At 42.5% G+C, this 72,089-nt stretch overlaps 2 protein-coding genes across 4 annotated transcripts; one reads left to right on the forward strand and one right to left on the reverse strand.

Moving 5' to 3' along the window:
• Nucleotides 1-7,858: 7,858 nt before the first annotated feature.
• serinc1 (serine incorporator 1) lies at nucleotides 7,859-32,773 on the forward strand. Of its 2 annotated transcripts, XM_022768218.1 has the most exons (10): nucleotides 7,859-7,988; nucleotides 8,874-9,035; nucleotides 13,239-13,432; nucleotides 13,799-13,878; nucleotides 14,875-15,012; nucleotides 24,994-25,163; nucleotides 25,398-25,488; nucleotides 27,672-27,813; nucleotides 27,909-28,133; nucleotides 31,667-32,773. In XM_022768218.1, exons 1-10 carry the CDS (start codon nucleotides 7,950-7,952, stop codon nucleotides 31,803-31,805), a joined length of 1,380 nt encoding a protein of 459 aa, XP_022623939.1. In that variant the 5' UTR covers nucleotides 7,859-7,949; the 3' UTR covers nucleotides 31,806-32,773. The 2 variants fall into 2 exon arrangements, with proteins under 2 accessions (XP_022623939.1, XP_022623948.1); XM_022768227.1 differs by lacking the exon at nucleotides 14,875-15,012.
• A 174-nt stretch (nucleotides 32,774-32,947) lies between these two features.
• Nucleotides 32,948-47,037, reverse strand: hsf2 (heat shock transcription factor 2). 2 transcript variants are annotated; one of them, XM_022770344.1, is made up of 12 exons: nucleotides 46,826-47,037; nucleotides 46,277-46,385; nucleotides 44,301-44,428; nucleotides 42,682-42,806; nucleotides 39,545-39,620; nucleotides 39,132-39,193; nucleotides 38,776-38,854; nucleotides 38,491-38,624; nucleotides 37,295-37,570; nucleotides 36,427-36,529; nucleotides 35,812-35,875; nucleotides 32,948-35,506 (listed from the first exon to the last, which is right to left on the reverse strand). In XM_022770344.1, the coding sequence occupies exons 1-12, from the start codon at nucleotides 46,916-46,918 to the stop codon at nucleotides 35,166-35,168; spliced, it is 1,590 nt and encodes a 529-aa protein (XP_022626065.1). In that variant the 5' UTR covers nucleotides 46,919-47,037; the 3' UTR covers nucleotides 32,948-35,165. The 2 variants fall into 2 exon arrangements, with proteins under 2 accessions (XP_022626065.1, XP_022626067.1); XM_022770346.1 differs by lacking the exon at nucleotides 46,277-46,385 and having other exon boundaries at nucleotides 46,826-46,898.
• Nucleotides 47,038-72,089: the final 25,052 nt, after the last annotated feature.

Here is a 72,089-nt window from a genome sequence, read left to right on the forward strand (position 1 = left end):
GTGTGTGTGAGTGTGTGTGTGTGTGTGTGTGTGTGTGTGTGTGTGTGTGTGTGTGTGTGTGTGTGCGTGTGTGCGTGTGTGTGTGAGTGTGTGTGTGGGGCTGTGTGTGTGTGTGTGGGGCTGTGTGTGTGTGTGAGAGAAAGAGCGAGAGAGAAAGAGAGAGACAGCGTCTGGCTGTGGAAGACATCGCCAACATATCTTAAAAACAGTGATTGAACTAACTTTAGTCAATGGTACGAAACTTGAGGCAAGCTCATGTCTACCGAAAAAAAGAACACTGTCTATCCCTCACACCCAACAGAATCCAATTTGTATTACAGTCTATGGGAGAACTGCTATGATGGTTGAACGGTTCCTGTAGCTCAAAGTATGTGGGAGTAATTAACGACTAAAGGAAAGTAAAAGGAGGATCTCAATTGTAAGACCAGTGAAGAAGGCTAAATTCAATATGTCTGCTGCTGCATTTATTGTTGTACTGTCCAGTCTATATTGTTATCTCTCTCTATGAGTACTAATTCATAAACAACTTTCTGCATGTCTGAGTGTGTGTGTGTGTGTGTGTGTGTGTGTGTGTATGTATGTGTGTGTGTGTGTGTGTGTGTGTGTGTGTATGTATGTGTGTGTGTGTGTGTGTGTGTGTGTGTGTATGTATGTGTGTGTGTGTGTGTGTGTGTGTGTGTGTATGTATGTGTGTGTGTGTGTGTGTGTGTGTGTGTGTGTTAGTCTGGCTGTGCTTGTAAACCTAATAGACATCAGTCAGGCTGTTACAGTTTTTTTCGATTGCATAAACACTAAAATCAAAAGTATTACACAGTTATCAAAACCTTACACTCACGGAGCAAAACATCGGCCCAGATTTGCAGCACTATAAGCACAATGTTAGCCTCACACTTTTTACAAAACAATACACACAGTGATTTGCAAAACACTAAACACACTTGTATACATTAGACACAGAAGTATATCATGATGTCACTTCCTTCTAATTCGAAAGCACTGACTGTCAAATCACCACACCTATGAGCCTATTGGTTATACACAGCCATCAGGTGCGCAAATACATAATTGCTTAATTGTAGACACACCAATCAGGTTTAAGCACTATAAAAATGCAGCACGAGTTCACCTGTCTTCAACCAAAATGGAAGGAGTCAGAAGAAGAAGAGTGAGGGGGAGAGGGGGAATCCATGGCGGAGGAGAAGGAGGTAGAGGTCGAGGTGGAGGTAGAGGAAGAGGAAGACCTGAAGCAGGAGGAGAACATGCTCAAAGAAGAAGAGGACCAAATTTATCAAATGAAATTCACGCAACACTATTTGACCATGTTGCCCTTCATGCCAATATGGGCCCTCACAACACACCTCACAGCAGTAAACCAAATGACCAGATGCAATACATTGTCATCTCATTCCACCACTCTGCTCTGGTCCAGAACTGGTTTCAACACCATCCACAGTTTACATTACTATACCTTCCACCATACTCTCTGTTCCTAAATCCAATCGAAGAGTTTTTCTCAGCATGGTGGTGAAGGGTTGACGATCTCCGGCCCCAGGCTCAGGTACCCCTCATTCAGGCCATGGAGGAGGCCTGTGACAAAATCGACGCCACAGCTGTGCAAGGATGGATTCGACATTCTTCCCACGTTGTCTTGCCAATGAGGATATCGCCTGTGATGTTGATAAAATTCTCCGGCTAGATCCAGCTAGGTTACAGTTTTTTCTGAATGCTTAAGCGCTAATCATGTTCTTGTAGCACAATTTCTAAAACTATTAATACATATAGCAAAACCACTCACTGAGTTAGCCAAACTAAAAGCACAAATACTGCTTTGCACTCAGTTTGTAATTTTGTAACAAACACTTTGCAAAACTGTAGGCACAATTCACTGCACAGCACTCTTTTTGCAGAACTTTAAACACAACTCGCTGCTTACACTCAATTGCCAAATTTCCAAAACACTCCTAGCAAAATTATACACATGTATGGCTATTATTTACACTATTTTGCCAACTGTCTGGCACACTTTCACATGTGAAAACAATTTTAGAGAATTAGTTCACTTTGCAATCAGCCTAAGCACTATAAATAAGCCACAGGTAAGCTGTCTGTGTGGAGTACAATGGAAGGAGCAAGAAGAGTAAGAATCAGAGGAGGCCGAGGAAGAGGACGTGGAGGTGAAGGAGTTGGAGGAAGAGGACGTGGAGGTGAAGGAGCAAGAGGGAGAGGACGTGGAGGTGAAGGAGTTGGAGGAAGAGGACGTGGAGGTGAAGAAGCGAGAGGGTTAGAGGAAGTTAGAGGAAGAGGACAAGGAGGAGCAAGAGGAGGACGAGGAGGGGGAAGAGGAAGGGTAAGAAGAAGAAATAGAATAACTGATGACATCAGAGCAACAATAGTGGACCATGTCATAAACCATGGAATGACCCTGAGGGAAGCTGGCCAACGGGTTCAGCCTAATTTGAGCCGCTACACTGTAGCGAGCATCATTAGGACATTTCGAAATGAAAATCGGTAAGTACAGTCACATTGCACTAAGATTTGTAGCACTGCCCTACTCTAATGAGAAACACAACAATACCATACATGCAAAAATTCTGAAATTGTTACTTTACAGAATTGCTAGACGTCCAGATGTTGGGGGCAGAGGAAGAATGTTCACTCCAGAGCAAGAGCCCCATATAGTGAATATGGTGATTGCCAATAACGCAATAAGACTACGCGAAATACAGCAGCGTATAATTGATAATGACACCATCTTCCAAAATATACGCAGTGTGAGCATGTCAGTACTAAGTCGTGTACTTGCCCGCAACAGAATAAGGATGAAACAAATTTACAGAGTTCCTTTCGAAAGAAATAGTGAACGTGTGAAGCAACTGCGATATGAGTATGTGCAGGTAAGCTATAGTGTCATTGGTTCTGAATTTCGAAGTGCATAGGCTACTGTAGTGCTGTGTATGGGCCTGATGTGTTGCATTTGTTTTGTCTTGTCCAGAGAGTAATGGAGCTGGAGGCAGATGCCATGGGACACGAGCTGCTCTTTGTCGATGAGGCAGGTTTTAACCTCAGTAAAACAAGGAGGCGTGGTAGGAACATTATTGGACACCGTGCAATAATCAATGTCCCAGGACAACGTGGTGGTAACATCACCATGTGTGCAGCTATCAGCCAAAATGGTGTTGTTCACCATCATGCAACCATTGGCCCATATAACTCTGCACACATGATTGCATTCCTGGACACCTTACACGACATTCTCACTGTTCAGAGACCAGAGCAGACCCGATATGTTATCATATGGGACAATGTTAGTTTCCATAGGGCTGCTTTGGTCCGCAACTGGTTTACCGATCACCCACTCTTCATGGCACTCAACCTCCCCCCATACTCTCCATTCTTAAATCCGATTGAAGAGTTCTTTTCTGCCTGGCGCTGGAAAGTCCACGACCGCCATCCCCATCAACACGCAGCCCTTTTACAGGCAATGGAGGAGGCATGTGGAGATATTGAGCAGGCATCATGTCAGGCCTGGATACGGCATGCAAGGAGGTATTTTCCCCGGTGCCTTGGACTGGAGGACATCGCATGCGATGTAGATGAGATTTTGTGGCCGGACCCAGAGAGACGGCATGATGTAGGCTGATTGTCTTTTTTTTGTGAATTTATTATTTTGTGTTCTGTGCTGTGTCTTTGTTTTGACGAGTGTGAATAAACACCAATACTTGAAGTTTGGATCCCTGTGTGTTTACAGAACTATGACAAAAGTATGACCTCAAACTGACCGAGCCTACCTTGTGCACAGAGAAAGCAAAAGCCAGATGTGTTTTGTATTCATACCATCAGTGTGTAGTTGGCACATTATGTGCTTAGTAAATGATGGCATGTGTTTACTGTTTGATACGAAAACACCATTTTTACTAAGGTGTGAAGAGTTAATCAAGCTGTGTTCGCTTTTGCAAGAGAACTATAACGTTTTGATAATTTGGTGAAAGGTTTTCTCATTTGTGTGTAGAGTTTAGCAAAAATAGCCAATGTTGCAAAAAATGTGCTTAAGCATTCAGAAAAAACTGTAAGAGATAATATCTAGTATTTTCTGTACTGTATTGTACTGTACTGTATTTTTTTTTTACTATAATTGTAACCTGTACTGGATACAATATTTTATGTTTGTCTGATATTTGCTGAGCTTACAATGTTATGCACACTACTGTAGTAGCATACAAACTGGGACATGTTTTGTTGTGATTCTCCATGTTGACATGTTGACTGATTTGGCTATATGGAGAGAAATAAATGATAGTTTCATCAGTCTGCAGCATTGGTCTTGTGTAGTGTTTGGTGAATTTATTGTATATTTGCACTTTCTCTGTGTACTTCACTTACCGTGCCCTAATCACTGAGAAGTATAATTGATAAAAGTGTTTTAGGTTAAGCACAGCAGTGTATAACTGGTTCAAACAGAATTATGAAACATGTTTGTTTCATATGGTAACAAAATATGTTTTCTATAAATTACTGTATTGTTTTTACAAGAGTGTTTCATTTTGCAATGGATCTAAGGTATTCTGCTGATTGGATGTGTGGTTGTGCTAATTGTGTGTAGTGTTTTGAAAAACTGGGCCCTGTTTTCCAAATCGTGCTTAAGCGATCCAAAAAACTGTAATGAACATCACTTTGTGCAGCTGGAAGACACAGAGCTGAAATAAACATGTAACATGAACACACACACATACATGCTCTCATACTTGAGAGTAATAAGGGGAAGAGTTAATGAGTCTAACTAGCCAATAAGAATCAGCTTTATTCAATTCTGCCTGGACACTGCGTTTGTAGCACTTGCCTGTTTGTGTGCGTGTGTGTGTATATGTGTGTATGTGTGTGTGTGTGTGTGTGTGTAAACATAACTAAGGTTTGGATGGTGGTGAACCCTTACAAATATAGGATGAAGGCCAGCAGGATTGAGGTGCAAGCGTGATGGAGAACAGAATCAGTCACACAAGGATTGGTTTCAGAGCTCTGAGTTTGGTTTACTGGTGACCATAGGCAAATTACACAAAACAAAAAAGTCCAACAGCTCTTACATACTGTATATGTAGCCGAATGGCTTGACAACAGAAGCAGTCTGGCTGGTGTAGCAGGTCGCAGTGAATGGCAGCAGTGACATTCAACCTGACCCCCCTTCTCTGACACAAAAACCCCTCTACCCACTCCCCTCTCTCTTTCCTACCCCCTTGGTACAGCCTGATAAGGTAATTGACACCTGCTGAGTCTGGTGGCTGCATTCCCATGTGTGCACTCCATGAAAACACACCCCTCAGAAGTAGACCTCAAAGAGAGAGTGGTTAGTAGGGGTTCCCAAAATAAAAGCACAACATAAAAAAATGAACTTCCTGTATTAGCCAATGGGTATTGTTTTTCACCTTAGTAAGGGGGATGCTTGCCAGCTCCCTCACAATAACAGAGATCAAAGAGCCTCTTAACGAGCTGGTTCGAACACCTGTATCTTGCTGGAAGACACAGAACAGGACTGACAGAGATATGAGTGTTATTTTGGCTCGGCAAGTCTCTTAAACAACTGCTATCTGTAAAAAATGGTAACTCCTATCAGAACCATGAGCAGACCATGACCGGCACAAGACCTTCGTGCACAGCATATCTGGTTTTGGTGTTTGTAGAGCCAGAAATTTGGACAAAGGAGCGAGTTACAGAAAAATGTCACTTCTGCATTTTTGGGGAAATTAGCTCCTGAATTTGTATTGCAGTTAATGGGAGAGGTGGAGGGGACTCCCATTATTTTCAGGCTCATGTTCAAATTCTGTAAGTCTCTGTGCTAAGGTAGACACATTGTATGAAACAGGACAAATCTTTCTACTATTGAGGAAGCCATGACGTGTGAAGATTGAACTATGTGGCCGAGTTAAACAGAATTTTTTCACAGGGGTTCTAGAGCTTCTCCCACTCTAGCGATGATGTCATCCACTCTAGCCTCGAACATTCTATGCAATACACACCCATTATAAACAAAAGAAAAAAGCTTGAAAGGTTGAATGAAATCTGTAGCTGAAAGTATGCTGAAGTAGTTAAAGTTTAAAAAAGGTGAGGTTTTCAAGGGTTTGAACATGGTCTCCATTCCATTCAAGAATTTCATAAAAAGCTTAATATTTCAAAAAATCATACATAATATCAAAAAGATGAATACACTGGATAATCTACAGAAAAAGCCGAATGTTTTGATAGTTGAATGGTATTTGTAGCACAAAAACCATAGGAGGAGTTAGATGCCAAAAAGCGTATAAAGAATAATAATAAAGATTTAAATAACAATAGTGGGGATCCTGACTTAGCATTCACACTAATGATAACAGGCAAACATGCTGGGGGAAACATTTTGGAAGCTCCACAGTCACTAACACAATATCTGAAAAATGTTGCAACAATTATTACAGAGTTTTCAAGGAGCTGTCCATCAGCACTACATAAAACTGCAATAGGCTAATTAACAAATAAATTATCACAAATTATATAACGTATCATTCAACAAATGAGAAATAAATCGATCAGCCTACAAACAAACATAAAACAATTGTAGGTCTACATATGCTGTAAATTCAGTTCCTGAACCTTTGGAAAGTACTACCCCCGACCAGGTACCTTTTTGGGGGTCGATCAGTTACCCTGGAACTAAATTTAAACCCTGGTTCCTGTGGTGGAAACGCACATTTCCTCCAAAGGTTCCTGGTTCCTGGGGAAAGTTCCTGTGATAGAAACATGGCTTTAGTCACTCTGTCTGGCGAATGGGTTTTCTATCCAATTATACTGCACATCTGGGATGGGAAAGTATTCGCACAGTTTAGTCTTTGGTCACAAAATCTGAAAGATTTTTAAACAAGTCATAATTTGACAGATGTACTTGCTTAGCCCACAGGTCCAGTTTTCTAATGGTTGCTTGGACTTTAATCTGGACAGTCAGAGTCAGTCAGATTCTTTCAGTCCTTCTGAATTCTCCTTCACATCTTTCCTCCATCATGATCTTTTCCACTGAGGTCGAGGAGAAGTGGTTAGAGAGGACATTATTTTGACTTTTCCACCAGCAACTGAGTGAACTGAGTGGATTGTAATTTCCACCAGGTGACGCTCTTGTAACTACCAGTGAAATGTCAAAATAAAAGTGAAATGTGTAAAAAGTGATTCATGTGGTGTCATAAAACGCTGTTGTTATTCTGTCAGGCCAAGATTTTTTCTGGTCAATAAAGCAGCAGTGGTGCAACACGTTTCTGTTCTCCACAGATCATAAACCTTTAAATACACTCTTTTGTTTACAGACCAGTCTCATCAGGAGGAGGCTGAGCAAAGCTTCTTCTTCGTCTTCTGCTTAATTTAGCAGCAGCTAAAAGTTAGACCAGTCCCAGCCTGGTCAGATGCGTACACGAACTGATGAAGCCTCTTGGATGAGAGGTGAAACGTCTTCCCAGACAAATAATCAAGTCCAGTTGCGTTTTGATTTAAAACTCCTTTAGGATACCATGACCTGGACAATGAGAATATGCACAGGCTTAGCAGCAGCTGGCTTCTACACATGTAGCATCACTGCCACCCACTGGAAACAGTTCGGTCCTCCTGTATAAGAGAACACTAGTATGTCTCCAACCTCCAAAAAGTTGACGTATATGGTGTGACTTGGACATTAGAGACATAGATAGAAATTACTGTGCAGTTATTACTGCGTTGTCTTTAAGGACTTGACATTTTTTTGTGAATAGTTGAGAGGCCAGACCTGAGACCTGACAGAGCTGCAGTGTCCTATGGGGGCAGCATAACGCGGATCAGCCTCTGAACCACGGAACCGTGCGTCAGAAGAAGAAGGGGGAGGAGGGAGGGCAGAGCGTCCTCCATCTTCTGCGATACCACAGCTTCAGACCTAACACCTGACCAAACGACAAACATCGGCCATCATGGGAGCCGTTCTGGGACTGTGCTCTATGGCGAGCTGGGTGAGTACACCGCCTCAACAGCGACGCTGCTCGCGGCTGATGTCGTGTCTGTGTCTGCACTCAGCTCCGTCCTCTCTAGAGGCCGCCGTGACTGCGCAGTAACACGGTTAGGCCGCGGCGGAGGACCGTAAACACGACGTCACGACAGGGAGCCTCGGCTCACTGTAGCTCGGCTATAGCCCAACACAAAGGCTTCAGGGACACCAGTGGAGCCTTGACCTGCTCCGGTGGGTGGTGAAGTTACCGCGGGACTACACGACCTGCCTTTGTCTGGATGAGCCGGGTCACCACTCCGGTTCATTTGACTCCGGCTCCATCCCGATCGGTCCTGTGTTTGACGCATAGCCGCTCAATGTGCGGCATTGCTGAATGTATACGGGGTTGTTTGCGTAAACACGCTGCTTTATATCATTTCAATAACAACAACCACAACCAGCCCAGGCACGAGGTCACTGTTGCGACACCGCAGCCTGTAAACAGAGTTAGGTATCAGCTGTGGTCAGCAGGCCCCGCCCCATCTGTCACTGGCCCCAGCCAGGGGCCTTATTTATAACCACTGCCTACGTACTGAACAACAGACCCTGGAAGATGCGTGCGCCACTTGCTCAGAAGTCGCGGATTAGAAAAACAAATGACGGAGAATTTGCGCAACGGTGCAGAAACTCTAACATAAACTCTGACTACCAACACTGACGCGACGCAGACGCTGAGGGAGGAGAAATTAAGGCAGGTCATAGACATGAAATCTGATGATAACACTTATGTCACTGAGACATACGTCATCACAAACATCCAGACAAACATTGAGATTCATCAACGGGTTGCACTCTGTTTTCTCACACAGGTCCCAGCTTCAGAACTAACTCTCCCCCCATGTCTGTGCAGATCCCGTGCCTGTGCGGCAGCGCCCCCTGCTTGCTGTGTCGATGCTGCCCCAGTGGGAATAACTCCACGGTGACTCGGCTCATCTACGCCTTCTTCCTGCTGCTGGGAGTGGGTATCGCCTGCATTATGTTGATGCCTGGCATGGAGACCCAGCTGAAGAAGGTACACAGGCTCCTACTGGGGTTTCATCACTTTATTGATACTGGTATTGGATCCCTGTGCTGGGAGCCTGTGCTTTTTGTGTTTTATTGTTTTGTTACACACATGTTCATTTATGAAACCAAAACCTTGCTTGTTAGAAATATGAACTTTATATATATGCTTTATGCCATATGTTAATGATATATATTCAAGTTTGTTAACACAACATACATATAAAAATTCTATGTTTACATATGTTTTTCTTGTTAACATCTCATTAATTTTAAACATGTCTCTTCTCGTTCTGGAAAGGTGGTCTCAGACTTTTGGACCCTCCTGTTTATAATATCAACATATATTGACAGGCTTTGGGATGGATATATATGTGTGTAACACATGTCTACAATATAAGCATACATACATAAACATACATGTTTGTGTGGGCTAGACATATATGTCAGTATATGAAATTATTCCAGTGTCTAATGGGTTTCATATATAATTTTGACATGTGTTTTTATTTTTTCTATATATATATAACATTTTATATATGGAATTTCAATATATGTATATATATTACATTTGCATATGATGCAATAATAGACCCACATGATTTGTTTGAGAGATGCTTAATAACAAAGTACATTACTGTAGAGATGAGACACAGTGGACACAGTCTTTACTGTGCTGTTACTGATCTGATTTGAACACAGCGGTTCTTACAGTCTGATTTGCTGTAATGTTGAAGATTATAACTGTGACTTTAAGACTCCACAGTCAGAACGCTTGTTGTAGAGGTCCACACTCATCAGTGAAATGCTGCCTCACTTTGGCTTTAGTGAAGTGAAAGATCCTTGTTTAAAACAGGTAGTCTGTCAGTCAGAATGCAAATTATAAAATGACAGTCAGGGTGGTCGTACTTTTCTCCAGGTGAAAGGGATAAAGGGACCCAGTATAGTGCAGGTGCTTCAGTGAACTGTTACAGTCCATACAGTATCTTGCTTTTTTAACTAAAGCTGTTAATAAATGTAGTGGAGTAGAAAAAACAATATTTCCCTCTGAAAAGAGTGGAAGTGTAAACTAGCATAAAATGGAAATACTCAAGTTAAGTAGAAGTACCTCAAAATTATACTTGAATTCCTGAATTACTGAGTGAAAACAGAGGGGGTGTCTATTATAGAAGCTATTATCAAAAACGTAACACACTAGCTTAACCCTCACAGACACACAAAAGACTATTAACATGAAAAAATGAACTCTCTATTGAGTTACTATAGTTACAGTGACACTCTGAAACGTTTTCATGATTCAATAACAGGTTTTTTGGTTAGTATGCCTTTACAAAATCATGAATGTGATTTTGCCTCAATACTGAAATCTATTGATATAATGTAACATTTTTGGTGAACATGATTAATCAAACAGGAAGCAGAGCCTCCTCCATGAAGAAATATAATTATATATGTTAAACAGGCTTTTCTCTGCACACACGATAAAGTCTGAACATCAGAGCACAGTTTGTCTGCATTACAATAGTCCTTGATCTGAGATAATGTAGGTTAAAAGATCTGCTGATGAAGTTATGATTATTGATTCCTGTATAACATTACAACTACAGCAGCTAGTGATGCTTAGCTGACACTAGAACCTGTGAGTAAAATAAAAAGGTGATATTAGATAGTTTTTATGATTCCAGAGTGTTTTACTTTGTTGTTAGACTTTGAAGATGACCTTGTGAGTGTTGAGAATAACAACCCCCAGGTTTAACATTGTTTAACCAGGTTTAATCATCCAAATCATACTGTGATGTGTTGTAAGACTATTTCATTGATATAAATTATGTGTAGTTTGTGCTTGAAGATGGTCTAATAGTCTCAGGGCTGATAGCGCTCCGGCGCCACGCCGTGTTTCAGGCGTACCGAGGTGTTTGCGAAAAAAAAAAAAAATCAGGTTCAGGTTCGCGTGATCTGACAATTCCCAAGATCCGAGAGGCGCTTTCACTCTAAACCACACCTGTAGGCATAGCCTACTTAAGCCAATCGGTAATAGGGGAGGGGGTGGTCTTGGGTTTTGGCCAATCAGATTGATTCAGCAGTCACCCCACGTGCGAATGTGTTGTGTGTTTCCCATACACTACAAATGTGTTTCCCACACTGGCAGCGCGAAACATAGCCAAAGTCATGGAGTGCAACTTTATGAAGCCAGGGGAAGACGCCAAACTTGTCGATAAAGGTATAAAGAATAAATGGCGTTGGTCTTGGATAGAGGAGGTGGGTAGAGACGGAAAGCCCTTTGGAAGCTGGTGTCAAAAACTCTGGCAACCAGGAGCATGTTTCTGCACTTTGTGTGCAAGGAAAATATTATATGGAACTAGCAGGAAAAAGTGCTGCCACGGCACGAGTTCTGACGTATTCATCAAGCAGCTTTACGAGCAATTCAACAGCCACAGCAGATATCCGACCCTCAATGACCGATCGCGTGGCTGATTTTAAAATTCGCTTGTGCTCCTTCATTGCCGAGTATGATCTATCGTTTACAATCGCTCATCCATCGTCACTTTGTTCAGAAATTAGTGGAGGATAAACTCGCCTTACGCATCTGTCTGTCTCGAGGCAGCATGCAAGCATGCTATCTTATTACACACGGCATCTCACCAGAATTTAAAAGAAATCTGTGACAAGCTTGAGAATAAAATGTTTTCACTCACATTGATGAGGCCACGACAAAAGCATGGATAAAATTCTAAATGTCTTGTCCGATTTTATGACGAGGATGCAGGCAGTGTGAAAAGTTGTTTAGTGAGTCCCCTCCATGTAAAAGCGTTTGGGTATCTTGAAAAGCGCTATAAAATCAATGTTCATTCTTCATTCATTCATTCATTCAATTCCTAGTTTACTTTTGAGTATTATAATTGTCACCCACTGACCTTTCTTGGTATGGCTGTAGTATCTGTAGTCTCAGTATGCTATACAAGCAATAAGTACGCAGGTAAGTGACTAGTTAAAAGCAGGGATGGATTACTGAACAGGCCTACCAGGCCCAGGGTCCCAAGAGCTCTGGTGCTCTACACAAAGATGCTCCTGTAATATAGGCTTGTATTGTGTTTGTTCATCTCATGTCTGAATAATGTACATTTGTATCCACAAAAGTCATCAGAATATTCAATTCAATGGACTATTTATCAAAATGTCCCAGGGGAGCACACCCCTGGATCCCGCTTGACAATTGCGTTGATCGGGGCATATATCTTAGCTTCGGGGCCCGCTTACCTCCCAGGGAAAAAAGTTCAGGCTCAGGATTTTTTTTACTATTACCCCTGTAGTCTGCAAACTACTACTATTTATGATACATTGTGTATTTATAAATAATTTCAACTATGAAACAGCCAGTCCTCTAATAATCACTTCCTGATCCTGTTATAAACTGTTGTCAATGCATTCTTGGTTTTCACAGCACCTCGGTCTAACTAATCCAGACTAGTGGGGGCTGTTACTTCACTTAATCCAAGAGGTCCAGTGGTGTAAAAGTGCAGGAAACCTGTCTTAAAATCACAGTATTTTTTCTGAGGGAGGACCCCCAGACCCCCCACCAATTATGTATCTTTCCAGGTTTGCTCCCCCATTTTAAAACGTAACCAGGCTTCCATCTTAATGCATTACCATCACAACAGAACAGTAACCCTGATCACCGTGTACCAAATAACGTCTGTGATGATGTAAAACACTTAATTGTATGACCAAACTGTCTGAGTGAGATGGGGCCCTTCAGAAAGACAAAGACTCCCCCTTGAGACGGGTTAATCCCAAATTAACCCATCTCAAACTAGAGTTTATTAAAGTACAAAAGTTATCATGGTCATATACACGAAAATGCGACTGTCCCCCTTTTTATTTCATAGATAAAAACATTGAATATTTTAAAGATTTATTTACCGCCAAACTGGAAATGTCACCGGTTTTCATTTCAGAAATCTGGTCACTTTAAGCCAATATTAGCGTTTAAATGTAGATACTTGACACAATCTAAATCAACAACCCTGAAAGTAAGAAATTAAAGTGTGTTAAACAAGCTAACAAGTGTGTTAACCCCCCCCCATAATTCAAACCCTGCTTTCAGGCCTTGAGAAGTTTTCCCAAAAGCCATCAGAGTTGGATGTAGACCAGCTCTCAGTGGGTACAGCTCACACTGATGCAGCTTCTCAGCCTCTGCTCTGTGCTGCTGCAGATTCCAGGCTTCTGTGAAGGAGGGATGGGTTCGTCCATTCCTGGCGTGGAGGGTCATGTGAACTGTGACGTGCTGGTTGGCTACAAGGCTGTGTACCGTGTCTGCTTTGGGATGGCCATGTTCTTCCTGCTCTTCTCTCTGCTCATGATCAAAGTGAAGAGCAGCCAGGACCCCCGAGCCGCGCTGCACAATGGGTGAGTCTGCGTCTGTCTACCTGTCGCAGACACTGATATGCTGATGTGTTAACCCTTTATACTAAGCCACATGACAAAAATCAGCAGCAGCATTTATATTAATCGTATTGTGTTGTTCAAACCTTTGACCTTCTGTTGGCTCTGACAGTGTCTGATCATCAGTCCAAAGATGTTCAGTCTACAGTGACACAGAAATTTTGTCTCACACTGGAGACTTTTGTCTTGATAAATGACTTGAATGATTAATCCTTTATCTAAATTGCTAGTCGTTGATTTTCTGATGATCGACTAATAAGAGTTTAATCCAGACACCGATGTTAGAAGGGTTCAGCACTAATAATTTTAGACTGTGTGTCTCTCCTCCAGATTTTGGTTCTTTAAGTTTGCTGCAGCTGCTGCCATCACCATCGGGTCATTTTTCATCTCAGAGGGTCCCTTCACTACTGGTAACTATTCCTGTCCACCGTTGTCTTCTAAATGAAATCCATTGTAGCTGCAGAGTCTATAGTTGTGTGTGGTAAATGAGGACTGTGGATCCCTTACAGAGATGACAACATCAGTAATAGATAAGGGAGGGGCTGGGAGCCGAGCTGCTGCTGATATCTGCTTAGCTTGTCTCCAACAGAAGTTATGAAACACAAGTGAAAATATTTTTTCTAGGATCATTTTTCTAAGTTAGTTTTTCTTCATCTGTGGAGGTGGAAGGTGGAAATAAACAACATTACATTACATAACTAACTAACACACATTGTGTTAACCTGTTAAAACCTGTCATCCCGTGTTTGGGGAGAAATTCACTTGGAAGGAAACAGTCCTGTTTAGACTGGGGTAGTCGTGCACTTCAGCCTCTTGTGGTTGAAATGAGTATTACAACAACAAACACTATGACAAAAAAATACTTTTCACTTGCCTTTCAGGGCTTCCATAAGATCCAGACGTCCGATGACTAAAATCCTTCATCTGGTTCAAATATAGAGGTGAAAACCACCAATGTGTAAAAAGTGTATGTGGCTTAAAACTAGATAAAAGTCAATGTTGAGCTTCTGTCAGACAAACACAACACTGACACATGATCATAGAGGATATGATGTCATTGACAGGAGACCAATGAAAAGTTACCATGATTAAAATCACAGATTTCTCTGGTTTGAGAATTAATGGAAAGATCTGTGATAATGTAAGAACACAACTCAACAACATATAGAACATAGGTCTACTTGTTTTTACACATTTTAATGTGGAACAGTTAGAGATTAGAACTTTAGGAATGAGGACAACATTAAAAAAGAATTCAGTCTTTTAATGTGTGAATCACCAAATACCTGGTGTTTACTGGATGTGTGCCTTCAGTCTGGTTTTGAATTCAGTTTGAGGTGGCAGTAACAAGCTTTTAAATGACTAGAGTGTTGTACAGTTAAGCAGAAAACTGTTCTCCCTCACAGTGTGGTTCTATGTTGGCATGGCTGGAGCCTTCTGCTTCATCCTCATCCAGCTGGTTCTACTCATCGACTTTGCCCACTCCTGGAACGAGTCCTGGGTGGAGAAGATGGAGGAGGGCAACTCTCGCTGCTGGTATGCAGGTACGGAGACAGTGTCATTATGAGGCTGGACATATGGATGAACACTAGATTAATAACAACGTTCAAAGAGCCCTGTGTTATTTACAAACTGGTGTGCACGGCTGGAGAGGTAGTGGAAAACTGTAGTGAAGTAGAAGTAAAATTACTTGTGTCAAAATATTCTCAGATACAAAATACGTCAGTTAAAATGCTCTCTGAGTAAATGTTACCGTGTTACATTTTTAAAAGGGATAAAAATAACGTGATAAAACTATTACAAAGAACATCTTTAGACTGCAGGTGTATGTTGGTATTTTCCCTGGTGAGAACTACACCGAAAGCAACCAGAAAATTCCAGTAGGCTCTTTGCAGCATGTGGATACAACTGATGAATGTACATATACACTCAGTTGTCAGTTTATTAGGAACACCTAGCTAAAGCTAATGCAGTCTAATACAACAGTACAATAATTGTAATGTTATTAATTGTTGTAGAGTTGTTGATTCACCTGTGTGATCAGTGTGGAGGATGTAGTGTGTGTAACTGTTGAGCGGTGTTACAGTACATTGACAGGTGTTTCTGTTATTTAGTCTACCTTCTTTAATGGAACAAAATGATATAAACACTAGGACACAGCAGTCCATAGACTTTATGTAGAAATATGAAGATACATAAATCAAACAGCTGCTGCTTCTTATAAAATTAACAGCAGAACAAAGCAACAGATAAAAACATAAACTCCACAGCGGCTGCAGCTGACAAACACAAAATGCTACATTGCAAGGCAACACAGTAGTTGTTGATGCTGATCCAATCAGCAGTGTCTTCTCTGCTGCAGCTGCTGATTTGACTCTTTTCATCTGTTACATCATTGCACAGTGAATCACCTGCATCATGTGATCTTTGTTTTAACTGTAACGAATTCAACTTTAAATGTAGCAAAGTGAAATACTTGAGTTAAGAAATAATGAAGTACAAGTAAAGATTTTTAAAAATACTCCAAAAAGTATAAGTAAACATAAAATGACTTTCTTGCAGTAACAAGAGTAAATGTGTGTCATTATCTCCACCTCTGTGTGATGTGATGATATAAAGTGGAGAACACAGAGGGTATGAAGCCGTTTTACCAGCCATTTTTACTGTTCAGCATGAAATGATGCGCTGGCAACAAGTGGCAGCAAGTCAGCGTAGCTCCTAGTTTTTTGCAATATATTAGTATAGTTTTTGTTGATTGATGTTTTTTATTCTACGTTGTTGTTTCATCTGACGATGGAGAAAATAATGTACACAAAGGGAGATCTCCTGGCTTTAAAGTTTACCAGATATGGAGTTAAACATCCCATACCGGCTGAGCTTAAGAAGCCATACCGTGGATGCAGAGCTGGGGCTAAGCTAAAGGCTAGGAGATGGAGATATAAGCCTTTTCTACCATCGATCCTCATGGGAAATGTCAACTCCCTGGTAGGGATGGGCGATATGGCCAAAAATCCATATCACGATATACACAGCAGCCTCTTGCGATAACGATATGTATCACGATACATAGATTATATAATAGAATCATTTCAGAACAGGTTACATAGACCCTGAGGAAACTAAACTGCTAAATATATTTAAAAAAGAAAACATAGAACACAGTATGTAGACATACAACATTTATTGTGCCCCACTGTAATCATACAGTATTCTGTAAACATAAATGTTGCACATTTAAAACTGGTCTTTTTTAAAGAACATACACTGTACTGAACATATTTTCAGTATAAGGCAAAGACAATCTTCTGTGTAATGACAGATACTATACTTTCATAGATACCAAACTTTCTTACCTGCATGGATACTGTGAATTAGGCAAGGCTATTTTTATAAAGAAAATTATTCACTGGTGTCTTTTTAAAGAACAGACACTGTACTGAAACTACTTTCAGTATACTTTCATAGATACTAAACTTTCTTACCTGAACAGGTACTATGAATTAGGATAACACTTCCCGTATTAGGCATATGGCTATTTTAAATAAAGAAAGGTATTCCAAGTGTAGTGCACGTATACTTCAAATGAAAACATAAAAGTGCAAAATGAAAACAATCATTTTTTTTGAATAAATAAAATACTTCCAGTATAAGGCACATATATGTAAACTAAAGAGCATTTTTCAAGTATAAAGGTTTCTTTACAGTAGTGCCATGCCATGAACAGTAAAAAGTGCAAACAGTGCAGAAGGCACAAAATGTAGGACAAAAATGATGCAAAGAACAGAAAATCTGGTGTCTTCTCAGTGAAAAATACTGAAATCCTTAAGACCATAAAAAATATGTAAATTTTACACCACCTTAAAGCTTTCGATCTCAGCTATTGTATAGTAAGATACAACATTATACACAACATAAATCTTAAAGCCGGGAACTCACTGAGACTTTGTGTTTACACCATTTGTCATTTGTTAGACCCTAAAGATTATTCGCCAGGAACACAAGCTTGTCCACAGTCTCTGGTTTCAACAGAGACCGGTGGCATGTAACTACGTTGCCCCCTGTGCTAAATGCCGTTTCAGAAGGAGCACTTGTGGCCGGGATACAGAGATATTTCTGGGCCAGTTTTGCCACCCTGGGAAAATTAGCTTTGTATAGCCGCCACCAGTCCAGTGGGTCAGTCTCTCCATCAACCAGCGTTGTCTGCAGGTAACTTTTTTAGCTCTACTTCGATGACCTTTCTGTCAGCGAGAGCAGCTGTGTGTGTGCCATCAGAGGCCTTTTTGAAGAAGCTTCCCAGGCTCCGTTTCACCCTCTTTGATTCTCACTCAACAGCTACTTCAGCAGCTTCGGCACCATCAGCTGCAGCTGCAGCTTCTGTGCTTGTGTGTTGCTCTGACCATTGCAGCTTGTACCTCCACCAGTGACTGAATTTCTGCTACTGCTCTGGTCTTGATGAACATCTGGCGGTCATCAGCTATGTATGTATCTTTAAACCGTGGGTCGACCAACGAGGCCACATCCAGCAGGTCAACCGTTTATGGGTCTGAGTACTTCTCATTTAAGTACTCTAGGATGATTCTTTTCATGTTCTTGGTCAGCTCTCTGTCATCATCAGCTGCCGCAAGAACGGTGGTGTTGAAAAGGTGGAGAACAGGTTTAACGTAGGACACGCTGACGTACTGTTCCCCAGACAGCGTGTCGGTGAACTCAAGCAATGGGCCGAGGGTCTTGCTCATGGATTCCAGGACATCTGTATCCTGCCAAGTGGGGACCAGGTGTCTTGTCTTCCTGTCTGCCTTGAGAACCTGTGAGAGGGCCCTCTCCTGCCCAAGGACCCTCTGGATCATCATCTGGCGTGACCCCCACCTTGTGGGTGTTTCTGTGATGAGACGCTGTAAGGGAAGATTGTGCTCTAACTGGGCTTTCTTCAGTGCTTTTCTTTTCCAAGAGTGGGAAAAGGAACTCACAATCTTCTTGCATAAGGCAACAGCACGGTCGATTCAGGGGTCTTTCACACTTTTTTCTGTTGACAAATAAAATATTAGTTAATTTCATCTCTCTCACTCACTCACACACACACACACACACACACACACACACACACACACACACACACACACACACACACAAAAACACACACCTTAATGCTTGATTAGGATTGAATGAACATTACTTAACACAAATGCTACATTTAAAAAATAGCATAGTGCAACCTAACAGAGGCAAAGTCTACATCTCTAAACACAAATGCAACATTACTATGCAGTATTATAGGCAAATATTACAGTATGATGTTAAAATATTATAATATTATGCACAAAATGTTTTAACCTACCGATGGCGAGGTGCAACCTGTGCCCAAAGCATTGCAGCCTGGTCCAATCATTTACAGACGTTGCTTTGACCACGTTCGATCCATTGTCCGTGGTGATGCACACTTGGCGTTCTTCTTTCATACCCCATGACTCGAGTGCATCCTTGAGTCCTTGTGATATCTCCTCGGCCGTATGTTCAGTAGGGAAGCACGATGTCTGCAAACACCAGCTGCCAAGATTCCAATCGTCCGTTATATAGTGAACGGTCAGGCTGAGGAAAGGGTCCATGGTACGGCTCGACCACAGGTCCGTTGTAGTGGCAAAGTATTTCAAGTCACACAGCTCTTTTTCAACCTTTTCACGGAGCTCGGCGTACAACCTTGGCATCTCTGTGTCTGAAAAGTATTTGCGGCTAGGCAGCTTGTATCGTGGATCAATAGCTCTGATCATGGCTTTAAAGCCACGTTTCTCTACCGTTTGAAAAGGGACCATGTCCTTACACAAGTAAACAGTAATGGCCCTTGTAATTTTGTTCCATTGCGCGCTCTTCCGACTGTAAGGAGTACCTTTTGAAAATGACTGTTGGATGGAGGACTGTATCAGTTCCTGTTGTTTCTTTCCCGCGTTCTTGCGACTGGAGCTTGGGTTTGTCTGCATCCGCTGGCACTCTTCGTATTCGATAGCATGTTTAGCTTTTAGGTGGTAGAAGAGATTTGTTGTGTTGCCGGTCTTAGCTAGAACAGTTCCTCCACACACTCTACAGAGAATGGTTTTCTGCTCCACGTCGGACGGTTTGAATCCGAACCAATTCCAAATAATGGACGTTGCACCGGTCTTTTTAATCAGTTCTACCCGCTCCGTTTCGCCTTCAGCCATGTTGTTTACCAAATGAGAGGATGCATGCGTGCGTTGTAGCCAAGAAGATAAATGTTGGTTTCACAGATGAAATTTACAACTGCAGCCGCAACATTAGTTTGTCTGAATGTAAAGTGAAGCTTCATGTTTTTACTGGACTGAACAACAGCGTTTCCTCTGGGGCTGCAACATGTTATAAGTATATATAACACAATCTAAATAAATATAAATGTATTTAAATAAACAGATCAGTCTATATTGAATTTCGTTTTATGTTATTAAGTAAGACATAAGTTTGGGGTTTTATTATATCTACATTACAGAATGAATAACATCATTTAGTGCATCTCTCCGATCATGAGGTTATTTTTTATGAGGAAAAAAAGGTGTCAGTGGAGCAGTAAAATCGCCACTAAGGTACACCCAGTATGCCTTGTGATTGCATGATCAACATGCGTTATCGTGATAGGGGATATAATGCAAATCTCTATCGTAGGCCATTTTTTTATCGTTTATATCGTATATCATTTATATCGCGCATTCCTACTCCCTGGCTAACAAGTGTGATGAACTGGAGGCACTTGTGAAGAACCAGCCAGCATATCGTGAGTGTGGTCTCACATGTTTCACGGAGACCTGGTTAAATGACACTCTCGACTGTTGTGTGGATTTACCCGGCTTCACTGCAGTATGAGCGGACAGAGAATCTGGAGCAAGTGGAAAGAATAAAGGTGGAGGACTGGTTCTGCTTGTGAACAATAGATGGTGCAACCCTGGTCACATCACAGTGAAGGAGAAGATCTGCTGTTGAGATATTGAACTGTTGGCAATTGGTCTTAGACCGTACTATGTACCGAGGGAGTTCTCACACATCGTCGCCATTGTTGTTTACATTGAACCACAAGCAGAGTTGCTAGAGTACAGACCCAGCACCCTGATGCATTTATTGCAATATCGGGGGATTTTAACCATGTCACTCTCACCTGACTGGCTTCAATCAGTATGTTGACTGTCCCACAAGGGAAAATAAGACACTTGATCTGTTGTATGCAAATGTCAAGGAGGCCTACACAGGTTCAGCTCTACCACCACTTGGCAGATCAGATCTTAATCTGTTTTTTCTTCAGCCTTCCTACAAGCCCTGTGTACTGAGGCAGGCTGCAAACACTCGCTCATTCAGGGACTGGACCCCGGAGGCCAGTGAGTCTCTAAAAGACTGTTTTAGTGCACAGATTGGGATGTACTGTTGGAGTCAAAGCAAAAGCAAGGACCCTGACCTTGATAGAATGGTTGAATGTACCACGGACTTCATTAAATTCTGTATGGACACTGTAATACCAGCAAGGACTGTACACTGCTTTTAAAACAAAAACCCTGGATCACCAGTGACATCAAGAACCTCCTCAACCAGAAAAATGAGACCTTCATGGATGGAGACAGGGAGAAGCTCAGGTGTGTGCAACATGAGCTGAAGAGGAGATTAAAGCAGGTGAAGGAGGACTACGAAAAGAACGTAGAGAGGAAGCTGCAGCTCAACAACACCAGAGAGGTGTGGAAGGGGATGAGGACCATCACTGGCTATAAAGAGAAGAACAGCCAGCCTCACCTGTTCTCTCTCCCACTGCTTCAGCTGCAACTTCTACTACAGCATCTCCTTCACAACCTGACACTGCAGCTGAAACTCCCTCCACACTGGGGTCAAGTCTCCTGTCCTTTACAATGGAGGAGGTGAGGGTGGAGCTCAAGAGGCTACGTCCTGGAAAGGCAGCAGGCCCAGATGGTATGTGTCCGAGGCTGTTAAATGACTGTGCAGCCCAGCTGGCTAAGCCTTTCCAGAGGATCTTTAACTTAAGCCTTCACACAGGGAGGGTCCTGGTCCTGTGGAAAACATCATGTCTTGTTCGGGTACCTAAAGTAGGACGACCGGCTGAGATAAATGACTAAGGACCGGTGGCCATCACATCACACATCATGAAGCCCCTGGAGCCGCTGCTTCTCCACCTTCTGAGGCCACAGGTTGAACATGCACCAGACCCCCTACAGTTCGACTACAAAGAACATCGGAGTAGATGATGCCATCCTTTACATGCTCCACCGGGCCCATTCTTACTTGGATGAGCCAGGTAGTTACATGAGGATTGTGTTCTTTGATTTTTCAAGTCCATTTAACCCCATCCAACCCCAATTCTTAAAGACAAGCTGGAAGGGATGGGGGTGGAGCCCTGCTTCACGTCCTGGATTGTGGATTACCTGACAAGCCGACCACAGTACATCAGGCTGGGTAACTGTGTTTCAGGAACAGTGATGAGCAGCACTGGGGCTCCACAGGGGACTGTTCTGCCTCTGTTCCTGTCCACCCTGTATACAGCAGTCTTTAAATACAACTCTGAGTCCCGCCACATCCAGAAATACTCGGATGACACAGCTATTGTGGTGCGTATCAGGAATGGGCAGTAAAAGGAGTACAGGGTTCTGACGATGGCCTTCAGTGAATGGAGCAACAAGAACTGCCTCCTTCTTAACACCTCCAAGACCAAGGAGATGGTCTTTCGGAGGTGTAGGCCCACCCTTCAGCCAGTCAACATTCAAGGGAAGGACATTGTGGTAGTGCACACTTATAAATAACTAGGTGTACACCTTGACAGTAAACTGGACAGGTCCCTGAACAGGGATGCCATCTACCTGAAGGGGCAGAGCCGGCTCTTTTTCCTTAGGAATCTCAGGTCCTTTGATGTCTGCAGTGATATACTGCACGTTTTATCAGTCAGTGGTGGCCAGTGTACTCTTTAATGCTGCAGTCTGCTGGGGCAGCAGCATGTCAGACATGAACACAAAGAGACTGGACAAGCTGGTAAAAGAGGCTGGGTCTGTCCTTGGCAGGAGTCTGGACTCACTCAAGACTGTTGTGGAGAGACGCATGCAATGTAAGATGGAGGCCATCTTAGACAATACCAACCATCCTCTCCACAGCATTCTGGCAGGACAGAGAAGCAGCTACAGCTGCAGCAAACTTCTCATCTCACTGCGCTGCAGAACAGAGAGGTTCAGGAGATCCTTTGTTCCCACTGCCATCAGGCTATACAGCACCTCAGCCAAAGGATGTGGACTAATCTAATTATTAGTGCCACGGGTGCTCAGCTCCGAGGCACTCCTCTACAGCTAGAATAGCTAGGCATCTCTTAATATTCCTTCGGGCTTATTATTATTCTTCCGCCAAATTTTGGCGCGTAACTCGTCCCGCAGCTTTGAGAAAACCCCGGTAATATATACATCAAAATGTGCGTCTTGATCCCGAAAGAGGTGCTATGACTTTTGGTGTTAAAATTCCAATTTTTCCCAAAGTTATTCCCAAAATACTGGGAATAAATAATGCATTAGGAATGCATTGGAATTTTCTTTAAAAACCCACAAAATTTCACCTTTTTTCTACAAAATTTCACCTTTTTTCTGAGTCACCCAGCTCTCTCATACCTGCACGTAGAAATGTGCAAACAATAAAACTATAAACTAAACTATAAAACGGAGGAAAACTTCTGCTCTCTCCAAAACACAACAACTGTTTTTACATAACATGTAAACTTTTCAAACTATGAGCACTCAAAGGAGGAGTGGAAATCACTTTTTCTTCAAAGTTAGAGTGACAGCGTCAGTTGGCTAGAGTGCGTGAAGCAGTAAAAAATAACCTTTATTTTTATTTTTAACTCGAGCTCACGGCCAAACCGTAAAAAGGAGACAAATAATTCTTTCTGAAAATGTAGACATAGTTGTTGGGATTCATAAAATGTAACTTTGACAGGCAGGGTCTGCACAAAATTTAAACGGGGGTGCCGAGTCCGGCAGCAATACCTGTCTCACTCTCATTGACACCTAATGTAATCGTCTTTTTTTTTCAAAAGAATCTCACTCTGTCTTCGCACTGAGCTTACTCACTCATTTTAAGGAATATCTGAATAAAATAGAGACTGTAAGAAACTTCTGGCTTCAGTGTCTGTCACGGTGTTTTCGGTTTTTGAAAAGAAGTAACGGTTTTCTCATAATTTGCAATTGTTTTAAGCCATGTAGAAGCCAAATTCTGGGCAGATTTTCACATTGCCATGGCAACGGCAGCTCCTGACCTGTGTGCGTGTGTGCGTGCCTAGCAACCAGATAACCAACTCTCCAAGCTCCGCTAGCTTTACATTAGCCGCATGTTAGGTCTTAAATTACATTTAGTTAGGTCTTAAATATGTAAGTCCATTTACTGCTTCCTTTGTTGCTTTTCTTTTTGTTTTGTTAAATGAGTGAATGAAGTTGTGACGGTCTCCGCTGAGACAGAGGAGAGGAGAAGCTACTAGCCCTCTCTCGCTGTCACTTCTAGTCGCGTTGCTCTCCTCCCCAGTAATGTTAAATTTAGCACCGAAAAAAACATAATAGTGGTAATTTAAATAGCGGTTCATGGGATTTATTAACCCTCAGGGGTCCCTCTGTCCTTTTTTGGACATTTTCTTCACTTTTCTTTTTTGATTTGCTGATCATTTTGGCTGTGTTACAGCTGAAGGTATGGATTTCTGCAAGAAAGTGTCTTTTTTGACATATTTTTAAAATCTAATGTCAGTTACTGTTACAGGTCTATTATATACTGGTAACACATTTTGTACCCTCTGGGGTTCCTCGCGTCCAAAAAAGGACACACAAAGAAAATGCTATAAAATCATATATCAATATTTTTTCTGCTTTTTTTTGCATACATCTCTTAAACCACTTCAGTTCTGCTCAAACCTACCAAATGTTTATTAGTTTTCAGGATTTTAACCCTTTAAATGCCAGTTTGAAGACATGTTGCCTCTTGTTTTATTAAAAAAAACAACACAGTATATGAGATATTTCCCACATAATACATGATGGAGGGATGTGACATTGTTTTATATCAGAGTCTTTTATATCAAGACATTTCTCAAAACCAGAATATGATCAGGCTGACTTTTGAACACTGGAAATAAATCATGTACTCATCCCGGCAGTAGCCCCCGTGGCACTCAAAATTTCCCTGGAATTTTCTAGTTGTTATTATTATTATTATTATCAACAATGAGCTAATGGACACATGAATTTCCCCTAGGGGATAAATAAAGTATCTCTCTATCTCTCTATCGATCTATCTTTACTATGAAATATAATTACAGTCAGTATTTCAGTATTGAATGTGTATTTATTCATGTCAGGAAGAGATCGCCTCCAACACGCCCTGAAAATAAGAGACAGGATAATGTGCAGTCTATTCATGCATACAGGATCCAATCAGAACGTCTCAAAGCCTATCCTGTCTTTTTGTGAGGAATGTAGTGTATGTGATTAAGTTGTGCTGTGTGTTCACAGCTCTGCTATCCGTCACCACGGTGAACTACCTGCTGTCTTTGGTGTCTCTGGTCATGTTCTACGTCTACTACACCCACTCTGACGGCTGCACTGAGAACAAGGTCTTCATCAGCATCAACATGCTCCTTTGCTTGGCTGCCTCCGTCTTGTCCATCCTGCCTCAGATCCAGGTTAACACCACTTCTTTCTTACATCCATGTTCGAGCAGAGATGAGCTCACAACAGAGAGATAACCAGATGTCTTCGACTGTACAGATCACACAGAGGTGTGAGGGTTATGATTGAGGAGTACGACCTGCATCTCATAATATATAGTGTTCATATACAAACTGTTGTCTGTGGTCTTAAATGAATGTTCCTCCTAATGAATGTTCCTACTAATGCCTGCTGTTCTCTGGGTGAAGGAGTCCCAGCCCAGGTCTGGCCTGTTGCAGTCCTCCCTGGTTACCCTGTACACCATGTACCTGACCTGGTCTGCCATGACCAATGAGCCTGGTAAGATGACATTTATACTAAATATAGAGCTTCTATCCTTTCCCCTGGCCCAGGTATGTAAGCAGTGATGTAGCTCCCTGTGCTGCCTTCACCCTGAGCTGTTTGCAATGTGAGTTCATCAAAGGTGTCACTCACAAAGAAGCCAGAAACCAGGTTACACAGGAAATCAGACAAGGCACTGTAGTTACTTTGTGTGTGTGTGAGTGCGTGAGTGCGTGCGTGCATATTTGTACTGTTTCCTTTTCTGGTATAAACACTGACCTTGTTGGGACCCACTAGTCCTCATAGGGACCAAAGCCTGGTCCTAAGGTTAAGGTCAGGGTTTGTGTTAGACTGTCCACAATGAATGGAAGTTAATCATGAATTTCAGTTTTTACTTTTTCATAAATTAAAAAAAAAATTAAATTCAGTATTGACTCATTCTTGGGTAATAGTGCAGACTAATGATGCTGCAACATAACAACATGTGAGGAAAGTGGAGGGGTCTGAAGACTTAACCTTCAGAAGTTTAAGAAGATGTCGGAGCCACACAACAGCTGCATTGCCTTGTTTTCTTCCTGTTTCTGTTGTTATGATGAGATCCAGTTGCAGTCTGGGTTAATGATGTTCATCGTTACTGTCCATGAGCTCTGTGACATGAGAAGATAATAAAGGTCTTGTGTTGGATACAGTTAACAGGTCTACAGCAACACCATGATTAGAGGTGCACAATTCAGAAAATGCCAGGATTTGATTCAAAATCGATGGTAATAGGTCATATAGTATATTACGGTATATATTTCATATATGATGATGAGGTGTAGTGAATTTTGTTTAAGTACTGGAGCTCACCTAGGATGTGTGCTGTTGAAGAAAATTCACTCAAGTCCTTAGTTCTAAGTTTGCTGTAGTGATGTGAGTTTATTGGTATCCCAGCTGACACAGAGCAGGTCTGAGGCAGTAGATGAATCAGCTAGTAAGGTAAGGGTATTGTAAGATAGTGAGGAATTTAGCAATACAACAGAAGAGGGCACTGTATGCAGACAGACAGGCGTCAAGTCCCAACTACCCAAATGTGTATTTTCTTCCTCAGTGCACACCATTAAGTTGTGTCTCGTTTCTGAGCTTATTTAACCACTGTTCCTATGGTGACAAGTTTACATAGATCAGTCAACTATGATCACATGATCAGACTGACTTTATGAACAGTTTCATCATGTTGAGAATATGACACAGAATCAGACAAACATCCAGCTCAGTAATATTAGACCATTCAATGGATGTAGCAGGTTGTAATTAGTGTAGCATTAAGCAACAGGTGAATGAAAACAAATAGCTTGTGTTTTTGAATGATTTCATTTACTGACTTGAGTCGAGCAAATTAAGCCACATCGGAAACATCCATTCAGAGGAGAAGCTGTAGTGCAAGCAGAGGTCAAGTTAAGGTAACAGGCTAGGCTATGAGAACGAGGCTGAGTTAGCTTTCATTTCCATCAGCACAAGCTGTAAGAGACTGACTGTAATGTTTCTGTGTAAAAGCATCACGGATAAAGAAACTGTCAGAAGAGTGAATGATGAATGAAAGGCTGTTTTCTGTCTTTTCATCTTTACTAATTAACCATTTAATTCACTGAGCAGCTCAGAGGCTTTCGGCAGCTACCAGCATCTTTTAAGGTGGAATGTTTTCCTGCGTGTTACTCAATGCATGATTGATGTTTGAAAATCAATCAATACCCCTTAAATGTCAATATGACAACTTTGACCATTTCATTTGTTTTTATTAGCTCTCTACATGACAGACTCTTTAGTGATGCTCAGATCTTCCATATAAAGCTGCAGATAACATGGGTCTGATCAAGCTGCTTCTCCTCGAGGTTATAAAATCTGAAATGTGTCCAAATGCCTTCTTCACTGAAGATGGAGCAGGTTGAATGACTTTTTCCTTTTTTATTTAGTATCTGGGCAGAAACCGACACGCTGCCATCTATAGGACTAGTGAGCTTAAACTCTTGTCAAGAAAAAATGTCAACCAGCGCTGTTACAACACTGAAAAATATGATCAATTTTTTGGAATTCATGAATTGATTTTGAATCTGTAGATAGAATCACAATTATAATGTGAATCAATTTTTTTTTTTTGCAGACCTCTACTAATGATCATGCAGTGAAACTAGCAGTAAGTTTGTTTTCATTGTGTCTCACAGACAGAAAATGTAACCCGAGTCTTCTGGGTATTATTGGGCTGAACAGCACCAGTCCTGCAGGTCGGGACCAAGTGGTTCAGTGGTGGGATGCCCAGGGAATTGTGGGATTGATCCTCTTCCTCATGTGTGTCCTCTACTCCAGGTGAGGAAGTGCTTTATTACATCAGTTGGAGAACCAACCTGCTGACAGTTGGGGCATCAAATGACTCTCTGTCTTTTCTTTTGTTTCTGGATCAGCATTCGTAATTCATCCAACGCCCAGGTGAACAAGCTGACTCTGACCAGCGACGAGTCGGCTCTGATCGAGGACGGGCCTCAGAACGACAGCTTCGAGGAGGGTGGCGCTCTCAACAGAGCTGTGGACAATGAGAAGGACGGCGTCACCTACTCCTACTCTTTCTTCCACTTCATGCTGTTCCTGGCATCACTCTACATCATGATGACTCTCACCAACTGGTACAGGTAGGCCTCACACTGCAAGCAGCTGACACACAGCCAGTCCGTTTGTTCTTATTGTCAACAAATCAGATGAAAGTAGTTCACACATCACACAGGTTTTAGTAAGACAGAATAGATCAGTGTGCTGATCAGTTATCAGATCATTGGCTGATACAGGACATCTGGAGGGAGCTCAGAGTAGAGCTGCTGCTCCTTCACATCAAAAGGAGCCAGTTGATGTGGTTCAGTCACCTTGTTAGGATGCCTCCTGGGCGCTGGGTATGTCCAACTGGGAAGAGAACCCGGGGTGGACCCAGAACTCGCTGGAGGGATTTTATATCCCATCTGGCCTGGGAATGCATTTGGATCCCCCAGGAGGGGCTGGAAAACGTCGCTGGAGAGAGGGATGTCAGGAATACCCTGGTTATCCTGCTGCGGCAGTGACCCGACACTGAATAAGTGGAGGAAGACAGATGGATGACTATTACAGTTTTAGAAGAGTGATCTAATATTTAATAGTCCACATTTAATCCTCTTACTTTGTTGTACTTTTGATGTGGCAGTCTTCATTTCTATCAGGTTTCTATGCATAACTTCTTCTGTTTACTTTTGATTTAATACATGTAGGTGGTGGAGGGCAGACATGTCTCTATAGGGTTAATGGCAGGTCACTGTTCTAACAGAAGCACATACAGTGGGGCAAGAAAGTATTTAGTCAGCCACCAATTGTGCAAGTTCTCCCACTTAAAAAGATGAGAGGCCTCTAATTTTCATCATAGGTATACCTCAACTCTAAGAGACAAAATGAGAAAAAAAAAAATCCAGAAAATCACATTGTCTGATTTTTAAAGAATTTATTTGCAAATTACACAGACTTTCAACTCCCTCCAAAGATTTTCTATGGGGTTGAGATCTGGAGACTGGCTAGGCCACTCCAGGACCTTGAAATGCTTCTTACGAAGCCACTCCTTCGTTGCCCGGGCGGTGTGATTGGGATCATTGTCATGCTGAAAGACCCAGACACGTTTCATCTTCAGTGCCCTTGCTGATGGAAGGAGGTTTTCACTCTAAATCTCACGATACATGGCCCCATTCATTCTTTCCTTTACACGGATCAGTCGTCCTGGTCCCTTTGCAGAAAAACAGCCCCAAAGCATGATGTTTCCACCCCCATGCTTCACAGTAGGTATGGTGTTCTTTGGATGCAACTCAGCATTCTTTCTCCTCCAAACACAACAAGTTGAGCTTTTACCAAAAAGTTCTATTTTGGTTTCATCTGACCATATGATATTCTCCCAATCCTCTTCTGGATCATCCAAATGCTCTCTAGCAAACTTCAGACGGGCCTGGACATGTACTGGCTTAAGCAGGGGGACACGTCTGGCACTGCAGGATTTGAGTCCCTGGCAGCGTAGTGTGTTACTGATGGTAGCCTTTGTTACTTTGGTCCCAGCTCTATGCAGGTCATGCACTAGGTCCCCCCGTGTGGTTCTGGGATTTTTGCTCACCGTTCTTGTGATCATTTTGACCCCACGGGGTGAGATCTTGCATGGAGCCCCAGATCGAGGGAGATTATCAGTGGACTTGTATGTCTTCCATTTTTTAATAATTGCTCCCACAGTTGATTTCTTCACACCAAGCTGCTTACCTATTGCAGATTCAGTCTTCCCAGCCTGGTGCAGGTCTACAATTTTGTTTCTGGTGTCCTTTGACAGCTCTTTGGTCTTGGCCATAGTGGAGTTTGGAGTGTGACTGTTTGAGGTTGTGGACAGGTGTCTTTTATACTGATAACGAGTTCAAACAGGTGCCATTAATACAGGTAACGAGTGGAGGACAGAGGAACCTCTTAAAGAAGAAGTTACAGGTCTGTGAGAGCCAGAAATCTTGCTTGTTTGTAGGTGACCAAATACTTATTTTACCGAGGAATTTACCAATTAATTCATTAAAAATCCTACAATGTGATTTCCTGGATTCTTTCCCCCCATTCTGTCTCTCATAGTTGAAGTGTACCTATGATGAAAATTACAGGCCTCTCTCATCTTTTTAAGTGGGAGAACTTGCACAATTGGTGGCTGACTAAATACGTTTTTGCCCCACTGTAGAAGAGTGTAGAAGAGAGACTACAGCTCGGCCTCCTGGTCTCAGCTCTGGCTTGTCATGGCCTTGGCTTTCTAAGAAACTCAGTCAGATTTCTACATATTAGAACAGCTCCATCCAGTGTCTTCTAATCATACCAGGGACCAGATTCACAAATGATGCGTACACACAAAAACCATGCGTACATCATTTCTCGCACATAAAATGGTATTTATAAACACCTGGTTTTCCAAAGTGACCCAAGTTACAGTGAAAATCCAAAATAAGAGACACGTAATTTAACATAAAATAAAATAACCAACTTCACAGAGCTTCATTCATTCAGTTTTACCATTTACACAGCAATAACAATTTTACAGGTAATACACATAAATAATTGTGTTTGTGCTCATTCATCATCGTTTAATATCCTTATTATTTATTGTGAGTCATTCTGTAACTGTTTAGTAAATATTCAAATAGTATCAATCACAGTGTCAGAGCCTCTGGAGCCTCATTAAGACTCTCTGGTCCCAATAAATGAAGTTCAGAGTAAAACAGGACTTTAGTACAATTAGAATGATTGTACTAATCATTCAGAATGATTGTACTAAAGTAAACATGCACGTTTTTCCCTCAGTTTCACAATCAGTGAAGCTGTTATTCTTCTTGTCTTTCTTCTCTGTGTCTGATGGTGTAGACAAACTGATGGACTAAGGGAGTGTCTTCATCTAGTTATAGCTAATTGTGGGAGTGGAAATGTGGCTCGAATTTCTCAATGAGTGAGATTTATGAAGCAAAACCATGTGTACACACGGCTTTATAACTCTGAGGAAAAGCATGTGTGCTAATATTTCTGGTTTTGTGCGTACTAAGAGTTTTAGTCATGAATCTACACAGTTTTATGCATCTGACCTCTGGTGTCCCCCAGAAAGTCACTTATCTAGAGCCCACATCGTTGCTGGACACAGCCTGGATTTAACATTGACATATGGCTGTACATGTCATCACTGCTCAGGTTAGGCAAGAGGCCAGAAAAAACTACAGAACCCGATATCATCTTTGCATATGTGCACACTGATTCCACATTAATCTTAGTGACCTCCGATTGCCGTAATCACATGTGAATATTAATGATTTCCTGGAAAAGCCTCATACTTCACTGTGATTGGCTCAGCTGTTTCACAGCAATGAGACCACTGATGTGATTGGTCAAGAGTGAGTTTATTAATCACCACACCCTCTGATCTGTATTCACTTTCAGTCAGCCATTTTGCACTTTGCACTGCTGTACATACATGACCCAGAATTACAGGTGGAGATGTCCACAACCTTCCACTTTGTGCTTGTTGTGGCTCTTTCTTTCAGTTATTAAATACAGCTTTTGAATATTGTAACTTATGTTTTTGGAATCCAGAGTGGTTGCAGCAGAGTATGACTGTCAGCTGATGTGTGTCTCTGTTGTGTGTTTCTCCTTGCAGCCCTGACTCCAACTATGAGGCCATGACCAGTAAGTGGCCGTCAGTGTGGGTGAAGATCTCATCCAGCTGGATCTGCATCGCCCTCTACGTGTGGACACTGGTGGCTCCGCTGGTCCTGGTCAACAGAGACTTTGACTGAAACACACTCATACACACATTTATGCTCACACACACATTCATACTCTGCTTCACCTGTGTTTTGTTTCGGCAAAGTCAGTTTAACAGTAGTTAGATAACCCTGCATCTGTTCCCGCTGTAAGGGGCGCGGCTGCACTCAGACTGGCTGGAATATTTCAGACTTGTTTGTGGCTGTGGCTTGTATGCACAGACTGCAGGGTAGACGGCTGGAGAGCCAGCAAGAATGTTTGAATCTGTCCCGTCCCAGCTCTGACTGCAGCCTGGTCTCGTTCGGTGTACTGTCATTGTCCCCATGCTGTTGCCATTGTAGATATATCCTGTGTAATCCTTGTGAATGATTTTGTTTTTGTTATATACAGAAAGCTGCATGCTTTTCCTTGAGAACTTGATGTGACATTCAGTAGCTGTATATGAAGCTTTTATGAGGATGATGATAATGTTGATGATGCTTAAGTTACTGTGGTCACTGTGGGCAGCGACAGATGAACTTTTGTGGTAATACACGTGGAAATGCTGTTACATGTAAAATAAGGGAGAAGCTGCTGGGAGATGGATTTGAGTTGTGTACAAACAGGACTCCAGCTGTGGCAGGAGAGCAGCTCATTGTAGTTCACTAACTGGTACCATTATCAGGCATGAGCATTGCTGTGTAGCATTGTTTGTGGTATTACAGTTATCTGCTGTCATGTGCTCTACCAGCTGTGTGTTCACCCTGCACACTCCTCAGCACATACACAACAAAAGCAGCTTCTGATTTGCATTGAATTTTGACTTCAAATGTAAAATTGATTGTTTGAAAACTTCTAGTTATTTGGTAGTGTTTAGCCTTAGCATGTAGCTTCTCACAGACTTAGCAGAGATTGTGGTTATATATTTGTCTGATTTTCATCCCTGTGCTTTTATCCTAATATTTTTCTCCTGACATGTAAATTGTAACTCGTTTAATAAAACTGAGGAAAAAGAAGCCAAGTGTTTTGTTTCCTGACTCTGTGTAGCTGGGGCTGTGTTGTAAAGGCCACTGGACTTTCCTGAGGTTCTTGTAGACAACAGGCACTATGCAACATCTCATTAGAATTTATTAACTTTGTTTCTTGTTTCCAGAGGATCAATAGATTGTCTGGACTGGCACTTTGTGTCCTGACTGACATGGAGCCTCACAGTAGTGACTGGATGGTGTTCCAACATCCAGTGTGAGTGATGAGAAGCAATGACCCTCCAAATGAACAACAAATGAACATTGTAGCATCTGCTTTATTGTAACTGCAAGGGTTGCAAAAATGACAGACAAGTCATGTGACCTGTGTGAACATGCACAGCAGCCTATAAAGAGCATCTGAGGTCTGAAGTGTGGCTCTGTGGAGACAGGGTGCAGGCACTTCTATATCTGTGAGGAGAGAAGCTTCCCTTCATCACAACATCAGGAAACTGAGGCTGTTACTGTGAATTCAGCTCACACATCCTAGTTTTCTCCCAGTACTGTCTCAGACTGAACACACTCACAAAAAACTGAGGATGTGAACTTTGCTATGTATTACACTAAAACTGACCCAGATGTTCATGGTTTCCTGGGTAACAGCAAGTCTGAACATTTTATGTGCTCATTTCAACCTATCCAGCTCAGTGTTGCCATCTGTTACTCACTGTTGAAACTGCTAATCTTTGCATCACATCAACATTTCTTTTGTGTACAGGTAAGGGACAAAACAACACTTGAGTTTGCCTCATGAACCTGGTTCAGAATGGACTAAGAGTTTTCAGTTATGTTTCTACAGAAATCAGAGCTGGACAGAGTCATTTCAGATCAGTGTTGTGTTCTCAGATTGACACACAGATCTTACTGTTTACAGCCTCACTTCACATCTCCCCTACACTATCTGTCCCAGCTCCTCAAAATGATGCTTTCATTTACTGAATGTGACAAACTCACTTTGCCAAGTCAAAGAGAAGTGATCCCCAGCTGTCTGAAGGAATGTTGCTTTATGAAGATTCTAAGCTGTGTGGACAGACATGTAGCAAAAGATAAACGAAACTCAGAATAAACAGATTTTCAGGTGTATATATACATAGGTTCAGTGTGTTTGAGAATGTCTCCTCACTGATGTTGTAGGAGCAGATGTGATGCACTGTTTCACTGATGAAGATATTGAGGAGCAAAGGCTAATGTCTTCTTCTGTCTATGGCCAGGACGGGAGAGAGATAAAGCTGTGTGGATTGGGTCATGTGATTACACCAGCCACAGTTTGTGTCATTTTTACATCTGAGACCTTTGCATTGAAGAAAACGTCCTAAAGTAAAGTCCTCTTACCTGGTTTCATTTTCAGACATGCTTGCCTGCTTCTGCTCAGGTGTCACTCTAAAGGCAGAACTAAAGAGTCAGTGGTATTATTCATCAAGTGCAGTAAATATCCGTGTATGAATGGATAGAGGAGAGAGTCAATGTTCTGGGGATCCAAGAACCTTGTAGATGAGCATTTGATTCACACCCACTTCACATTGTGATTGGCCAGCTGTGCTGACACAAGAAAGGAGCCAAAGGTTGAACTTAATTCTCAAGTGCTCTTTTCTCATTTGTTACTCAACTATTTGTGGCACTTTGATGTGAAAAATGACTGTCTCCCTGAAAGGACCATCGGAAAAAAAGTTATTTACAGTCCATCCTCAGTCTCACTTTAATCTGTTTCACCTTGTTGAATTTCACTTTATGATGTCACTATAACTGAATTCACCAGCAGGTATCAGCGTTTCTTCTCATATCATATTAATACTTGATTCATGGTTTTGACGATGTTGTTTATAATTAACAACTCTTCCTCTTTCACATGAGCGAGCTCGTATCTGGACAGGTAAACCAGAGTTAACTGAACCTGCTCCATAGTACAGGTTATCAGGACGGACAATGTTAGGCTCAGTTTAACCAGATAACTAAAAGTTATCCTGGTTATGTTGAACTTGCTTCATAGTCCAGACCTCAGGTCTGATATAAGGTGTAGGGTTACTGATGGTGCAGTCTGATGATGATGAGATAGGAGGTTTAGAGACATTTATTCTAATGGTCATTTATGATGGTAAAGGGTTAAAGGGTCATTAACCTGCCAGAGGTTGTTCCACTGTTATTATTGTATTTGATAAAAATGTTTCTGGAACTCAATGCAAAGTCTGACATGTGAAAATGTGAACATTGTACAAACTGCAGCTGTTCTTCCAGCAGCCTGGTGCTTTCTTCATTTCTCTTACTGCTTCACAACACACACGCACGCACGCACGCACCCTCAGGCCAGAGAGGTGAATGAATATTGGCGCACACTGTCAGTATAATGTGGAGAATGGTGGAATGCAGTCTGTGGTGAAGTTCCCTTGCTGCTCACACTCTGTCCAGCTGGGTGGAGTCGGCCTCCAGTCCAGCAGGACTCAGTTCACACAGATAGAAGAGTGTCTCCTCGCTGGCCTCGGCCTCTGTCAAAGGCTCCAGGCGGATCAGGGAGCTGCGTGCCGGCTGCTTCGACTCCAGGCTGGTGTCCAGCAGCTCCGAGGGTGGCTCAGTCTCCACAGAAGCACTGGAGCTGGAAGAGGGCTGGAGGTGGGTATAAGAGGAGCCAGTGCTGCCGCTGCTGCTACCTGTGCCCAGATCCAGCTCTGGAGGGGAGGTACAGCCATCAAGGAAGGCCAGAAGGGGACAGGAGGTGTACTGGATCAACTGCTTATCTGAACAAACACAAAGACATGGGAGGAAACTAATGCAGAGAATAATCACTATAATCAGCACGTCCCTAAAAGTATCACTTTGATTTATTGTCCCGACCTGCAGGGGAACTGTGGGACATAATATACACGGATGTGCGACTTTCTAAACTCTGTCTAACCAGCTTAGTTCACCACATTAAAGGGTCCAAAGACTTTTATAAATGAGACATTTCAATTGAAAAATGTCTACAAACATGTTTTCACTGTTATGTCTTATTGTAAGCATGTCTAAGTGTAGGCAGGAATTTTGAATGTCCTCCACTCACCTGTGTTTTCCTCTGTTCTGCCTCTGTTTAGCTGTGTGCTGTTCTCTTTGGAGGACACACTTTCCTAAAAACACATGAAGAAGAAATGACGACACTACACAAGCACACAAAAAACAGCCTAGATTTTTATAAATATACTTGTGAATTTAAGATTTACATTATTTCAGATTATGGATATGTGCACATTGTACTAATACTAATCTAATCTAAGTGCTAGTATGAGGCAGCAGTTATAGTTATAGAATATGTTACAGTACAGTATAGTCTCTATGCTCCTATGGACTCCCATAGGCTTGTTTCATCCTGTGTGTTCTGTGATTATTCATTCTTGTTCTGTTTCCGTGTTTCCAGCTGCTGTAATTTACCCTTACGGATGGATGAGGTAGACATACTGTCCTGTCTCTATATTCACCTCTCATAGTGCAGCTGCAAAAACTGCTCTCTGTGCTCTAAATCATGCTTCTACAAAAGCACTCACTGTCTGTGACTCTGAGGAACTAACAAATGATGATATGAACCTTGCAGATGATTCACAGTACTGAAATAAATGTGATTAGATGTGTTGTGTTACGTCTGAGCAGGTACTGATCAGGTGTGTACATGATGTCCTTTTACCTCTATGGCATCAAAGTCAATGCCAAACTGTTTCCCATAAAGCATGGCCTGGAAGTCCTCCAGACTGCAGTCAATACTGTCCAGATAGTCCATCAGCTCCACCCTGAAGAAATGAACGTGAATTAGTTCATTTTTGGAACTGAGAACTTAGTTCAAAATTTTTAAAAAAAGAACTATGAACATTTTCATCTGTATGAACTGAACTTTGAACTAGTTCTTTTTAAGTGTGAACTGGCACAACACTGTTGGGTTTTTGTCCCGGCACCTAACAGCAGTCAGCGTACCATTAGCTATGACATGGAGGTCTGTGTGACCCTACAAAGGATATGCCTCCCCAGACCATCAGTGACCCCCCTGCAGACTCTGTCACATGTGCTCAGTGTGAACCTGCTCTCAGCTGTGAAGAGAGCGGGGCGCCAATGGCCGACCTGCCAATTCTGGTGTTCTCTGGCAAATGCCAATCAAGCTGCAGGGTGCTGGGCTGTGAGCACAGGTCCCACTAGAGGATGTGGGGCCCTCATGTTTGGTCAGTTTGGTCAGAAACATGCACACCAGTAGTCTGCTGGAGGTCATGTTGTAGAGCTCTGGCAGTGCTCCTCCTGTTCCTCCTCACAAAAGGAGCAGATACCGGTCCTGCTGCTGGGTTGATGCCCTTCTACGACCTGTCCAGCTCTACGGCCCTGTCCACAGTTCATATTTGTATATTAAGACCATGGTCCATGTTCATCTTCAGCTCACTTCAGAAGAATGATACAGCTAGAACCATGGTTACACAGTAAGCCTTTAAAAGATGGTTCTAATCAGAAAGATAATACGGACTGAGGAGCTGTTTTTAATATCATGAACTCTAGTTGAGGTTGGCACTTACTTGCCCAGTAGGTTGATGTTTTGTGATATTGCTCCGTTCTCGTTCAGTATGGAGTCCATCATCTTGACGGGATCCTCCAGACTCAGGCCGGAGGGTTTATTGAGCTGCAGGGCGCTGCTGGTTGACCCGCTGCCATCTAGGCTGCCGCTCCTCTGGCTGTCGTCTGCCGCCGCCTCCTCTGTCTGTCGGATGTCATCTGTGCAGGTGGTGCTCACCTCCGTCTCAGCTGGCAGCACCGCACAGCTGTCCAACTCCACCTCCACAATTTCCACATCACTGAAGAAGGATATTTTCAAACAACATGACATAAGACAGATACTGCTGACAACTAACTTCCTTTACAGTCAACTGATTCCAGGTTCTCTAGTAAAGGACATTCACACAGCTTTACACATCTAATGGCCTACTTCTCCAAGATGCTTTGTGAATGTCAGTTTGATGTAGTAAATGTCCTGAATCCACACAGCAGACTATGTTCAGCCTTTCTCTAATGCACCTTAATACTACTGGATGTGCACCTTACTCGAAACTAAATGCACATCTAGAGCCTTTCTAACTACGAGTTTCAGCTGAGTTGACTAAATTGACATAGCAGAGGGGACAGCTTGCTTTGCTGAAAGCATGCTGTCAATTGACTGAGGACTGAGGTCACCCTGACCTGAGTGAGCAGCAGCCTGGCTTTTCACACCAGAAACTCATTTCTCTGCTGGTCAACAAGAAACTCTGCTCCTCTGCTCTCTCTTCATCACACGTACAGCTGATCTTTATAATAGCCTCATGAATTTATAACGTAGAGCTTCATATGTGGGCCTTGCTTCTTCTCAACAGTGAAGTTAAAAGGACCATCACCTTGTATACAGAGGGGCTTCTTCTGTATGGGTGTGTTCCTCTGTCTCACTCTCTTTTTAGACACTCGGACATCATCATCACCACTTTAACCTCTCTGTGTATTGGTATTTTTCAGTAGTTCATTTTAATCTTGTTGAGCGTCAACAATCGGTCAGAGAAAACATTGAAAACAAGCAACAGGCATCAGGCTCTCACTGTGGTTTGTGACTGTCACACACATCATCAAGCTAAACAGCAGTTCTTTGCTCAGCTGCTTGTGGCCGAAAAATGCTGACAACACGCTCTCCACTTGTCTCACAGCTGTTATCAGTATGTATGAAAGCAGCACAATAAGAGTCAGGTCTTACCCCTGCTCATAGGCCCTGGGTGAGCCCTCTGTGATCTCGGCCGTCACCTCGGCATCGTTCTCAGTCAGGTCACAGATGATGACGTCATCTGAGATCTCAGAGCCCTTCACACCATTCAGACTGTTGACAGACGACTAAACACAACACACAGTTACAACCTGGACTTCACATATTCAACATCATCTATTCAAAAACAAAACATAACCATGTGGGCTTAAAAAGTAACGTGTTTGCTGTGGGTAAATCTTCCCATGTTTCTGTCACTGGGTGCTGCTGCTCACTGACCTGTTCCACACACACTTTGTCATCATAGATCTGGTGAATGTATTTGGGCTTCTTTCCATTGCTGTTCATAAGAATGGGCCTGTCACACACACAGTGACACGCCAACATTTACAGTTCATATACATTATTAAATAATTCAATTCATTCAAGTAACATTGCTCATTACAGCTTTGACAATGATGGTTATTCAATTTCTTCATTTTATCATTCTAGATAAATGATCAATCATTTCATCAGAAACAATACACCAATCATCACAGAATATCTGATTGAGAAAATCATACTCATGAAATAAAGTTACACTTGAACATGTGTAGCAGTTAAAGGACGAGTCTTTTAAAAGGAGCAGTTCTCACCTTTTGCGTTTCAAATTCAGGATACGGTTGTTCTGTACCAGTGTGACGATGAACTGTATCAGCTGGAAAAACAACAGTCTCTGAGAATCAACAGAAAATGCAACTGGATCTGCAGCTTAGCTGACCGTAATGAATTAACACCTGCTGGCTGTGGCCACTTCTTTTCCAAACCTCATCAACCCAAAGCCACAAAAATGTTTATATGAACAAATAAAAAATTATGTTTCTAATCCTGTTTATACTGGAAAAATTGGGTCTATCAGAACACACTAATGGTAGAGATAATGAGCAGAAAGCTCTCATTCCATTTATCCTCACATATTCAAAGATAGTTCTCCTGAGAAGAATGCACTACTCACAAAAGCTAGCATGTGGAAACTGATGGAAACTGATGGGTTTGGTGTAGTGCTCACCTTTTTGATGAGCTGTTGCTGGTGGGCATGTTTCTGTCTCAGATCTGAGATTTCCCTCCACAGAGATTCATTCTCCCTAAACAACACACACATTTTATTTACAGTCAGAGAATGAACTGTATGACACCACAATGTCTCGTCTGACTTCCTGTTGTTTCTTTCTGATGTGGGAACTTGTCTCTGACGTGCTATCACAAAGGTGTTTCTCCACCCTGTGGGTCAGTGTTGCAGGAGTTGTTCTTTTTTAGTTAAGGTTTTTTTTTTTGTATTTTGGGGGCATTTTTATGCCTTTATGTGACGGGATAATGGAGACAGACAGGAAATAGGGGAGAGACATGCAGTGAAGTGTCCAGCCAGCTGGGGACCTGATGCTCAGGGCTCATTACACCCATATGGTATGCACCCTAGCCACTTGACCATCAGGTCGTCCTGAGCAGGAGTTCCTAATACTCTGTCCCACTCAGTGTGTCCTCCACTGTGTGACAGTTAAGATGTGAGGAATGATTAGTTCATGCTGTTGTAAAGATCAGAGGACACAGTTTGGTAATGCTTCTTAAATGGAAATAACAGGACTGAGTAACTGACTTCAGATGTTTCTCAAAATTCAACTAGGAATCAAATGACAGCTTGGTTTCTGGAACCTACTTTTGAACATGAAGACAGGGAACCAAGTGATGTTGATACATTTCAAAGCTCTGAATGGTGCAAAAAGACCACAATTTGTGTTTTGTTGTGGTTTAATTGCAGGCAACTATGAGACATCAAGGCACCACTGTATTTAACAGGTCAGATAATCAACCCTTGAGGAACTCCACAGGTCAGAGGAGACACTCAGTTCTTATTAGAGAAGTAGCAGGAAAAGTGCTTTACCAGATTTCCCAACGCACAAGTTAATAAAATATCATGATCTGTTGTGTCAAAAGCAGCACTTACACACAGCTGTCACCATGATTAGACTGCAACAAGCCCTCATTCATGACTCTGTGAGGACAGCTGTTTCTGTGCCTCTGATGGAATTTGTCTAAACTGAGGTTCAGCAGGGTTGGGATGTTTTATTCTCAGGGGACGTTGAATAGAAGGTGACCTTAAAGTAGCCAAGCACACAACCACAAGAAAGTAATTTATTGGTAACAGTGAGTAATGACAGGCCAATGGTGCTTAATACTTCACTGAAGAATTCAGATAAAATCAAGAAAACAGTGGGACAGAAATAAGGAGGACCCTCATCACCTCTATCATCAGCAATGTGAACCTGTACTAATGAGGGCCACACACACACCGAGGACTAGAACAGAACAAGCATTTGAAAATGAGGATAGAGATATATTATTAAAACTGTGAGAGTAAAGTGCACCTCAGGGCTAAAGGGTTGACTGACACACAAATAAAAAATAACATTTATGAGCTGAGATGTCACTTTACAGCGGCTGAATGTGTGCAGCGCGAAGAGCATGTCTCGGTCAAGAGCTGACACAACTGTGTCCTGTATAGGAATGGGTACCGAAACCCGGTATTAAATGGGCCCTGGGGTTAAATTTTTAAAGACAGCGTGAGTTCTGCTTTCGGTACTTGAGAAATTAAGAAAATAAGAAAATAGATTTCCTGTTTATTATTAAAAGTTCTCTTGCGCATTTTTTCATGGGTTTCCCCTAGGGGGTAAATAAAGTATCTTTCTATCTGATCGTTATGGGCACGTTCATAAATTCATATGTATAATCTGAACTGTTCAGAAATTCAGTCGGAGGGCAATGTTATGACAAAATAAGCAATGTTAATTTGCTCATTTTTTTCTTACAAAATGACAAAAAGTACCAATAAGAGTACACTTAAAGTACCAGAGCAATAAGTGGTATCGATACTGATACCATTAAAATCTTACCGTACCCATCCCTAGTCCTGTACTATCATCTACATGGAGATTAAAATCCATTGTTCGTGTGAGGGTGGATGACAGTCTACTAAGGTTTGTGCAGGGAAGAGAAATCCAGTGGGCATACCTCCACATGTTGCTGTATGTTAGGGACAAATATTCTCCTTGTCAACTAGTAGTCGTTCATTAGTCTACAAGACGTTGCGTGTTTATGGTATTAATGTAATTATTTAAATACATATTTTTAGGGGTGAAGAATGAGGCGGAACCAAAGACAGAGAAATATCTGACGGGGCAAGATATTTTCAGATTCATGAGTACTCTCAGACTCTGCACACAGTACAGACAGCCAGCCCACGCTGAATCATTGTCAGGGATTACCAATGAAACATCACAGGAACGTACTCTGAATATGAGGCTTTTCTTTCCCACGTTTCTACCACCTAACAAGAAAACATATTAAAAAAAAAGGAAATACTCATACTGTGTATTGTGCCAAGAGGCTTTGAAGAGACCAACAATCACACAAGAATCTCTTTTAGAAAACAAGCAAAAAAGAAAGTGTGCTACAAGATGTGTCATTATAAAACAAATTATCTTAAATTGAAAAGTGATCTAAGAAGAAATTTGACTTTTGACTCCAGTTCGGTACTGCACACCTTACCAAAGACCCACCAACCTCTGGAACATCTCCCTGTTGGACCAGGGGCTGGTTTCCCAAAGATATGTCAGACAGGTCTGTAGTGTTGGTCCAGTCTTGATGTTGCTCATAGATCAGTCTAATGTTAGTCATACTGTTTCACAAAAATAAAGACCGACTCATTTTAAGACAAAAACATTAGACTGCTTGTTATATCTAAGACACAGTCAGTCTGTCTTTGTGAAACTGGCTCCTGCAGTGATGTACATCACCTCAGTCCCACTCTGTGTACCATGATATCAGACCTCTTGTCTTTGAGCTATCAACTTCTTTAAAAGACAGTAATAATGTCATACCCTTGTTAAAGACATAACAAGTCCCTGAAAGAGAGACTCTATAGGGTCAGTCCACAGGCAGGTGACCTTTTCTGGACTGGGATGCCTCACACAGAGTTCCTGGTAGAGGCCACTGAGCTCATTTTGACAAAAAAATTTGCATGTCACCATCATGGCATTGTCGCTTACTGATGAATTCTCGACATGTGGCTTTTCTATGGTTGCTGGCCATGTTTTGGTCCTTGCTTTCACTATATTTTCTGGGATAATGTGTGCAGAGCTTTACTTTTACCTCTTGAGCGTTGCCAGCCTGGCATCGATGTTCTCCTGTTTGCTGTGAACACTGTGAACACTGGCCAAGATCTTAGTCAGGTCTTCCTGTCGAATCTTACTGTCCTCTGGCCGTGCGTTAGAAACCTGAAATTACAGTCACATCTTGGGTTTACAGTATCTCAATAGTAGAAGCATAAAAAGGAAGCAACACTGTCATCTACAGAATATTATGAATTTTGTTCAAGAAATTACATTAGCTGGTAAATGAGATAAAGAACCACATAGAGGCATCACAGTTCTTTTTTTCTTGACCAGTACTTCCTCCAAGTTAAGACATTTGTCTTAATACTGATTCATTTAATCGGAATCATGTTTTCTTTGTCTTATCTGATACCAGACCACTGGGCCGACAGAGGGCCACTGTCTCTACAGTTCTTATGAAGATTTGATCAGAGTGTTTCCCAGCATCCCAGTATTTGTGTTAAACTAGGCTTCAGTCTGTATCTCTGAAGAGACCCGGATAAAACTGATGATTTTGAGCTGGGCCAGGTCCAGAGGCAGCAGAGACCCAGATCCTGAGGCTCCCTCCACCATGCTCCACCTATGGGAGGATGTTTTCATGTTGGTCTTTCATGCTCTGAGCTTCATCTGTGTTGAGCTGCTGGAGTCTCAGCTGGACATTGTGTCACTTAATTATCTCTGTCTATAGACAGTCTATGGACTGATGAAGCTCTAAACAGAGCTTCATCATCTCTTCTTCATCCTCAGTTCCTGAGATCTTTGTTGTGAGGCCTGGTTCACATGAGCTGATGTTTCTCTAAATGTCAGAGTGTTGTCAAAGTGTCTCTAAGCCAAACCTCCAATCTGGTTTCACTGACTGACTCCAGGTCTGATAAGTCCTGACTGCAGTTAGCTTCTGTTCCAGCTACACTCTGAATGTTTGAATCTTGTGTGGTATCTTGGCTGAGATATGAGTACAGGACGGAAATGTTATGGAGGATGCTCTAGGAGTGAAGGCCAGGTGCAAGAAGAGGGGGAGTACCTCTTCTGTTCCTCTCTCCCCTACATTGTTCAATGTTGACATTTGTATAACTTGACAAGTTTTATGTTATCCTCTAACTCTACTCAGAGAATGACCATGTATGGACATAAATGTTGGTTCTGCTCTTCTATAGGCTATTAGGATTTAGCTATGATGTATTAAGAGAATATTCAGCCTATAAATTGTATGGGCTTGGGACAAACGAGAGGAGATCCTTTTTGGCTTTGGGTCCTCTCACAGGGTGTTTTTGATGCTTGTTCAACGATGCTGTGCCTTTTTGTAATAAACCTTTTTATATACAACTGAGCCGGTGTCAGCAGAGATTCCTTCATCATCATCACATCATTGCAAGAGAAGAAACAACACTTGTTTTCAATACGGACGACAAGACCAGACTCTTTTGGACCCCACTGTATATACGATGGGGTTTTGAATGTTTTTGAGTCATCCAGTCAAGGTTTGTTTCTTTTGGTAATGGTTGTTACATATGCTTGTCAAACACTACCAGAATCCCTTTGAATCACAAGGTCTTTACATTTTTAGAAAACATTCATTCTGTTGACAGGTGAACAGTGATAACAGAGACATGACTCCACCTTCCTCTTGATGTTCTCCAGCAGGTCGTCCTGTCCATGCTTGAAGTAGGGGTGCTGAAACTCCACTGGACCATCTCTCTCCTGTTTTACAATGCCTGTGTCAATGTGCATGACTTTACGGAATCCATCTGCACGGACACACACACACAGGAATAAACATAGGAACAAACATAGGAACATAGGAAAAAGTGGTAAAGAATGTTTACACACAGATTACAGTGAGTAAGGACCAGAGATGTACATGCATACTGACATTCTTTTATGGTCTTTTTACTTGTATTTTAAAATAAACTCTCCAAAGTGACAATCTGACACAGTGCCAACGATGACTGCAGGTGTTTTGGACTGGACTGAATTGCATGCTACAGTTGTTACTAATTTTCTTGGTATTTCAAATCACCGGCAATTTTATTAGGTGCAACTGTTCAACTGCTCATTAACGCAAATATCTAATAGACCAATCACATGGCAGCAACTCAATGCATTTAGGCATGTAGATATGGTCAAGATGATCTGCTGAAGTTCAAACCGAGCATCAGAATGTGGAAGACATGTCATTTAAGTGACTGAATGTGACATGGTTGTTGGTGCCAGACAGGCTGGTCTGAGTATTTCAGAAACTGCAGATCTACTGGGATTTTCAGGCACAGCCATCTCTAGGGTTTACAGAAAATGGTCTGAAAAAGAGCAAATATCCAGTGAGTGGTAGTTCTCTGGGCGTTCTTCTGCTACGACATTCGGATGGTAGGGTCAGAATTTGGCATAAATAACATTAAAGCATGGATCCATCCTGCCTTGCATCAATGGTTCAAGCTGGTGGTGGTGGTGTAATGGTGTGGGGGATATTTTCTTGGCACACTTTGGGCCCCTTAGTACCAATTGAGCATTGTTTAAACGCCGCAGCCTACCTGAGTATTGTTGCTGACCATGTCCATCCTTTATGACCACAGTGTACCGATCTTCTGATGGCTTCTTCCAGCAGGATAACGTGCCATGTCACAAAGCTCAAATCATCTCAAATGGCCTCCACAGTCACCAGATCTCAATCCAACAGTCCACCTTTGAGATGTGGTGGAACGGGACATTCGCATCATGGATGTGCAGCTCACAACGTGATGCTATAATGTCAATATGGACCAAAACCTCTGAGGAATGTTTCCAGCACCTTGTTGAATCTATGCCACAAAGACTTAAGGCAGTTCTGATGGCAAAAGGGCATCCAACCAGGTACTAGCAAGGTGTACCTAATAAAGTGGCCGGTGAGTGTATATATATGTACATATGCGTATAGTACAATAATAAAAAAACAATTAAAAAAAATTTAAAAAATTACATTTACTGTGACAGAGGATTTTATCCTTATTGTTCAGTCCTTCGTGGAATCACATGTGACTTTGGTCTCAAAGCAATTCATCAATTTGAACATATACCAGTGTCAGAAAATATCATCCATATTGCCAAGTGCTGGTCCTCCTCTAAATAAAATCACTATTAATCCCATAATTAACACCAAAACAGAGATCCAGCACAGTCGGTCTCCTGCTGCTGAAAACAGAGTAACTATGACCAACAGCTCATGTTTACACTGTGCCTTGTGGTTACCATAGCATTTTGCCCGTGCACCTATTCATCTGTTTAACACATTGTGCCAAATATTTGTTTGTGCCAGCTTCTAAACAGTCAGAAGATTGCACTTTCCTTTGTCTATGTAACAGTAAACTGAATATATCTGGGGTTTGGATTCTTGGGTGAATTACACAGGGTGTCTGACCACATCACCTTGGGCTATGGGAAGTTATAATGACGGTTTTCCTCTATTTCATGGGTTTACTGGGTTAAGCATCACTATGTACCAGCCACCTGAGTTATTAGTGTTGCCCAAATCAAGCAGCCCTACCCAGCACACAGCAAACAGTCTGGGTCACTCTACAACCACTGCACAATACTGACTGAGAGGGTGATGAATGCAGTCTTACACATATTTAGCTGCCTGATGAAACTGGCCATGTTGTTGTGCTTGAAGTACTTGGGGAGGATCTCCTTGGCAAAGCGCTGCTCGTCCAACACCATGAAGCTGTTGCCCTCCTGGAAACAGTCAGCACCACACATTCACCACTGGACATATTGTATGTTAGTGCGTTATTAACCCCCATGCCCCCGAAACTGTGCACACGCGCTTGCCCAGGCGGCTTTACAGTGACAGTGTCCAAAACTCAAAGATGAAGTGATGCTGGCATGACGCAGAAACTACAACTGGTTTGGTATGCTAGCTATCAAGCAGGTAGACAATGAAGGAAAATGACTTGCTAACTGAGCTAACAGCTGATGGCTGGCCTCAGCTAATGCTTGCATATCGTTCTGTATGCCGAAACGTGTAGTTATGAGGCGTGTGTATGCGTGGGCGATGAACTCCTATCTGTCAACAGTTATATGTTAAATTAAGGCTAATCTGACTAGCTCGCTAGTTGTTTGCTAGACGTTAGCTTTCAGACCTGACATGCTAACGGTACACAGTTTAGCATTACCTGACTCCAGCAAATGAATTCATTTGTGTCTGCATCCTCCACCAGCGTCCACAGCTTGGTAAGGAATGCCGGGACGTTCGAGTTGTGCTTCATCTCTCCAATGTTACAACAGATACGCCTAGACCAAAACTGCGCAGTGATCGCTCTGTTCCGCAGCCTGTGTGGAAAACTGCACGACTCTGTCGCCTTCAGGAAAACGCCAATGGCTTACAACTTCCGGTCCCAGTCCACGGGAGCAGATTGGTCTAGAATTGGTTTACGTAAGACTCCTCACGTGGACTTCCATGCAAACAAAAATAAGTTTGGCACGTTTTAACCCACGTACGTTTGTCCTGTTTGGCGCCAAGGCTTTCTCCCAGAAAGGTTGGTTAAGGTTGTAAAAAGGGTTTAACCCAAACCATGATGTTTTTCTAAACGTAATCAAGTAGTTTTGTTGCCAAACCTAACCAAACTCCGAACAGCTCTGAAGGCACAGGTCAGAGGCCTACACTATGAAGCAAGTTCAACATACCTATGTTAACTTTCTGTTATCTGGCTTGACTAAACCTAACAATCGCAATCAAGTGGTCACACGACGGTGGTAATCAACTCTATGACTCAACCCAGGTTTTCCTGATGAAGACATCGTAAGGGGCGGTGTTTGCAGCGGTGTTTTCAGCATATGACCAATCGGCAATTTGGAGAGGTCGACTGGCAGAACTGCATTTTTCACAATTGAAGAGCAAACCATTATCTTACATAAATATACAACAATATTATACAGGCTACTGTATAAGCAACACTGTTGTAGCTGCCGAAAGCAGGAGGGAGAGCTGCCAAAAAATCGCCGATTGTGTGAATGCGTGAATTAATGACATTTACAATACACAATTACAATAAACTATTATGTTGTATAGATGTATTCTTATAGTGTGTATGATAGTTTTAGCCTTAACCCCGACAGGGTCAAAATGACATGAGAACAAATAAAAAATATAAGTATATACATATTACAAAGTCATGAGTATGCTTACCTTAATATCTTTTTACGTACAACAAGTTGGGGTGCAGTACTTCAGTCAGGCTCTGTTATAAGATAAAATCTGCAGTGTATAAAATTAGCATACAATGAAATGACTTTGACATTGTTGCAGCAATAAGAAAGGCAGGAGGGGTTCCTCCTACACAGAGGTATACTCCTGCTGAGGAGCTGGCACTTGGCAATAATGAGGGTTGCTCCCTAACGCAAGGGGGTGTCTACTCAGACCCTGGTGAGGGTGGCCGCCCTCAACAGGCCACATTTGTACAGGGTATGTGTCAATGAGTGAATATTAAACTGCTGGGTTGCTAATAAAACACAACTACATTATACTAACCAGTGTGGGAATAACATGTATGTACCTTCTCTACAGCTGACGGGGAAACACTGGTGTTGCTGCCACCACCCTAATACACACTGTCCCATACAGAGGTAACAATGCACGCAACTTACACTGGCATGTCATATGTGGTGGCTGTTCATGGATTAAATAAACCATTTAGATGTTTTATTTTCTAAGGTGGAGGCCCTTGATGATGAGAAAGTGTCTGTGCTCTGAGGGAGTTTTGGGGGTAACTTTACTCCTTTGTTACCACTGTCATGCAGTTTTCATTTTGTCCATCTTAACACAGTTGGCGAGAGTGTGGACACTTATTGATTTTATCTTTATGTACTTACTAATGGTGGTGGTCTGCAGTACATGGGACTGATAATGGCTTCAGGTGTTTTCTAAAATGAATCAGTTGCTAAGAGCTTAATTTTGTAGGAAGAGGAGCCTGTGGTTTCCCCCTCCTGGCCAAGAGGATCACAAGTGGGAATGAATTAGCCCTAATGTAAACAGGTACAAAAAACTTGACATTGAATATAAAAAAACTTGACATTGATTATAAAAGACGGCAATTAAAAAAAGTCAAACTGGAGGTGGAGAAATTGGAGCACGAAAAGAAGGTAATTCAGTCATGTAATTTATTTACAGGCATGGGGAACAATTCAATTAAAATGTAATTTAAACAACAAATAAACAACAAATGCCCTTGTTTCTTAAGTACAACTCAAAAGACAATGGCCTCTGTTTCTCATGTAAAACTCAAAAGAAAATGCTGCTGTTTCTTAGGAAAAAATTGCTGTGTGATGGCCTCTCTAATAGCCTTGCCAGTGGGATGGTCCAGGGTGATGGGGTCCACCACATCAGGGGGCTGCTGACTCACAGGAGCAGCCCTCTCTCTCCTTATTGTGGCTATATTGTGGAGGACAACACATGCTACAGTGATTCTGCATGTCTGAGCTAGAGCTACTCAGAGCCCATGGAGGCATGTGAATCTGGCCTTCAGTAATCCAAATGTCATTTCTATCCTGACCCTGGTTTTGGTAAGGGTCACATTTAATCTATTTTGTGGCCCTGGGTCAGGTGGGGGGGTCATTAAAAAGGGCTGACAGGTGTATCCCTCTCTCCAAGCAGCACTCCACTGAACAGCTCTGAAGACAAAAAAGAAAATTGCCATGAAAAATGCAGTTTAAAAAAAGATAAAATAATATGCAGTGTAGTTTCCAAGCTCTGCTCCAATCTGTGGGACAATTCAGTCTCCCTGAAGATCCAGGAGTCATGGACTGAACCAGACCACTTTGCCTCTATGCTGGTGACGATGCAGTAATGGTCATCTACAAAAGCATGTTAACACTTACACAGGACAACAGCATTAAAGTCAATGTAGCATCAGTATGCAAAAGGACTATGGTTTAGAGAAAGATAGTCCAACTGTGACACCTGTGCGGTGTCAATATTACCACATGTGCCAAAAGGGAATGGCCTTTACTTATCCAGACTACAGCATTTTCTGCAAACCAAAAGTGTTCATGCAACAAAGTTTTGTGTTACAACTGCTATCACATACACATAAAAGCACATGTTGCTCATACGTATATACCTATATACATACATACATATATTTACCAAGTAAAATACTAAATGAAAATAATAAAGTAGAATGCAATCTCAAACTTAAGGTAAGATATTGCTAATAATATGCAAATGGTATTGTAAGATTTACCTGAACGTTGAGGCTATGGAACGACTTCCGATTCACATTTAAAACACAACAGTATATGTATGAGGGTCTGCATTGCTCATGGATGAAGTAGTCACATAGATCAATGTCTACCTGCTATCTTATAAAAGCACTAATGGGGCATCGTGTAGCGCAGTGGGTTACGCAGGCGCCCCATATATAGAGGCTACAGTCCTCGCTGCAGCTGGCCCCCAGTTGGACTCCTGCATCGGACGGCCCTTTCCTGCATGTCATTCCCCCTCTCTCTGCCTCCCCATTTCCTGTCTCTCTACTGTCCTGTCCATTAAAGGCACAAAAAGCCCAAAAAATTCTAAAAAAAATAAATAAATAAATAAAATAGACTGCATGGGAAAAATGTTCAGGGAACACAACAAAGGCCTTCAGCAGCTCTGTAATAGCATGTGCCACCTTATGTATTACCCTACAGACTGTGTTTTTGCTGAGGCTTTCTGTATTGCCCACAGCATACATAAAGGTACCAGAGGCTAAATAACGCAAGGCAATGCATATAGTGTGTGGGACTGTAAGTGCATTGCTCCTACATGTCGCACTAGTGATGTATGGCTCAAGAAATATACAAATATAAGTCAACCCCTCTGATGAGAAGTGGTATCTCTCATAGAGGTGATCACCAGGAAAAGCAAAAGGATTTTGCCAGTCTCTGAACACTCTTGCCCTCCCAAGAGACCCTGTCATGATCCGCGCACCGAGTTCTATCGGATCCTTCACGAACGGTGATACCATGTTTCAAGAGAATTGATTGGTTAGTAGACGGGACTTTTAAAGGCGTTGACCTGTTATCTCGAACTTACCATGGTGATTTACCCCAGTAAGAAGTGAACCACAGTCGTAGGACTGAAAACCTAGAGTTACACCTGAAGTTACCTCGCTGACCTAAAATCCTGCTTCATTGTACAGGCCTTTGGAACAATGACACACGCATATCATGTTTAATATGTTGACAATTGTGCATATGAAATTACAGCGTCTCCTCACCTCCATCGAGTAGCTATGTGTAAGTTTTGCTATTGCTACACAGCTAATGTTAGCATTATCAGCTGTTGACTTACCAGTCTAGAAGAGACGTTGTGAGTTCAGCATCAATCATCATTCCTTTACTTACCAACAGCTGTCTCCAGAGGTGGAAAGCAACCCTGTTGTTTTGCTTCTTTTGTCTGCTGAGGTTAGCATGCTAAGAAGCTAGCTCCTGCCTGGTTGGCCCACCTCCTCACTCTCCGATACTGAGTCATTGTAGCGTCCAGGCTGTGTTCAGAGGACATATTATAACTTGTTTTGTAACTGCAACCCAGCTCTTGGCAAGACTGGTACAGTATGTAAACAGCTGTTAATGCTAATGTTGGCTATGTATCAATAGCAAAACTTACAAATAGTTCCTTTAAGGCTCACTTCACCGTATAAGAAAAGGTCAAAAGCTAGTACTTGGCTGGACCAGGTTGTAGGCTATTGTCATCCTGCCTAGTGTCAACTGGTTTCAGTCTATGAGCTTGTTTCAGCTCTTTATTTGTTTGCTTATCTCCACTACTCTTTGCTCACATATACAGTATTTTCTGAGATGTGGCCCATTAAGACTACATGTTAACCAGCAGTCACTTCCAAGCTGCTGCTCTGCTGCTGCCGGATTTTATAACCATGACATCGTCTGACAACATCACCAAACACATCAGTTAAGGACAAAGACTGAGCTGCAATCTCAGTGTAACAGGGTGTGGTAGGACCCAATTGCAGCACAACCAAACAGTTGAATAGTTGGTAAGACTTTTATTAATTAACCTTCAGATATATTGCACACAGGTGGGTATTGGGGATAAAGGAAGGTGGCCGGGGCTGGAGATGCCATGTTGTAGAGCAGGTGAGTGGAGAGGATTGGGGAGGCTCACACACACTGGGACGAGTTGGTAGTAAGGGAACGGTACCATAAGAGAGGAGGCTGGAGACGTAGTCGAGGGTGCAGGAGGATCAGAACCAGGTGTACAGTCAGTGGGGCAGACGAACCAGGAAGGAGCAGGCAGGCGGGTAATCATAGCCAGACGAAGGATTGGGAAACCAGCAGGGAAGCACTCATGTTGTGACGTCGGAGCTGGAGAACACCAAACAGCAACAGCGACAGGCAGATGGGGACCAGGAAGCGCACAGGCAGAACTCGTGGTCGGGGACAGAAGGCTGAGTCGTTTACCGGGGCAGAGACGAGGCAGGATGGTCAGGGAGAAGCTAAAACTTCTGGGAGCTGGTCCAGTCCATCTCCTCAGCCGGGTGGGTGGAGGGATCCCTTGTCGGATGGCCCCTCTGCAGGAAGATCCACGTCAGTGGGAACAGGCAGGGACGAGGCTTGGACCGTCGGGCAGGGACCCCCTGGGACGATCTGGCTGTGTTGGAGGGTGATCACGGTGGAAGTGGAAGGAATCCAGGACCTCTCCTCTGGACCGTAGCCCTCCCAATCGACCAGGTACTGAAGCCCTCTTCCACGACGATGGGAACGGACCAGGCGCAGAACCGAAAAAACTGGTCCGCCATTGATGAGGTGAGGAGGAGGAAGAGGCAGGGCCGGCAGCAGAAGAAGGCTTTCGTGGACTGGCTTCACTTTGAACATGTGGAAGGTGGGATGGACACGCATCGCGCACAGAAGCCTCAGTCTCACTGATGTCGGACTTATGACCCTCTGGATGGGGAATGGGCCAATGAACTTGGGAGCCAGTTTCTTGGATTCCACCTGGAGGGGTAGGTCCCAGGTGGAGAGTCACACCTTCTGGCCGACCTGGTAGACTTGAGCAGGAGAGTGCTGGAGGGCAGTGCGTGCCTGGACCCAGGTTCGGTGACAGCGGCGGACGAAGGCTTGGACAGACGGACAGGAAACCTCCTTCTCCAAGGCCGGGAAGAGCGGGGGCTGGTAGCCGTAGGCACCCTGGAATTGCAAGAGGCTCATGGCGGAGCTGGTGAGGGAGTTGTGGACCCATAGGAGCTGCTGCGACCAGGAGGACGGATTCCGGGAGACCATACAGTGAAGGGCCATCTCCATCTCCTGGTTCTTCCGCTCAGTCTGCCCGTTAGACTGGGATGGAACCTGGAGACTGGCAGTGACTCCTATCTGTCTGCAAAACTCCATCTAAAAAAACGGTCGGACACCACATCGACAGGGAGACCATGCAGGTGGAAGATGTGGAGCAAGACCAGCTGGGCAGTCTCTTTGGCTGACAGCAACTTGGGCAGGGGCACAAAGCGGGCCATTTTGCTGAAATGGTCGACCAAAGTGAGGATGACCATGTTGCCGTTGGAAGGAAGAAGACCCGTGACCAGGGAGTCCTGTGACCATGGACAATGTGGGACTGTGAGAGACTGAAGGAGACCCACCGGTGCCTGATGGGAGGGTTTATGCTGGTTGCAGACAGACCAGGCCTTGACAAAATCGCGGGTGTCCTCCTTCAGGGTGGGCCACCAGAAGCGTTGAAGGAGGACATCTTGAGTTTGCTGCGAACCCAGATGGCAGGAGAGTTTGGAGGTGTGGGCCCATTGCGGCACCTCCGACCTCAGGGCTTGCGGGACATACAGGCGATTAAGCGGGCAGGCGCTGGGACCAGGTTGACCCTCAGTGGCGAGTCTCACTCTCTCCTCTATATCCCAGGTCAGGGCGGTGATGATACAGGGAGAAGGAAGGATGGTGGCAGACCCTTCAGCAGAATCCTCCCCCTTCTGGAACTGCCGGGACAGGGCATCTGGCTTGACGTTGTGGGACACTGGATGGTAGGAGAGGGTGAAGTTGAACTGAGTGAAGAATAAGGACCAGCGGGCCTGGAGGGAGTTCAATCCCTTGGCTGTTTGGACATATTCCAAGTTCTTATGGTCGGTCCAAACCAGGAAGGGTTCCTTGGCGCCACTCCTCCAGAACCATCTTCACCGCCAACAATTCACTGTTCCAGATGTTGTAGTTTCTCTCGGTAGGTGACAGACGCAAAGAGAAGAAGGCGCAGGGGTGGAGCTTCTAGTCGGTGACAGATCTCTGTGACAGAACGGCTCCCACCCCTATATCGGAGGCGTCCACCTCCACCACGAACTGGCACTCGGAATTAGGCCGAGGTGAACCTGGACTTGAGGGTCTGGAAGGCCTCGTTGGCAGCAGAAGTCCACTGGAAGGACACTTGGAAGAGGTGAGGGCAGTGAGAGGGGCGGCCACAGAGCTGTAGTCGCAGATGAAATGGCGGTAGAAATTGGCGAACCCCAGGAAGCGCTGCAGTTGTTTGCAGGAGTCAGGAATAGGCTAGGAGGTGGGAGTGTAAAGCAACGAGGAAGCTTGCTTCAGGCAGGACAGGTGACAGGAGCTGCCTCACTCTTGGATGGTCCCCGTCTCCCAGTCAATGTTGGGGTTGTGCCGACGGAACCAAGTATGACCCAGGATGAGAGGCAGGCGAGGTGAGTCCGGAATGTGAAACCGAACGATCTCGTTGTGGTTGCCGGACAGGATCATGGGATGGGATCCCCCCTATTACTGGTGAGCCTTGGCTTTTACTGGGCACTTGGAGACAAAGTGACCAGCCTGCCCGCAGTACATGCACAGGTTAGACTGGCGACGACGTTCCCGTTCCCGAACTTGCTGCCAAAATATAATTCTGTGTTGATGAATATACATGTTGTGGCACTCTTTCACGCACAAGATCTGAAGACTTATGGATTTGATGAGATTCTGAAGCCTCTTGTGGATGATCTTAAGATACTCAAAACACAAGGAATTGAGGTGCCTTTCTCAGACTTGCCACTGCTTGGTTCTGTTATACAAATAACAGGTGACAATCTAGGTTTACATGGACTGTTTGGTTTTGTTGAGTCCTTCAGTGCTACATATTTCTGTAGATTTTGTTTGACAAGTAAGGATGAGTCACAGTCTGTCTTTACTGAAGATGACCCTGGCATGATTTTGCGTACAAGAGAAATCCATGCAGAACATTGTGCAGCTCTACAGGAAAATCATATGTTGGCTTCAACATTTGGTGTCAAAAAGTCATGCTCGCTCAATACATTGCATTTTTTCCATACCTCAGATAACTTTGCAGTTGACATAATGCACGATTTGCTTGAAGGTGTAGTGCAGTACGAACTCAAACTTGTCTTTCAATACCTTATCAACCAGAAGTATCTGTCTTTGGAATCATTGTCACAGAGGATCCAAAGTTTCAACTATGGTTATACTGAGTGAAAAAATAGACCAAGTGGGTTGAAAATGGATGAGGCTAGCAAAGATCTTGGACTAAATGCTATTCAGTCATGGTGTCTTGTGAGAAATGTTCCTCTTATTTTTGATGATGTAGTGGAAAGACTGGAATCTGCTCCTCCTCTTGATTCAGATTGTGAATATTGTGTTATAATATTGTGAATATTAATGACCACCACAAGCTATTTAAATTTTTGTTTTCTCAGAAGAGATTGATTGCAAAGCATCATTTTATGTTGCATTATCCACGCTTCGTTTCGTTTCGTTTCGTTGTCTCCCGCTTATCCGGATCCGGGTCGCGGGGGCAGCAGCCTCAGCAGAGAGGTCCAGACGGCCCTCTCCCCAGCCACTTCCACCAGTTCCTCCGGGAGAATCCCGAGGCGTTCCAAGGCCAGCCGAGAGATATAATCCCTCCAGCGTGTCCTTGGTCGACCTCGAGGTCTCCTCCCGGTGGGACATGCCCGAAACACCTCCCCAGGGAGGCGTCCAGGAGGCATCCTCACCAGCTGCTCGAACCACCTCAACTGGCTCCTCTCGACATGGAGGAGCAGCGACTCTACTCCGAGTCCCTCCCGGATGACCGAGCTCCTCACCCTATCTCTAAGGCTGAGCCCGGCCACCCTGCGAAGGAAACTCATTTCGGCCGCTTGTACTCGCGATCTCATTCTTTCGGTCATTACCCAAAGCTCATGACCATAGGTGAGGATCGGAACGTAGATCGACCGGAAAATTGAGAGCTTCGCCTTCTGGCTTAGCTCCCTCTTCCCCACAACGGACCGATTCAGCGTCCGCATCACTGCTGACGCCGCCCCAATCCGCCTGTCGATCTCCCGCTCCATCTTACCCCCACTCGTGAATAAGATCCCGAGATACTTAAACTCCTCCACCTGAGGCAGAGCCTCCCCCCCGACCTGAAGCGGGCAATCCACCCGTTTCCGGCTGAGAACCATGGCCTCAGACTTGGAGGTGCTGATTTTCATCCCAGCCGTTTCACACTCGGCCGCGAACCGCCCAAGCGAGAGCTGAAGGTCGGCGTTCGATGAAGCTAGGAGGACCACATCATCCGCAAAAAGCAGAGACGAGATCCTCCCGCCACCGAAACCAAACCCGTCCACCACCCGGCTGCGCCTAGAAATTCTGTCCATAAAAGTTATGAACAGAACCGGTGACAAAGGGCAGCCCTGGCGGAGTCCAACCCTCACCGGGAACAGGTCCGACTTACTGCCGGCTACGCGAACCAGACTCACACTCCTTTGGTACAGGGATTTAATGGCCACTAACAAGGGGCCATCCACCCCATACTCCCGGAGTGCCCCCCACAGGGAGCCCCTGGGAACACGGTCGTAAGCCTTCTCCAAATCCACAAAACACATGTGGACTGGATTGGCAAACTCCCATGCTCCCTCCAGCACCCTAGCGAGGGTAAAGAGCTGGTCCACAGTTCCACGCCCAGGACGAAAACCACATTGCTCCTCCTCGATCTGAGGTTCAACTATCGATCGGACCCTCTTTTCCAGTACCCTGGCATAGACCTTACCAGGGAGGCTGAGGAGTGTAATTCCACGGTAGTTGGAACACACCCTCTGGTCACCCTTCTTAAAGATGGGGACCACCACCCCGGTTTGCCACTCCAAAGGCACTGCCCCCGATGTCCACGCAATGTTGCAGAGGCGTGTCAACCAAGACAGCCCTACAACATCCAGAGCCTTAAGATACCCAGGGCGGATCTCATCAACCCCCGGGGCTCTGCCACCGTGCAGTTGTTTCACTACATCGGCGACTTCTGCCCCGGAGATTAGATCATCCATCCCCAGGTCTCTCGTCTCTGTTTCCTCTACGGAATACGTGTTGGTGGGATTGAGGAGCTCCTCAAAGTATTCCTTCCACCGTCCTACTATATCCTCAGTTGACGTCAGCAGCTCCCCGCCCCCACTGTAAACAGTGTGAGCGAGTTGCCGCCTTCCCCCCCTGAGGCGCCGGACGGTTTGCCAGAACCTTTTTGGAGCCGATCGATAGTCTTCCTCCATTGTCTCACCGAATTCCTCCCACGTCCGAGTTTTTGCCTCAGCAACTGCCGCGGCTGCACTCCGCTTGGCCCGCCGGTACCAGTCAGCTGATTCCTGAGACCCACAGGCCAACCACAGCCTGTAGGCCTCCTTCTTCAGCCTGACGGCTTCCCCCACCGCCGGTGTCCACCAGCGGGTACGGGGGTTACCGCCACGACTGGCCCCAGCTACCTTGCGGCCGCAGCTTGCAACAGCCGCCTCAACAATAGCAGAGCGGAACAAGGCCCATTCGGACTCAATGTCCCCCACTGCCCTCGGGACGCGGTCGAAACTCTGCCCGAGGTGTGCGTTGAAAATCATCTTGACGGGTTCTTCCGCCAGGTTTTCCCAGCATACCCTCACAACCCGTTTGGGCCTGCCAGGTCTGCGCAGCGTCTTCCCCCGCCATCTGATCCAACTCATCACCAGGTGCTGGTCGGTTGACAACTCTGCTCCTTTCTTTACCGGAGTGTCCAAAACATGCGGCCGCAGGTCTGATGATACGACTACAAAGTCAATCATAGACCTGCGACCTAGGGTGTCCTGGTGCCAAGTGCACCTGTGGACATCCTTATGCTTGAACATGGTGTTAGTTATGGCCAAGCTGTGACTAGCACAGAAGTCCAATAACTGAACGCCGCTCGGGTTCAGATCAGGCAGGCCGTTCCTCCCCACCACACCCTTCCAGGTCACGCTGTCATTGCCCACGTGAGCGTTGAAGTCTCCCAGTAGGACAATGGAGTCCCCTTTCGGGGCACTTTCCAGCACCCGTCCCAAGGACTCCAAAAAGGGTGGGTAGTCTGAACTGCTGTTTGGCGCATAAGCGCTGACAACAGTCAGAACCCGATCCCCGACCCGAAGGCGCAGGGACACAACCCTTTCGTCCACTGGGGTAAACTCCAACGTGCAGGCAGAGAGCCTGGGGGACACCAAAAAGCCCACCCCGGCTCTCCGCCTCTCACCCGGAGCAACTCCAGCAAAGAGGAGAGACCAGCCCCTCTCAAGGACTTGGGTTCCGGAGCCGATGCTATGTGTCGAGGTGAGGCCGACTATATCTAGCCGGTATCGCTCGACCTCTTCCACAAGCTCCCGCTCCTTCCCCGCCAGAGAGGTGACGTTCCATGTTCCAAAAACCAGTTTCCGTAACCGAGGATCAGACCGCCAAGGCCCCCGCCTTGGTCTGCTGCCCAATCCACAATGCACCGGATCCCTCTGACTCTTCCTGCAGGTGGTGAGCCCACTGGGAGACGAACCCATGTAGCCGGTTCGGGCTGGGCCCGGCCGGGCCCCATGGGCTAAGGCCCGGCCACCAGGCGCTCGTCCACGGGCCCCAACCCCAGGCCTGGCTCCGGGGCGGGGCCCCGGTGTCCCTCCAGGCCGGGTACTCGGGTTCTTGTTAGTACTCGTCATATTATCCACGCTGTATTCGAAAAATAGGTCCACTTCTCCATGTATGGTGCATGAAGTTTGAAGCGAAACATAATTTTTTTTTTAAAGATCAGTGAAGAACTTCAAAAATATCACAAAAGCATTGGTGAAAAAACACCAGAGACATCTTGCTTATCACTGGGAGAATTTTGATTTTCAGAGATTTGAGTTTGGTCCAGAGAAGAAAGAAATTATTGATAGCTTGGTGGGAGGTGAGGTTTTAAGTTCTGTGTTTAATGTAAATGCATACTGTGAAGTGTCAACCACTAATTGGGTGAAGAACTATGGAACGGAGTATCAGATCGGTATGTTTGTTTGTACTGGAACAAATATGGATAATATTTTCAGAAAAGTAACCAACATTATTATACATGATGAGCAAGCTTTCATTTTGACCTGCAGAGTTGATACTCTTTTTTTTGATGATCATTTTAATGCGTTCTGTATTGAGGAGGGAGCTGATTCATTTTCTGTTCTTGCAGTTAAGGACATGATTTATTACAGACCCTATGACAAACAGTTTTCGAATGAGATGTGTGAAAAACATACATTGTACGACACTGTCATATTGTCTGACCTGTTTTTGCAAAGCCGGTGCTGTGTGTTTTATGTGGTGTGCTTGTTTGAAATACAGGTTGATTCAAACTGCAACTTGTTTAGTTTTCTTTGTAAATTCAAGTGGCATGCATTGTTTTTGGGAGTGAAATTAGGGATTATTAATCAACTCCAAGTATTATTTTTTTAAATGAATTATAATTCTAAAAGATTTTGATTGGTTATATATATAACACTCCCCATAGTGTTAATATATTTTGAACTTTATTTAGTGTCAAAAAATACACTCACAGTGTTAATTTTTGAAACTACACACTAGTGTTACATAAATTCAACACTATGAGTGTTAAATTTCAACTACTGAGAGTGTTGTTTCAACTCTGTCACAGTGTAAACTCACAGTGTTAACACTTTTAAAAGTGTTATTTTAACTCTGTGTAGAGTGGACCAATATAGACACTTTCAAAGTGTTGAATTTAACTCCCTGCGAGTTGAATTAACACTCCTGATTTTGCTGTGTAGTTAACGTTATATAACAGCTACAGCATGAGCTGCAGCTGATTCACAGCACAGCGCAGTTTACCGTAAGTAAATTCAATATGTCTGCTGCTGTATTTACTGTTGGACTGTCGAGTCTGAACTGTAATCTCTCTCTATGAGCAGTGTGTCTGTGTGGCTGTGTTGGTAAACATCATAGAGTTTAAAGAGCCTCTCAACTAGCTAGTTCGCACACCTGTGTCTAGCTGGAAGACACAGAACTGACACAGATCTGGGTGTGATTTTGAGCCTCTCAAATGACTGCTATTTGTGAAAAAACGGTAACTCCTATCAGAACCATGAGCGGACCATGAGTGGCAAAAGACCTTCATGCACTGCATATCTGGCTTAGAACAGGTTTGATCTGGCTTCGAATGGGTGTGACCATTCCGTGGTCACACCCATTATAAACTTATGAATGATCAGAAAAAAAGCATAAAACTAAAATTGTAATAAATCAAAAACTGTTGAAAATATCATAAAGTTGAATACAAGTTAAATAGCTGAAAGGCTTGTTTACAGTTTAAAGGTTGAATGTAGTCTGTGGCTGAAAATATGCTGAAGTAGTTAAAGTTCCTAGAGGCTGAAGTTTTCAAGGATTTGAAAATTGTCTCCATTCAAAAAAATTCATACAAAGCTTAATATTTCAAAAATTATAAATATCAAAAAGTTGAATACATCCCATCCCACTCAGAAAAAGCCGAACGTTTTGATAGTTGAACGGTTTTTGTAGGACAAAGTATGAAGGACTTGTTAGAGACTGTAGAAAGGCGGAAGAATTAAGAATACCTAGAAAATGCATTTCCTGCTGAAAATGCATGTGAATGCTGAGAACCGAATGAGATTGCTAAAGCAATGCTGAAGAAGCTGAAGCAAAAGCTGAAGCAATGCTAAAGTAGCTGAAGCTATAGCTGACGATTAAAAGTAGAACTTTTAAGCTGGAGGTTTAATGTCCTGAAATGGTTGAAAATAGCCTGAGTTGTTGATGGAAGGTGTAACAAACAGCACGAAACTCTACAAAAATGTATAAAACGTACAAAACGGAAAAACATCTAAGTTTAAAGCTAAATTGCCTAAAATGGCTTAAAAAAGAACTAAGAAAGAAGAAATACATAAACAAAACTTGTCACACCTGAAGGAGATTTCTGACACACTTCTAAAATAGTTGAAAAAGCAGCTCACATTAAGTACAGTGATTTGAAAAATTAGATGCTGAAGTCCATTAGCTCCAAAATAGATATAGAAATAGATAACTGAAACATGTTGTTGAAACAAGTCCAGCAGCGTCTTGGCTCTGACAGTCCCACACACAACAGCCGTAGTCGTTGATATGCCTCCCGCTCACTGGAGTCCTCTTCTCAGAAAATCGATCATCACATAAAAAAAAACAATCTGCACACCTTACAAGTTAACTTCAGTTAACGTCAAATTCTCTTTTTAGTATGCAGATTAATATCAAGGTCTTATGGTTATTTTCAAACCTTTTCTCAGCTTATTGCTGGCTTATATGTCCACAAAATGAACATAAAAAACATGCCCTGATATGGAAAATAAGATTCACACGGCAATAATTTCCTGACAGCAATAATATCTCACATTGCTTATCATTTCTCAGAAAATGCACACATCACAAATTTTTACAGTGCTTCTGTTTTAGTTACAAACAACACATTTCAACGATTGGTTTTTTTCATCCACCGTCATAAAGTGAGCATGAGCTAACATCGATTTTTAAGATAGTACTGAAAGATAACACAATCACCAGAGAATTGTCATCAAAAACATGTCTAATAGCGATCCTCCTTCATCCTCTGGTAATCAGTAATATCCTGGAACACGGTAAGTCTCTTCTGGACAACTTTAACACTGGTTTCAACGAGTATTAACAACTTTTCCTCTCTTTTTCTCTCAATGCTTGCTCGTACATATCCTGGACTCTGTTCGTTTTTTTCCCTCTCTCACTCCCCCTCCCACACCTTCTTTCTCTTGCGCATCGCTACTGACAACAGCTCATTCTGCAGGCACTTACCACCACCCTCTGGACTTTTAGCCAAACTACAACAATAACTCTAGCAAAAAATGAATAAAATAAATTTGACTGTATATGTGTTAAATGTAGGTAAATGAGGATTACATATGAAGCAATGTGTATACAAAAACAAATGAAGGTTTAACTGTAACTTTCTTATGCCACTATAAACTTTAACAAGTGGAGTTAAACAGTAAACAGAGTTTAGAGTCTGTTAAATTTATGGGGGTTACATGTGTGTGTGTCTATCCAATTGGCTCTCTGTCTGTCTACCTGTTTACCTGTCTGTGTCTGTCTGCCTGTTTATCTGTCTCCCTGTGTCCCTCTCTGCTTGTCTGTATTTAGTTTTGTTTCTGTGTCAGTTAGAATGACAAACTGAAATTAACTGTAAAATGCTCCCTAAAGCTGGACTGAAACATATTTCCAGTGAAAACAGGTGAGGTGTGTAAATCATTGTTTGTATTTAGTGTTGGAGCAGTCTGTAGCGGGATTTTGATAGAAATGTCAGTAAAGTGGTTGATAAACACAGATCACACATCAGAGGAGTCTCTAAATCAGGAAATGTGTGTGTGTGTGTCTGTGTGTCTGTGTGTATGTCTATCTATCTGTCTGTCTGTCTGTGTACCTGTCTGTTTCGGTCTGTATTTATGTTTGTTTCTGTGTCACTTAGTATGACAAACTGAAATTAACTGCTGAATGCTTCCTGATTAGAAATGGGCTGAAACATATTTCCAGTGAAACCAGTTGAGATGTTTGTAAATCATTGCAGAAATGTCAGTAAAGTGGTTGATAAACACCACAGATATCAGAGGAGTCTCTAATTAGGTACTTTGATCTAGATGTGTGCCCCCTCCCTCCACTTAGAGGTTGCCATGGTGACAATGCTCACTGGGTGCCCACCTGTCTTTCTCTTTGAAAAAGGTAGCACCTGGAAAACACTGACTGAAGGTAATCCATCAATCAGAATGAGCTCCAAAGGTAATTGACCAATCACAATTAGCTCCAAAAGTAATCCACCAATTACAATATATGTTATGTGGATTCAGTTAGATTTAGATCTCTAACCCTAACCGTGACATCCAAATGTTTCCTGAATGAAACTGTGTCTATCTACCTGTCTATCTGCACGTCTGTCTGTCTACCTGGCTACCTTTCTATGTGTCCGTTTGTGTGTGTGTGTGTGTGTGTGTGTGTGTGTGTGTGTGTGTGTGCGGCTGTGTGAGTATATGTGTGTGTCTCCAGTTTGTGCGTGTGTGCGGTTGTGTGAGTATATGTGTGTGTCTCCGGTTTGTGTGTGTGTGTGTGTGTGTGTGTGTGTGTGTGTGTGGAAGACAGAGAGACTGGTTGTTGACAAAGCACATACAAATCTATGGGAGAAATGTGTCAGCGAACCTCTCAAACTCCTGCCATTTAATTCAAAACAGTACATAATATCAGCAAAATTATCACATGATCACCGCCACAAGACTCTCCTAAACACCTCTATGTGGTTTTGGTGTTTCTAGAGCCAAAAATGTGGAAATAGGAGTGAGTTACAAAGAAGGGTCAGTTCTGGTTTCTCCTGAAATCAGCTCCTGAATTTGTATTGCAGTCTATGGAACAGTTGGAGGGTACTCCCATCTGTTTGAGGCTGACCGTTTAAATTCTGTTACTCTCTGTGCTAATGTGCTACTAAGTGCTACTTTATATTAAACAGGATAAATTTCTCTACTACTGAGGAAGAAATGATGTGTCAAATTCAAAATATGTGGCCGTTAGGAGTTACACAGAGCTGAGAACTGAGAAATGATCTGACAGATTTATGAAACAAAAATTGTGATAATTCAAAAACTGCACAAGATATCAAAGACATGAATACAAGTCTAATAGCTGAATATCTTGTGAACATTTTAATGTTTGAATGTGTAGTCTGTAGCTGAAAGTATGCTGAAGTAGTTGAAGCTCAAAGAGGCTGAAGCTCAAACAAACTCTCCATTCATTTCAATGGCAAAAAAATAGCAGAAAAAGCTTAATATTTTGAAAATTATAAATAGTAGAAAAAAGTTGTATACATCTGATAATCTACAGAACAAGCTGAACGTTTTGCTAGTTGAATGGTTTCAGTACGAAAAAGTATGAAGGAGAAGTTAGAGACCGTGGAAAGGTGGACGAAGTAAGAATAATAAAATATAAAGATCTGAAGAACAATAGTGTGATTGCCTCAGCATTCACACTTATTAACTGCGGAATGCTTCCTGACTACAACTGGACTGAAACATATTTCCAGTGAAAACAGTTTAGAGGTGTGTAAATCATTGTGTTTAGTGTTGGAGCAGTCTGTAACGCGATTTTGATAGAAGTGTCAGTGAAGTGGTTCATAAACACCACAGATATCAGAGGAGTCTCTAATCAGGTAATTTGACCTAGCAGTGTATCCCCTCCCTGCACTCAAAGGTTGCCATGGTGACAATGCTATCCTTGTGTCTGGCTGCCTACCTTTCTTTATCTCTGAAAAAGGTAGCACCTGGAAAACACTTGCTAAGGTAGTCACTTTATATGAAACACATTCCTCTACTAATGAGGAACAGATGTTTCAAAACCAAAATATGGCTATAAGGACGAGTTACACAGATTTTTTTCAGACAAATTTTAGAGCTTCTCCTACTCTAGGGATGATGTCATCCACTCTAGCCCTGACATTCCGTGCAATACACACCTATTGTAAAATCAAAAATGATCTGAAAAAAGCATGAAACTAAAACTGTGATCATTCAAAAACTGTTGAAGATATCAAAAAGTTGGATACAAGTTTAATGATTGAAAGTCTTGTAAACATTTTAAAGTTTGAATAAAGTCTGTAGCTGAAAGTATGCTGAAGTAGTTGAAACTCAAAGAGGCTGAAGCTCTCAAGGATTTAAACAGTCTCTTCATTCATTTGAATGGCAAAAAAAAATTGCAGAAAAAGCTTAATATTTTGAAAATTATAAATAGTAGAAAAAAGTTGTATACATCCGATAATCTACAGAACAAGCTAAATGTTTTGAAAGTTGAATGGTTTCTGTAAGAAAAAGGATGAAGGAGTAGTTAGAGACCGTGGAAAGGCGGAAGAAGTAAAAATAATAAAATATAATGATTTGACTAATAATAATAACTAGAAAATATATTTCCTGCTGAAAATGCGTGTGAATGAGATGAAGCAATGCTGAAAAAGCTGAAGCAACTGCTGAAGCAATGCTAAAGTAGCTCAAGCTATTGCTGAAGTAATGCTAAAGTAGCTCAAGCAATGGCTCAAGATTAAAAGGGGAAATTGTAAGCTCGAGTTTGAATGTTATGAAATGTTTGAAAAAGGCCTACGTTTTTGTTGGAAAGTTTAACAAACAGCACAAAACTAAAAAAAAATATACTAAATGTGAAAAACAGAAAAACATGTTTGTTGAAAGCTAAATGGCCTTAATTGGCTGAAGAAATGTACAAGCAAAACTTTTAATGTCACACCTGAAAGAGATTTCTGACAGTGCTTTGAAAAATTAGATGCCAAAATGTAAAATAGGAGGAGCCATTAGCTGCAAAATCTGAGAACTGAAACATGTTGTTGAAACACCAAATTATTTACCACCATAGGTGGAAATAGGAATGAAATGCCTTAAAAATGTGAAGAGGGAATCATTTGTATTAGTAACAGAAAGATGGACTACATTCTAAATAGTAGAAACTTTAATTTTAAGATATGAATAAGCTGAAAAATCACTGAAAACCTGGCAGTGTTGTGAACTGTTTAAAGTTTGTCTGTAGCTGACAGTATTCTCAAGTAGTTGAATTTCAAAGACGTTGAAGTTTTGAAGGAGTTGAATATCGACTCCATTAACTTACATTGTATAGATTGCAGAAAAAGCCTATTATTTCAAACATGATGAATAGTATCAAAACTCGCAACGGCTGAACCAAAGACCATAATCTATCCCTCACAACTAACAGTTCACCACCCGTTAAAATATTTTATAGGTCTTTATGTAATTAGCAAGTGGTGTGTTTCATTGAGCTTCATTGTCTGTGAATGTTCTCATTCGTCCAGGTCATAGTTATCTCTCTCTTTTGAGAGAGAGATTGAACTTCATTATTTCAGAGTTTATCTGGTCTCTCTCTCTCTCTTTCTCTCTCTCTCCTTCTCTCTCTTTTACTGTAGCAAATGTTTTATATGCACTCTATGGTTGCAATTGGACCCTCCTGGAGGGACATCGCAATCGTCAGGGCACAAAGGATTCTGGGCCTTGTAGTAGGCTATTTTACGTTTTTGAGCAATACAGAAAATGTCACCCATGTTCATTGATCTTCATGATGACACTGTGCTCTGTTGATAGTTTTGGTTTGTGCCAACAATGACAGATTCAACAAACAACAACATGACAGAACACACTAGACAAAATGACTGTCTCTATGAAACACAGCACACCAATTTAAAGGATATTTTTCACTATCCAGACAATGTTTTTTTTATTATGTATGGTTTTTAAATGTGTTCATTTCCTTTTATTTCATCCTTTCCTCAACCTCCCTTTATCTGTGTCCTCTTCAACAGGTAAAGGAAACAGATAAACAGGGAAAACAGGTCAGTTAGTTCAGTTGCTACATGCATCTGGACATAATAACCCAGACAAGAGGACGCATTTTAGTAATATTATCCTTAGGTGGGGTATCAGCTGGTAGGATGTGAAAGGTTTTTCACATTCGTGGTCTTAGGCTTGGGCTAATCGAAGACCTGGAGTAAACACAGCTTCACATACTTTATATAACTCCAGTGTCAAAATTCCAGACTGTAAAATCAAAGCTCAGAGTATTCACAAGGCCCAAAATGCATATGCTGAACGAATTGCATCTAATGATTTGACTGGGAAACAAATGTTCCCATGCTCGTCTTGACACAACTGTCAGTCCTGGACCACTGGAGATTTTTTTTTCCCAACATTATCTTTATTGAGTTTTTAAAGTGTTTCCAAGATACATAAATATGCAGAAATAAGAGTGCTCTTACATCAAAGAAGACGTCAGGGGTAACTAAATTATTGTCCAGCATTCAAATTGTCCTTCCTTGCAAGTCAGGTATTTATGAGATAACATAGAGCAACACTTAGGTGAAAGTATAAGTATATAAAAAAACAAACAAACAAAAAAAACAACAACAACAACAACAACAGCAGCCAGAAAAATAAAGGTTTCTCTGTCTTATCAAGAGTTAGCCCAGGTTATTTCACTATTATGCATGGATCAAAAATACAAATTTAGATGTGCAATTCACACAGAACAAAGAAATGAAATATCAAAAGAAAAAAAAAATTTTTTAGATCACTGCAAAGGACTACCGACAACTACGCCTCGTCAGCTTCATTCCCCACATTACTTAAATCCACACTCTCCTTATATTCCATAAAAGGACCCCAAATGTTTTGAAATAGTGGTAGTTTTCCTTTTATAATGTATGTTATCTTCTCCATAGGTAAAGTTGTGGATATTTCCTTAACCCAGTTGATGAGTTTTGGTTTACTGGTACTCCGCCATGAGAGTGCTATGACTCTTTTTGCAAGCAGTAAACATAAATCCAGGGCAGTGATTATTTTTCTAGACATGTGATGTCTATCAGGATATAAACCTAGAATAAATAGTTTAGGGTCAAGAACTAATTTTATACCTAGTATAGTCTCTAAATTTTGTTTAATCTCCCGCCAAAACTGTTGGACTTTACTGCATTCCCAGACTCAGTGGAAGAACGTCCCCTTCTCCTCTCCACACCTGAAACACAGGTCTGGGATAGTGTCATTATACTTACTAAGCTTTTCTGGTGTCACATATGTCCTCATTAGCCAATTATATTGGAGTACTTTGAGACGAGTATTGGTAGTTTGTGTTTGTGCATCAGCACACGCTTTTTCCCAGTCCTCGGAGGGCAAGTCCTCCTGTAAATCTTCCCTCCAGGCATCAAGTTTCCTTAAAGAAGACTCAGAGGATCCCTCTGCTGACATGTTATATAGTTTGGAGATAATTCCCTTTCCATAGCAATCTTTTTACATTTCCGTTTCCAAAGTGGACAACGGGGGGATCGACAAACACTCGTTTTGAGATGATCTAATAAAGTTTCTCACCTGCAGATATTTAAATTGATGTTTGTTTGGAATATCATACCTGGTAATCAACTCTTCAAATGACATCAAAATCCTACCATCTGATCCCATGAGATCCCCTATTGTCTTTAAACCTTTTTCAGCCCACTTCCTAAAACCAGGGTCTGCTCTGCCTGGAGGGAAAAACTGGTTACCCCATATCGGGCTGAAGCGTGACAGAGAGGAGGGTTCACCTAAATACTTCTTAACCTGATACCAAATTATAATCATATTTCTGAGTATAGGATTTTTTGTCTTTTTTTTCAACGTCTCGACTTTTGCTGAGTATATGTACTGAGGGAAAGGGAGAGGGACTGAGCAGTTTTCAATATTCATCCAAGGTGGGAGGGATTCATCTGTAAAATAATGCATCATAGTCCTCAGTTGAGCTGCCCAATAATACCAAAGTGGATTGGGGCACTTGATGCCTCCTCGGTCATAAAGTAGGTACAAGAGTGATAAACGTAGTCTCGGTCGTCTATTATTCCACAAAAAACGTACAAAAATTTTCTTTAGGAGTGGGAATAAATTAACGGGAGGTGGCAATGGGATGTTCTGAAATAGAAACAGAAGTTTGGGCATTATGTTTAATTTAAGAACATTAATTCTTGCTATAAGCGATAAAGGCAAGGAGTCCTATCTATCCACAGAGGAAGTAATTGAGTCTATCATGGGGTTGTAGTTAGCCCCAACAATGTCTTTTATACATGGTACTATCCTAATCCCCAGATATGTAAAACAGTCTACCTTTTTGAATTGGAAAGAGTTTCCGGCACTATTTCTTTCTTCCGAGTCAAGTAACATTAATGAAGATTTGTCTTCGTTTACTTTATATCCTGATATCCTTTTGAATGTGTTTATTAGATCTAACAAGGCTGGAATAGAATTTTTCAGTTTTTTCCAAGAGGAGAATGATGTCATCAGCAAACAAAGCAATTCTGTGTTCCTGTTGGCCTACTGACATACCAGTTATGTTTTCATGAGACCGCACCGCAATGGCAAACGGTTCAATTGCTAGAATAAATAATAAGGGGGACAAAGGACACCCCTGCCTACAACCCCGTTTGATTTTAAATGATTTAGATATAACTCCATTTGTTATTATTTCAGCATATGGTTCATTATATAAAAGTTTAACCCACCGACAGAAATTATCCCCACAGCCAAATCTTTTTAATATTTCAAATAAATAGGGCCACTCAACTCTATCAAAGGCCTTTTTGGCATCCAATGATAGCAAAGCACTATCTGGTTTTTCTTCCTGATTATGAAGAATATCCAACACTCGTCTCACATTATGAAATCCCTGTCTACCTACAATAAACCCATTCTGGTCACAAGCAATTATGTTTGGTAAAATTCGCTCCAGCCTTCTAGCCAAAATTTTGCTAAGTATTTTTAAATCCACAATAAGAAGACTTATTGGTCTTAGATTTTCACATTTGTCGCAAGGTTTACCAGGTTTGGGCAGTAGAGTTATCAGAGCTCCTCTTAGTGAAACAGGGAGGATTCCTTTTTCAAATGAATCTGAGAACATGTCGAAAAGAGGGGACAGAAATTTATCTTTAAATTTTTTATAAATTTCTGTCGGCAGCCCATCTGGGCCTGGGGTTTTGCCTGTTTTCAAATGATCTATCGCTAGAGATATTTCCTCCTTAGTTATATCTGCCCCAAGATCTGCACTTATTAATCCTGAAAGGTATTTGGAGGGTACCTAAGAAAAGATTTTGTTCTTGTCCCACGTGCGTTATGTCTGAGCTGTATAACTTCTCAAAAAAGACCTTAAAAGTTTCACTGATTTCTAGTGGGTCAACAATAATCTGTCCATCACTATTTTCAACTGAGGTAATGTTTTTCTCATTTTGTAATTGTTTGAGGCGCCAGGCTAATAGTTTCCAGGGCTTTTCCCCCTGGTCATAAAATGCCTGCTTAAGACGCAAAAGATGTGAGGCTGCTTTAGAGGCAGAAAATTCATTATACTGTGTTCTTAGTAGCAGAAGTTTTCGATGAATGTTTGGACATAACGTTTGATAGTATTCCCCCTCAAGCAATTCAATCTCTGTTACCAACTTTTTTGTTTTCTCATAAGTTTGTTTTGCCTTATAACTCGTAAAGCTAATTATCTGACCTCTTATGTAGGCCTTAAAGGCTTCCCACCTTGAAGAGGGTGGTGTTTCATCTTTATTGGTTTCAAAAAAGATATTAATTTGGTTATCTATGAAAGATATAAATTCTGAGTCTAGGAGCCATTTTTGTTTAAATTTCCACCTAGGGGGGTCTCTTCTTAGTTTTAAATCTTCATATATTAATGAATTTGGTGCATGGTCAGATATTAAGATGCTATCATAATGACAGTCCTTTATTTTATGTCTCAAATTAGCAGAAACTAAAAAGTAATCGATACGCTAGTATGATTTATGTGTATTTGAGTAACAGGAGTATTTCAAACCCTTAGGATTCATGTCCCTCCAAATGTCTGTCAGATTAAGTTCCTCCATAAAGTGTTGAATAGTTTGTCTACTTTTAGTATGAGAGTTATCAATACCTGAGCTTCTATCCAATTCTGGGTTCAATGTGCAGTTAAAATCCCCTGCTATAATACAGCTGCCAGTCTGAGATGAAACTGTAAGAAAGAGATTATGGAAAAACTTTGGATCATCAATGTTAGGAGCGTATATATTTATCAGGTTTATTTTTTCCGTAATAAGTGTGCCCTGTAGAATAATGTACCTCCCAGCCCCATCTTTAATAATCCTTGTCACATGAAATGGTATGAATTTATGAATCAAAATCATAACCCCTCTTGCCTGGGAAGTAAAGGGTGCTGAATATATATTGCCCTGCCACCTCCTCCTAATCTTCGCCTCTTGACTAGATAACAGGTGGGTTTCCTGAAGTAGCATGATATCAGAGTGTATAGATTTCACCCTAGTCATTACCTGTTTTACCTTTTTCAGTTTTTGTAGTCCCCTGCAGTTCCAGGAAGATATTTTAATTCTTAATCCACCAGACATAACGTATAACATTGCATTGGCTTCTCAGTACATTCGGATAATTTAAAGACAGAGAAACAGAAAACATCTGGATGTTAAAAACTACGTCCATAATAATAAACACTGAACAATATACCCCCTTTAACTTAAAACTTTGAACTTTGTTACCCACCTCCCTCCCCCCTATATATATATTGGTACCTATCTAACAGCTAAAAGTTGTTCCACAATTATTATTAATATTAGCTGTGAGCCTCTGGGCCAGCATATGTCAAACATAGTAAGCAAATTATTTATCTCCTCCTTTTTCTTCTTCTTCCTTTTTTTTTTTTTCATTACTTAACTTAAGGCTCAGTAATTATCCACCCATATCCATTCACTGTAATGTGAGGGTGACTGCGTTGTCTTACCCAGGTCCACTTTCTGCTCTCAGATTCCTAACAAAGTTCTCTGCTTCAGCTGGCTGGTTAAAGATGCAAGACTGTCCGTTATGTGTCACCAGCAGCCATGTGGGAGGAATCATGCCGTATCGGATCCCCATTGCTCGGAGCTGCTGTCTCACAGCATCAAACTCTGTTTTTTGTGTACGCCAGTTGCGAGATCTTCATACAGTCTCACCTGGTGGTTCTTGAATAGTATCTGTTTCTTTGCCCTGGCAGCTTTTATCACGGTCATTTTATCCTTGTAATTTAAGAACTTCCTTGGTGCAGCAGTATTTGATGTACTCTTCAGGCCGACCTGGTGCGCTCTCTCCACCACCAGAGCGGTGCGCAATGGTGCCAAGTTCAGAGCCTCCGGCAGCCAGGTTTCCAAGAAGGCACATGCGTCCTCTCCCTCCGCACCCTCGGGTAGATTAACCATTCTCAAGTTAGATCTTCGCGATCTGGCCTCCAGATCCAGCACTTTTCCTCAAGACCCTTATTTTTTTTTCAAGGGCCTGAACGCTGGCTTGCAGACTAGTGATGTTGTCTTCTGCTGCAGATATTCAGATTTCCGCCTCACCGACCCGTTCAGTACACTCATTAACATCTTTCTTCACATTCTCTATTGCTGACAAAATGCCATCTAGTTTGGAGGAAAAGTCAGATTTCAGGTTTGCAATTGCAGCGAGTATTGCGTCTGAGCCTACTTCGGCCGTCATTCTCTTCTCAGTCGGCTCGCTATTTTCCCCCTCCATTGCCTCGCATATGCTTGTATTAGCCTCGTTACCGTCTTGGCTAGCTTCGGGGCTCAGCTTAGAAGTG

This window comes from Seriola dumerili, unplaced genomic scaffold (assembly GCF_002260705.1).
Source record: "Seriola dumerili isolate Sdu_G_001 unplaced genomic scaffold, Sdu_1.0 BDQW01000025.1, whole genome shotgun sequence".
NCBI lineage: Eukaryota > Metazoa > Chordata > Actinopteri > Carangiformes > Carangidae > Seriola > Seriola dumerili.

What these genes read in the sequence shown, in the direction of transcription:
- serinc1 (XM_022768218.1), top strand. Translation starts at nt 7,950, where the DNA reads ATGGGAGCCGTTCTGGGACTGTGCTCTATGGCGAGCTGG. An exon ending in TGTGCTCTATGGCGAGCTGG is followed by an intron (nt 7,989 to 8,873) that starts GTGAGTACACCG and finishes ATGTCTGTGCAG; the next exon opens with ATCCCGTGCCTGTGCGGCAG. An exon ending in TGCCATGACCAATGAGCCTG is followed by an intron (nt 25,489 to 27,671) that starts GTAAGATGACAT and finishes TGTGTCTCACAG; the next exon opens with ACAGAAAATGTAACCCGAGT.
- hsf2 (XM_022770344.1), bottom strand. Translation starts at nt 46,918, where the DNA reads ATGAAGCACAACTCGAACGTCCCGGCATTCCTTACCAAGCTGTGGACG. An exon ending in AATTCATTTGCTGGAGTCAG is followed by an intron (nt 46,386 to 46,825) that starts GTAATGCTAAAC and finishes GACTGTTTCCAG; the next exon opens with GAGGGCAACAGCTTCATGGT. An exon ending in AGGCTGGCAACGCTCAAGAG is followed by an intron (nt 39,621 to 42,681) that starts GTAAAAGTAAAG and finishes TGTGTTGTTTAG; the next exon opens with GGAGAATGAATCTCTGTGGA.